Source organism: Xenopus laevis, chromosome 5S, assembly GCF_017654675.1.
Source record: "Xenopus laevis strain J_2021 chromosome 5S, Xenopus_laevis_v10.1, whole genome shotgun sequence".
NCBI classification, from domain to species: Eukaryota; Metazoa; Chordata; class Amphibia; order Anura; family Pipidae; genus Xenopus; species Xenopus laevis.
Genome location: NC_054380.1, coordinates 27,656,748 through 27,728,836, shown reverse-complemented (window position 1 = coordinate 27,728,836; position 72,089 = coordinate 27,656,748). Strand labels below are relative to the sequence as shown.

The 72,089-nt window shown below is 36.7% G+C and overlaps 1 protein-coding gene across 1 annotated transcript; it reads right to left on the bottom strand.

Moving 5' to 3' along the window:
• Positions 1-25,753: 25,753 nt before the first annotated feature.
• efemp1.S (EGF containing fibulin extracellular matrix protein 1 S homeolog) lies at positions 25,754-71,875 on the bottom strand. The gene is made up of 11 exons (XM_018265093.2): positions 71,671-71,875; positions 59,541-59,619; positions 55,128-55,176; positions 54,228-54,518; positions 44,046-44,168; positions 41,598-41,717; positions 38,487-38,603; positions 32,069-32,188; positions 30,451-30,577; positions 28,880-29,075; positions 25,754-26,557 (listed from the first exon to the last, which is right to left on the bottom strand). Exons 2-11 carry the CDS (start codon positions 59,616-59,618, stop codon positions 26,396-26,398), a joined length of 1,383 nt encoding a protein of 460 aa, XP_018120582.1. The 5' UTR covers position 59,619; positions 71,671-71,875; the 3' UTR covers positions 25,754-26,395.
• Between the last annotated feature and the right edge of the window lie 214 nt (positions 71,876-72,089).

The following is a 72,089-nucleotide window of genomic DNA, read 5'->3' as shown; positions in this document are numbered from 1 at the left end:
ACCCAACTTCAGAAGCATCAGTCTGTACAAGAAACTCTTTCTTGAAGTCAGGAGCTATCAGCACAGGGTATCTGCACAGGGATGCCTTCAAGTTTAGAAAGGCTTCCTCTGCCTCTGGGGTCCATGTAACTGTTCCAGCTTTACTCCCTTTTGTGAGGTCAGTAAGCGGGGCTGCTAGGGTGGCAAAATTGGGGACAAACCTCCTGTAATATCCCACTATCCCAAGAAAGGCCCTCACTTGCTTCTTGGATTTGGGCCGGGGCCACTCCTGAATTCCCTCAATTTTGGACACCTGTGGCTTGACTACCCCTCTTCCAATAACATACCCCAAATAGCGGGCCTCTTCTAACCCCATTGCACACTTTTTGGGATTTGCGGTCAGACCCGCCTTCCAGATAGAGTCAAGGACCGCTTGTACCCGGGGCAAATGACTTTCCCAGTCTGGGCTAAAGATAACCACATCGTCCAGGTAAGCTGAAGCATAACCTTGATGTGGTTTGAGAATGCGGTCCATCATTCTCTGGAACGTTGCTGGGGCCCCATGTAAGCCAAACGGTAGGCGTTTATATTGCCACTGCCCCTCAGGAGTGGAAAACGCAGTCTTCTCTTTGGCCCCTTCAGTGAGGGGTACCTGCCAATACCCCTTGGTAAGATCTAGGGTGGTAATGTAGCGGGCCTGCCCTAGCCTTTCTATCAGTTCGTCGACCCGGGGCATTGGATATGCATCAAACTTGCTGACCTCATTTAACTTTCTGAAGTCATTGCAAAATCGGATGCTACCATCCGGTTTTGGGACAAGGACAATGGGGCTGGACCATTCACTATGGGACTCCTCAATAACATCCAGCTCCAACATCCTTCTAATCTCCTCTGTCACTGCCTGGCGTCGTGCCTCGGGTATCCTGTAAGGTTTAACATTGACTTTAACCCCAGGTCCAGTTATAATGTCATGTTTAATAATATCAGTAAGCCCAGGCTGGTCTGAGAATATTTGTCTATTCCGGATCAGAAACTCTTTCATCTCCTGCTTCTGACTGTTAGTGAGGGTCTCAGCCACTTTTACCTCAGGCACCTGTGGGATCTTTACCTCTACAACTGCAGGACAGGCGGACAGCGATTCCCTATCCTTCCAGGGCTTAATTAAGTTAACATGGTAGAGCTGCTCTTTTTTCCGCTTGTTTGGTTGGGACACCTTATAATTAACGTCCCCTACGCGTTCTATAATCTCGTAGGGGCCTTGCCATTTGGCCAGGAACTTACTTTCCACCGTAGGAACCAGGACTAACACCCTGTCCCCAGGATGGAAAGTTCGGACACGAGCCGATCTATTATATATGCGGCTTTGAGCTTGCTGGGCCTGAAGCATATGTTCTCTCACAAGGGGCATTACTTTTGCAAGACGGTCCTGCATGTCTGCAACATGCTCTATGACACTTTTGTGTGGGGTGGCTTCAGACTCCCATGTCTCCTTTGCCACGTCCAACAGCCCTCGTGGGTGGCGGCCATACAACAACTCAAAGGGTGAAAACCCTGTAGAGGCCTGTGGGACTTCTCTAATGGCAAACATGAGATATGGAAGTAAACAATCCCAATTCCTCCCATCTTTATCCACCACTTTTTTAACATCCCCTTAAGGGTCTTGTTGAACCTTTCCACCAACCCGTCAGTTTGGGGATGATAGACAGATGTGCGTAACTGTTTGATTTGGAGAAACCTGCACAATTCCTTCATCACCCTAGACATGAAGGGAGTCCCCTGATCTGTAAGGATCTCTTTTGGAATTCCTGTGCGGGTGAACATGTGGAACAGCTCTCGAGCTATGGTCTTTGAAGAGGTGTTCCTTAAGGGGACAGCCTCTGGATACCGAGTGGCGTAGTCCATGACTACCAAAATATACTGATGCCCCCTAGCAGATTTTATTAGTGGCCCTACCAAGTCCATGGCAATACGATCAAATGGAATTTCGATTACGGGTAAGGGAACTAATGGGCTGCGAAAATGGGGCATTGGGGCCGATTTCTGACACTCGGGGCATGATTCACAATAGTTCTTTACATCTGCATGTACCCCCGGCCAAAAGAACCTCTGTAGCATTCGGTCTTTGGTTTTCTCATACGCTAGGTGGCCACCTAGTGGATGAGAATGGGCCAGATTGAGAACTGTTCTCCTATATGGCTGTGGGACCACTAGCTGTTCCACAATCTCTCCCCGAACCTTATCCACATGGTAAAGCAAGTCATTTTGTACAGCAAGGTGGGGAAATACACATTCTACCCCAGGATTTTCGGGGTTCCCATTTTTAACCTTGACATTTTCCCAAGCTTTAGTGAGTGTCGGGTCCCTTAGCTGGGCAGTTCCAAAGTTATCCCGGGAGACCTCTAGCTCAGGCATGCTAGGTTCCTCAATGGTCTCCGCAGTTACCTCAGATTCACCAGCTAATACAGCTAAGGGAAACAACTCACTATCTTCCAACCCATCCTCGGTACCACTTACAATAACACCTGACATGGGTGGTTCTGTTTTCTCTCCCCCAGATACTCTATTGTCCTTAACAGTTTCTATAGAAGTATCCAGTTCAATAGGGTGGGGTCTCACCTCACCATGCTCAAAACTTTTCTCAGTCTCTGGAGCTTGCTCCTGGCACAGTTCACGAAATAAGGGAAAGTCTCTGCCCAAAATTACACTGTGCAAGAGTATGGGAGACACTGCCACTTCATGGCACACAGTGCCTGCGGGGGTCACAAAAGTCACTAAGGCTGTGGGGTATTTCTTACAGTCCCCATGTACACACACCACTCCTACTTGACGCTGTGTTAAAGGACAGTCCTTCAGGAGCTGTGTGTTTACCAGTGTGACTAAGCTACCTGTGTCTAATTCACAGTGCGCTGTGTCTAATTCACAGTGCGCTTACCAATCTGGACGACACAAGTTGGTACATCAGGATCCGCAACGAGACCTGGTCGAGCGAACAGAGACAACTTCCCCTCCGTTCCACACTCCATGGGTTCTGGATCAGCTGGGCAGTTGGCGGCAATATGTCCCCACTCTCTGCACCTCCAGCACTGGGGAGCTCCTCGGGTCTGGCGGGGGCTGTCTCCACGGGGTCTTCCTCTTGTTGAGTCTAGACCTGGATTACCGGGGTCCTCTGGGCTGAGCTTTTCCACTGTAGCCGACTTCTTGGATCGGTCCACTGCAGGAGTCCTCTTCGAGGTGGGCACCGCCCGCGTAGTGAAGTCCTCAGCGGCAAGGTATCGCTCCACCAGTTCCACCAACTGGTCTGCTGTATTTGGGTCGCCTTGGCTTACCCACCGGCGTAATTCAGGTGGAAGCGCTCTCAGGTATCGGTCCATTGTGACCCTTTCCACTATCTGAGGCGCGGAAAGCAAGTCCGCCTGTAGCCAGCGTTTCACAAGGTTAATGAGATCATACATCTGGGAGCGGGGTGATCCCTTAACCTTAAATTCCCAACTGTGGACCCGCTGTGCCCTCACAGAGGTGGTTACTCCCAGTCTCCGCAGGATTTCAGACTTCAGCTTGTCATAGTCCCTTGCGTCCTCGGAGGACAGGTCATAAAAAGCTTTCTGGGAATCCCCCACTAGTAGTGGTGCAACAATCATCGCCCATTGCTCCCTCGACCAGGCTTGCTGCTCCGCCGTCCTCTCAAAGGTACAGAGGAAGGCCTCCACATCATCCTGCCCAGTCATTCTCCGCAGGAGGTGGCTGCCTGGGATGGAGCGTGGCACTCCGGGGACTAGGGCAGCATCCCCAGAGACCCTGGCTGTCAGTTGTTTTACCACCTCAACTTGCAGCTGCCGATCTTTCTCTGCAGCCTGCGCCAGTGCAGTGATCTGGGCCTCCAACAGACGATTTGCCTCCTGCTGGGTGGCGTTACACTGCTGCTGTAGCAACTGGCTCTCCTGGTGGGCCTTCTGTAAAGTTGCAGTGCACTGCAGCAAAGCCTTGAGGACATCCTCCATTTCGCAACTTTTAAGTGCACTGTCTCTTTAAATCCCACTTATAAGCTATACAGTCCGCACAATACCCACAGGAGACTTACTGTGGTTTGGCAACATCCGCGTGTGGCAATCGCTGCCCGCATCCGAAACACCAATTGTGGGGGTTCACTCGCTGGTAGGCTGCAAAAGAGGCGACTTCACACACCAGGAACGGTTTAAGGGCTTCCTGCCCGCGTTTATTTTCCAGCGGCTGCAGAAGTTTCCCCTCGCAGGGGGAAGGTAACCGAAACACAGCAGTTTAACAGAAATGTCCAGCCTCCTGGCTAACACAAAATAAATGCTTTGTTTTCTCTCCTGAAGCTGAGCAATACCAGCAGTTTGTCTCACACACATTCAGCACTGCTGCTCAGCATCAGGTGTACTAAATAGGCCTAGGGCCTCTTGAAAACCTGGCCTACGGATTTGGGAATCCGCCCCACCCTACTCTTGCGGGTTCCCAGTAAGACCAGTCCCGGATCAACAATTACAAAAAAACCTTGCAGAGAGACATAGTGTTTCTCTGCTAAGAGCACTACTGGTCTCACCTCAGTAACAATATCTGAGAATCCGTGGCCCAACATACATACCATCAATCACTTTTCCCCAGGAAACTGGGGACCTTTTTGTCACCATACCACAATAGTAAAAATCCAAGTCCCACTGCAATTTCCTACGTTACTTTCAGTAGGAGAAACAATAGTTTATCTGAAAGCAGTTCTGTTGTGAATTGCTAGCTTTTTCTGAAAGCACAGGATCAGGCACAACAACCTGAGATGGCTGCCTACTCACCAATATTACAGCTATAAAAACTATACTTATTGGTTCAGGAATAAACAGTGAAAAAAATATAGAATAAAGAGTGAACAGCACAACATGCAAAAACATTTGCACAATATGCCATGTTGTTTTACCCAAAACACAAAATTTCTTTTCAGAATTCATCACAATCACACAAAAATATGTACCCAATGCTATAGATCAGTGATCCCCAACCAGTAGCTCGTGAGCAACATGCTGCTCTCCAACCCCTTTGATGTTGCTCCCAGTGGCCTCAAAGCAGGTGTTATTTTTGAATTCTAGGCTTGGAGGCAAGTTTTGGTTGTATAAAAACCAGGTGTACTGCCAAATGTAGGTTGACAATCCACATAGGGGCTACCAAAAGGGCAATCACAGCACTTATTTGGCACCCCAAGAACATTTTTTCATGCAAGTTTTGCTCTCCAACTCTTTTTACATCTGAATGTTGGTCACAGGTTCAAAAGGTTGGAGATCCCTGCTATAGATGAATGATTTATGCTGGTTAGTACACATTTTACTACCTTGCAATCAAAAATAATCCTTTAGGTTTCTTACATATGAATGCTGTTGGATGTAAAAACAAATACCAATATTTCCAGGTCCTAGTATTTCATTCTTACTTGAGGTCAGAGGCAATAGCTATGTGCAGATGTTGGGATTTAACAGATAATGTGTATTTATGGACCCAATGGGAATATTCTAGTGTTAACCTTTCATAATGTGCTCTCAGCTTCACTACTTGGTGTCAAAATTCTAAATTCTAATGTCAAAAGCAATGAACATTTTACCAAGTCACGTTATATTGTTTAGATTCAGCGAACAGTGAGCTGGGGTTAACTCACAGGTGTGCAGTTATTACATGACACAGCATGTGCATATAATTATAAAAATACTACTAAGCTGAAAGTTCTCTGTGATTAAACAGTCCCGGGAATGAAATCTTGCGAGGCGGCTGTTCTAACACGTTTGAGAATTTGCTGAACGGTTTCCTGTATCTTCGACCTTTCATACTTGCTTGTATGAAATCTGAGCTCAAATTATTTCATTCGATTTAGTAATAAGATTTGTATAAACATTTCTGATTCCTCTCAAGAAGTTTTTTTTAATTCCCAGCTGGACAAAAATATTTTCCAGTGATCAATTGGCAATGTTAGTGGAAATGATTAATCAGATACGTAAGCTTTAGTGTTGCGAGCTGATTAATAGTACAAGTATTCCTCTTTCTAAATGTCAAGTAAAATATTGGGGGAGTTTTCCTTTTTTAGTGGAAATAAAAACTGTAAATGAAATGACTGTCGACTATACTTTGTTCTGAAAGGATTCAGCTGCATTGTTCTATTTTTACCATCCATTCCTTGGAATGAAGCACATAGTATTTGTATCTTTCATCTTTGATAATATACAGGAGATATGGAAATTGAACTATAAATAAAAACATAATTCACAGATTATGTTTGTTTCTTTGTTTCCATTATAATGATGGGCATGCTCAGTATTGGTCTCAAGGCTATATACACCCTTAGAATTCAGCACATTTTTGAGGGTTGTGGGCTTAACCATTGATGTATGATCTACCTTTATGCAATTCCTTGGTGCAGTAAAACATAACAACATGCTTGATACATGAGCTTTGAGAACATTTAACTAGAATTAATATACAGGTATGGGTGGGACCTGGGGTTTTCCAGATAAGGGGTCTTTCCATAATTTAGATCTCCATAACTCAAGCCTACTTAAAACACTTTAAATATTAAATAAATCCAATAGGATTGCTTTGCCTCCAATAAGGATGAATTGCACCTTAATTGGGCAATCATTTCTACAAATGTATGTGATTATAATGGAGTATATACGAGATGACCTTCATGTGATTCTGAGCTTTCTGGATAATGAGTTTGTTAATGACAGATCCCATACCAGTATATTGCCATTTCAGATGCCAGGAAGCGGTGAGAAGTGATGGTGAATAAGGATGAAACTTATTTGATAAAATGTGAAATATGAATACAGGATTCTCTTTTTGCATAAAGAAGCTGGATGCAAAATAAGCCAATACCCTGTAGGTGCCCAGGTTCAAAATATTAAGCAAATATTAAGAAATTACAGGTAAAAACGAGCATTATTTTAGTTATATAATAATCAACATAGTTTAATTGAATACTGTGTTTCATTGGGCAAAGTTTTAATTTATTCTTGACTGGCGTTCCCCTACAATATTCTTACATTTTTCCTGAGAACTGTGCTTTGTTTAAGGAAATGTCTATGCTAGATTTATCTTTCTTTTTGCAAGCTATAAGAAAACGAAGGGGGTGTTTTCTGTTATGGAGCATGCCATTGGGCTTGTCCTATCACCATATCTTGTGGCTTCTTCTCACAAAATTATGAACAAGCATCTTGCATCCTACCATAGAAACAAGATTTTCTTAGACAAGAATAAAAGTAGATGAACTGAGCCAATAACGGGCAAAATGGGTCCAGATTTTCATTGGACAAATCATAAATACAGTAAATGCATTTTGATGTGATAATTAAGCTATGGCATTAACGTTTTCATACATTCATGCTTGAAAGTTTGTGACCCCTTTAAAAATGTCTATATTTTTATATGAATGTGACCTACAACATCATCTGATTTTCAAACAAGTCCTAATTTGGTCATGTATTTATTGAAAAAAATGATCCAATAACATATCTGCGTACCATACACACCATTACTGTTCAGTGTTTTCCTGCTGGTGGACTAATGAACTAATATACATTTGCCAATGTGCTTAAAAGTTACCCTGGGTTCCTTTGTAACCTCTGAGAATGTTAGATGCCTTGCAATTGGAGTTATCTTTGATGGTCAACCACTTCTGCGTAGGGTAACAATTAGCATGAATTCTCTCCATTTATACACAATCTGTTGATTGGTGGAGTCCAATCTCTCAAGAGACAGTCTTGTAACCTTTTCCAGCTTTATGGGCATCAACAACACTTTTTCTAAAGTGTACAACACTTACAACACCTGATTGTCATCCCATTGACTAAAAACACCAGACTCTAATTTCACCTTCAAATTATATGATAATTAGTGATGGGCAAATAATTTGTCGGCGAAAAATCCGCCCTTCATCAGAATAATTGCACTTATAGAAATTCACTCACATTCACTTTAATGCATTTGGACAAAATAGTCGCGCATATAAAAACTGACGCTCGCGTCAAAATTGTCGCGCAAAATGATTTTGACACCTATTGACTTCAATGCGTTTTGCGAATTTTTCTGTACATTTGCCAATTTTTCAGCGAAGTGAAACGCCGCAGATTCGCCCATCACTAATGATAATCCTAAAGATTCACTTTTGTCACATGCAGATATGTTATTGGATCATTTTTTTCAATATATGCATGACCAAACATTATTATTTTTGTTGAACTAATTTACTTTTAGGACTTCTTTGAAAATCAGATGCTTTAGGTCACATTTATATAAAAATATGGAACATTTAAAGGGTTCAAAAACTTTCAAGTACAAGTGTATATTTAATAAGCAACATTCTACTAAATTAAGCAAACAATGCTGCTTTCAACAATCCTGTTAAATGACTTCACCCCCATGTGGTATGAATTATGAGAATCTTTCTTGCTACCCCTGTTTAAAGAGTGACTTCACCCTCACATTTTCCTGCAAAATTGTGTTCAGTACAAGGGGAATACCTGTGCTGGCATAGTTATATAGTATCTATGTTTATAATCAATGACAAAATGTAAATAGTGGTCCCTTTTTTGGCATTTTACAGCCCATTTCCCTGGCCATACTCCCCAGTGATATCAGACCACACCCTTTGGACAGCCAGACAAGTCAGGTAAACATGTTACGGTAAGAACCTGATTGGTGGTCTTAGAGTTTCTGATATGCAAAGCTCTATCACTGTCTAGATCTAATGTGAGCTAAGAAAATGTTATATTGGGTAAATATCATTATTACAACTACTTTTATTACTTATTATTATTGTTAGTATTAGTATAATAACCTTTTTATGGAATTTAGTTTAGTCTTGATAGCCCAGTAGACATAAATCATTTTGCACAGACAACCTATATTTGTCATACAAATATAAAGGACTTTTGCTTTTCTTTCAACAGGTATAAGAACGATATAGTATAGGAATATGCTTGTAATGAGCATGAAAACTCTTTCTCCTTTATTTAACTCCCTTTTCTTCTTAAAAAGATTATGTTTGGAAGCCCAGAACTATGTAGATTAGAAATGTAAACACATTACCGCAAAAGAGCACAAACATTTGAAGTACATGCTTCTTACTGGCTGTTCCTTGGGGACCTTAAGACAACGATGGCTTTAGCAATTCATAAATTGAATAGTCTGACATGTTAGTGTTCTGCAATTTGCTTTTGGGTCTGGTTCAAATTAAACAAATTACAAAACTAGCATTTAAAACAATTTTAAAGGCATATCAACTGGTAATAATTATGGTTAAGCAGCCAAACAGACCAAACAAACTCTTCTCTCTACAGATGACTAATATTATTCATAAAAGTATCCTTAAAGGGAATCTGTCGTCATTTTAAACTTTTTTTTTTTTTTGCATTTTTATAAAAAACACACATCCATAAACACTGTCTGGCAAATAAACTGTTAATCCACAAATCCATGCATAAGTTATTTTAGTTTGTATTTTGGCATGGGGGCTTCCATTTCTGCTCATTACACATTCATCCTGTGCTGCTCTAACAGCAGGCACAGCATTACCTGTGTGCTTGGAGGCAGCCACTCTGTAATGAAAAGCCAGGTCGCACTACGACACGAGAATCTAGCTGTACACTCCCCCTCCCCTCTCTGCCCATGCCTGTGATGTTTGGAGGAGAGAGGTCACATGGTTTGCAGGGAAGCAATTACTTTCACTTTTCTACATCCTGCTCTACAGCTGCACTAGCAGCCCCTCCTCCCACAGACACTATCAAAGCTCCTGCCGTTCTGTAAGTTTGTTCTCTGCTTTCCTTTGGAGGGGGGAGCTTTCTCTCCTTGCTGCCTTCCTAGTTAGTTTTACTGGTTACTAGGTGAGGTAAAGGAGCCGTGAGTTCCCTCTGCTATCCACCTCACACAGACCTTGCTCCTTTCCTGCCTGCAATACTTCTTTTTTCATTAACTACTTACTGCCTCCTTTCTCCTGAGCTATTTTAACCCTTCGTAGACTTCCTCCTAAGTTTTCCTGGTTTTCAAGTATGTCCTCCTTATTTTATCCTTTTTTTCTATTCCCTGTCATCAGTGCTGGGAGTTTACTCCTGTGTTTCTGCCATTCATTTTTGTGTAAACAAATATAATAAACTATCTATATAAAATATTTTTTCCAGTGCCCAAAATGAATTGTGTGTGTGTGTGTATATATATATATATATATATATATATATATATATATATATATATATATATATATATGTATATATTTATTTTTGAAACGTAAGTGGGGGCAGTGATCACAGGACTATCTTATTTCAGTCCTTCTGAAGTGATGTCAGTGGGAGTTTATCTTGATTCCTGCCTATTGTTCAATTGACAGGCTCAGCAGACAAGGCTCTATTTACATTACAGCAGCTTGTAGGAGGGAGGGGTAATGACATCACTCCAACTTGCAGTGCAGCAGTAAAGTGTGACTGACGTTTATCAGAGCACAAGTCACATGACCTGAGGGCAGCTGGGAAATGTCAAAATGTCTAGCCCCATAGCAAATTTTAAAATTAGATATAAAAAAATCCATTTCTTGTTTTGAAAAATGGATTTCAATGCAGGATTCTGCTGTAGTAGCACTATTAACTGATACATTTTGTAAAAAACATGTTTTTCCATGACAGTATCCCTTTAAGTATGATGCAATAAGTGATATAAATGTAAATCAGCAAATGGTCTTCATTTTTAAAGGGGATCTATCACCCTAAGAAATAATTCCAATTCCTATGTTATGGTGTTAGTCAAGCAAAATGCAATTCACTTACACTACATAAATTATTTAAATAATGTTTATTTTAGTCTTGGGATTCTAAATCACAGCAAGCAGATGGGTGCCATTTTGTGGACACTGTTTAAAGGCAAACTTTGCATCATGACAAAATTTTATTTATGCAACAGAAGGGAAACCTGATGCCCATGCACTGGCTTCACAATTAGAAGGAAGGGGAATGTGAGGAGAGCAGTTACATCTAGAAAGTGCAGAATGGAAAGTGAAAGTAATTGCCTGCCCAGCCTCTATGCCTCGGGGCAGGCAATAAATTATTGAGATTTTTATACGTGTTTATAACAGGTAAGGATATTTTAATAAGAATTAACATTTGGGTTTCATATTTAATTTGAAAATGACTAAGCAGGACTCAAAAAGGCAGGATAGGGAACCTAATAATCAGTCTTGTGTATCAGGTACAGGTCAAAGCTGGCAGCAACTAGAATAACAAGCAGAAAGTCTACAACTGATATATGTCAACTGAACAATGAACCTGACTTCTCATGAATCTTTTATTTTGAATTTGGTGGGGAAATTAGTGCTGCACCAGTTCCACTATTTTAAGATTCTTCACAAAACATTCGGCCGAATACCAAACCAAATCCATATTTGCATATGCAAATTAGTTAAACAAGGGGAGAAGGAAACATTTATTTACTTCCTTGTTCTGCGACAAAAATGTTTATGATTCAGATTCAGCCAGGCAGCGGCGATTCTGACTAAGGAGCCGCCTGAGGCGGCTCCTGCAATGCCGCCCCCCCTCACCAACTTACGCGTCGGGAGGGGAGGCAGAAACACTATTGCGGAGAGCGCAATTGCGCTCTCTCGCAATAGTACAGCCGAATTTCCGGTTCAAAAACCGGAAATTCGGCTCTTAAAGGTGCAGGAGCGGCTTTTTGCCGCCCCTGGAATCCTTTCATGCGCTGCCGCCTGAGGCGAGCGGCTCAGCTCGCCTCATTGGCGGTGCGCCCCTGCAGCCAGGTACTTGGATTTGGCCAAATCCTGCTGAAAAATTTCAAGATTCCAACTCGCAGAGTTAAATAATAATTTTAATCCCACAAGTTGGTGGTTCCAACCAACTAAAAATTCAACAATTCATTTTTTTTTAATGTGTATGAATTGATAGACTGACCGGTCACCTATTGACTGTAACATTTATGTTATATTGATTAAACAGTATTTTAATTCCACACAATCTATTCATATTTTATAATTTAGTAAAAAAGGCCGTATACTGAACCGAATCCTGGATTCGGTGCATCTTATTGAAAATGTTGTGTCATGATTGATGTCATTGAGATTGCAATGCCAAAACCAGTACTATAGTAAAAATGCATTTGTTGGCTGTGTAAAGCAAGCAACATGATAAAATGAAAATATTGCTTCTAAATCAATCTAGATTGAATATGCAATGTTGCATATATAACTGCATCGAAGAGCACAATGTAACACATGACCCAGTCATGGGCACTGGGCATTAAACCCGGTTCACTGGAATGTCATCATTGTCCTTATGAAATAAATACTAACTACACTAAGGGAGTTATTAAGACCAAATGCCAAAAACATGAAAACTTTGAGTTTTTTTACTATAAAATCAAAATTTTTTGTTTAAGAAAAACTTAATTTTTTTTTGAGGTTGTATATACAGTAAGTCAATGGGAGAGGTCCCTATCCTATTTGGAAGTTTGTGTGGTCTGCACTGGAATTAGCCCAAAAAATGTAAACTTTTCTGGCAAAAATTCTGGCTTTATGGGAAAAAGCCAGAAAAAATCAAGTGATTCGGCAAAAAAGACAAAAAAATTATATGATTCGGGTTTTTGCATGATTTTATCGAGTTTGTCCCCAATCCAATTAAATTGTGCTTTTTTAATAATAAATAAGATCGAAACATGGATTCTAGTTGGTCGGACTTTTTATTTTACTTACTCAGTCAACCCCCCCAAAAAAATTGCCTAATAAAAGAAAACATAATTCTAAGCAACTTTCCTATATGCAACTCTTAAAATGTTCAGTGCTTTTAAAGTTATTCGTAACAACAATTGCTATTGAAAGCAGTATTTGCCTACCTCCTGGTTGCTTTTTAAACAATGCTGCAAAAGTTTGTGTTGCCTAGCAAATACATATCTGTTAAAGGAGAAATAACTCCCACCCGATAAGAAAAACCCCTACCTACTACACTAAGGGGCACATTTACAATTGGTTGAATATCGAGGATTTACCACATTTCCATCGATCGTACGATCGAAGGAAAAATCGTTCAATCAAACGATTAAATCCTTTGAATCGAACGATTCGAAGGATTTTAATCTATCAATCGAACGATTTTCCTTCAATCAAAAAAAGCTAGGAAAGCCTATGGGGACCTTCCCCATAGGCTAACATTGGTGCTCGGTAGGTTTTAGGTGGCGAAGTAGGTGGTCGAAGTTTTTTTTAAAGACAGTACTTCGACTATCGAATGGTCGAATAGTTGAACGATTTATAGTTCGAATCGTTTGATTCGAAGTCGTAGTCGAAGGTTGAAGTAGCCAATTCGATGGTCGAAGTAGCCAAAAAAATACTTAGAAATTCGAAATATTTTTCCTTCTAATTCTTCACTCGAGCTAAGTAAATGTGCCCCTAGGTATTCCCCCCCACCCTGCTTCCCCCCACAGAGTTAGTTACCACTGAAATTACCCCTAAAAGTTTGCTCAGGTATCAGTGCAGAGTAAGCGCCATCTTCTGTATCTCTGGTCTTCTTCAGGTCCCTTCCCTTCGGCAATTTCTGGTGCATGCGCAATTGCTATGAACCAAAAGATTGCTCCAACTGCGCATGCGCCAATAAGGCACTCACTTACAGAAGAAGACTGGAGATCCAGAAGGTGGCGCCCATGCAATGTGATGAATGTTAATTTTAATAATTTGCCTCTTTTAGGAAAATAAGAAGTGAGGGTGGGGTTGGCATTAGGTCTACTGCCCCAGCAGAAGAGACTAAAAACAATTATAAAAAATAATTAATAACTTTAAAATCATTGAAATCCTTTAATGTAGGTTGGAAAGTTGCATGCGAATACATTTCCTTCATTGTACAAAAAAATTGCTATCATTTGTATATATATCCCCTTTAAATCTAGAGGTGAAAAATCTATTGTAACATGATAATTGTCAGCCCATACTACAACCCTGGTGGTTCTGATAACAAAATCATGCTGGCTGAAGCATTAATAGTAAAATGAAATCTTATCTGAAATCGGATTTTTCAGGTATGCGACTAATTCTTCCCATCTCCACAGAACTTCTAAGTATGATTTAAGCAGGTGTTACTCCAGCTGGTAACTGTGGAAAGTCACCATCGATCAGGGATGATGCTGGAGGTTAGCAATGTGAGGGCGTAAATATAATTTCAAGTGTTAACAGTGGACTTAGTCCCTGGTGGGCTGTTTTAGAAAAACCATGTCATCAGTTCAACAGCTGTTCTGTATTTTTACGATAGTTTGAGAGCAATAAACATCCATAACTAGCGAAAAGTGAGCTCTGTTGGTTGTTAGAGAGAACAGTATTCTCTTATGAACTTCTATTTTTAAACCTTTCTTGTTAAATTATCCCTCTATGACACGCTGAATACTTGCACTTTATCAAACTCTAACTGAGCAAGGCTACATGCTGCTATTTTGTTTACTTCTTGTAATTTCCCAGAGTAAAAAAAAAAAGGAATCCATATGTAGTCTAGCTTTATCACGAAAAAATGACCTCCAAGCAGATCTGCATAATTTATCTGTCATTTAAAGGGCAAGTCAACCCCCAAAATATAAAATTGCCTAAAAAAGAAGACACAATTCTAAGTAACTTTGCAATATACATTCATTACAAATTTTCTATGGTTGTTAAGTTATTTGTATATGCACTGCTATTAGAGGATGTGTTTGTCCTTTTCTATTCTATGTACTGGTTGCTACAATGTAAGTCTTTGCTGGGGAACTAAGACATTTGCAGCATTGTTTAAAAAGTAACAACCTATACTGCTTTCAATAGCCACTGATTTTACAAATAACTAAAAGCACTGAACATTTTTAATAAATGCATATTGGAAAGTTGCTTAGAATTATGTTTTCTTTTTTAGTAGGCAAACTTTTATTTTGGGGTTGACTTGCCCTTTAATAGGGAATTTATAACATCAGTAAATAATTCCATTTGTGTTATTTGAAGGATTCTCCCTAAAGTCAAGATTTAACTTGTTTACATCAAAGAAATTTGTCACATATAAATGATTGTGGCAGATATTGCATGGTCCCATTTTTATAGAAGATCATCCTTTCATATTCATCTGATAAACACCTTATCAATCAAATGGTTATAAAACACTGGAAGTAATTCTGTTGGCTAACCTGGAACCTGTAGTAGAACTGAATGAAATTTATAATTTACTATGTACTAAAATATGATCGTGTTGGCCCCCTAGATTTCAAAGTTATGGGGTCCTATGAGTTGTCCCTAGGCTACTAATGGTATAGCAAAGTTTGTATTTCCCTTGTGCTGGGTGTGACATTGTGGGGGTTATTTATCAAAGTCAGAATTTATCTCATTGGCCTTTTTAAAGAGAAAATAATTTGTGGAAAAAAACCGTAAAATTTTTCACATTTATTAAACCCAGCGGGTGTTAAAAGTCAGAATAAAAAAGTACTCCAACTCAGACCTACCGAGTTCATGTAGAAGACAATGGGAGATGTCCTGAAGATATCCTGATCTGTGCTTGGTTTTGTGCAATAATCTGAAGATTTTGTGGTTTTCGGGCAATAATCCGAGTTTTCGGGAGACAAATCCAAAAAACTCAATAAATTAAAAAAAATTTTAACGATATTATTACGTTTTTTCCGCACAGTAAATTTTCGGGAAAATGTATTGATAAATAAGGAGAAAAAAATCTATGCAGATTTCGTAGTATTTTTGAAAATTCTGATACATTTTTGTATTTTGATAAACTACCCCCTTTGTGTGGCTATTGGGTCACTAGCTCAGACTCTCACTCACCTTTCACAAGACTAGCACAACAGCCCCCAAAGACCAACCAGCACCCACAAAATTCACATACCTTGCTCCCACCATTCTCAGGACTCTGAGAGACACATCAATTTGTTAGTAATTGTTACACAACAAACACACTTGATTCCACAGTCTCCAAAGGGGTAACTAGCATACAAATAGACTCAGCTTTTCACTCAGCACACAGAGGGTTAAGGCACAAAGATACACACTTTCAGGCTAGGGTTCTTTTAGAACATCAAGGCCAAAATGTATTAAATTTTATATTTAATAATTAAAAAGATATAAAAGTACATATGTACAAAAAGATGTTACAAAAAGGACATGCATTAATATACAGTCAGTTAATAAAATAAAAGGGAAAAACCTATACTATCACCCAAAAAGATCCTGGAGGCAAGGGGAATGAAGGGGATGAACTCCCAATGTAAATCCAAATATTAGCCAGAAGAGCTGACTATTTATTACAGTTTGCATGGGCATCAGATAACTAGATACTCCCCCTCCCACTGGAATGCAAGAAGAAGCATGGACTAGCAGGACCCAGTGTGAGTTTGTAATCTCCTGTGAGTAGAGACTGGACAAAGAAAAATCATAACTCATCTCTTCATTGTACAGTATATGGAACTCTAACTTGTAATGCTGGAATATGAGGTTTTGTATCACATTTCTGTGGTGTGAGTGGCTCTGTGTTGTACTTCTGGGGTTTAGGCACTCTGTATCTGGTAACTACCACTGGTGCTATTTACCACCTGTATTTATAAATCACTTCTCGTGTATTTATAGGGATTTTTACTTCAATAAATGCTTGTAAAACCTAATTGAGTTCTGCATGTAAAATAACAAGGGCTGTTCCAGTTTGGTACGGAAAATGCAGAATCATCTGATGTCCATCAGAGAGTGAGGAATTAAAACAGGGATATAAAGAGCACACATTTTTGGTGAAGATGAAAAGAAACTGAAAATGCTAAACACTTGCATGGAACCTGTCCAGAATAGTGGATTTAAAAAACCTGTGGATGGGAATACAGGGGTAATGAAAAGCAGCAACACATTTTAAGATTTTTTGTCTAATTTGCTGCCATAGTTTGTGCAGTTAATCAATCTTCAAATTTATTCCTTTCAATATAATATAACATTTGGATAACATTAAGTGCCTATTTACTTTAACTGTCTCTGCCCAGTTTATACCCCTTTGCAAATTTCTTTGGGGGTTTGTAGAAACGGATTAATAGTAGGATGGTTATTAAAGGGATTCTTGGGAAAACATGTTTTTTTTAAAGAAATGCTCCTTCTGTAGCATCCTGCATTGAAATACATTTTTGAAAAAAATGAAAACTTTTTTTATTAAATTTTGAAATTTAATGTGGTGCTGGCAATGTTCTTAGTTTATCAGGTGCCCCCAGCCATGTCACTTGCTCTGGTAAACTTAATTCACTCTTTATTGCTGCACTGCAAGTTGAAGTGATATCACCCCTCCCTTTCCCCAAGCAGCCTAACAACAGAACAAAGGAAAGGTAACCAGATAACAAATCCCTGATTCCTGCATTGCTAAAATGCTACAGTACCCCACCTAGTGATAGATATGAGAATAGCACTCAACAGTTAAACACCGGAGCCTGACCTCGATTCCTTCAATTAAGTGATCCCCAACCAGTAGCTCGTAAGCAACATGTTGCTCTCCAACCCCTTAGATGTTGCTCCCAGTGGCCTCAAAGCAGGAGCTTATTTTTGAATTCCCTGTTTGGAGGCAAGTTTTAGTTGTATAAAAAATAGATGTACTGCAAAACAGAGCCTCAATGTAGGTTGACAATCCTCACAGGGGCTACCAAATGGCCAATCACAGTACTTATTTGGCACCCCAAGAACATTTTTCATGCTTGTGTTGCTCTCCAACTCCTTTTACTTCTGAATGTTGCTCACGGGTTTAAAAGGTTGGGGATCCCTGAGAAATAGAATAGTAAAAACAAAAGCTTATCTGAAAGCAGTTCCATTGTGAAGTTCTAGCTATTTCTGAAAGCACAGGATCAGTCACAATGACCAGAGATGCTGCTTACACACCAATATTACTAATACAATGTAATATTATAATATTACAATTATAATGTTACTAAAAAATATACACTTATTGCTTCAAGAATAAATAAGAATAACTAATTAATAGAGTGTACTTCAGCTGTTTGCATTAATTTTATTTTTTATTGCTCTGATGAGATATTAGCAGTTTTAGAGTTTTTTTTTTTTTTTTTTTAGATATTAACAGTTTCGATTGCTAATAGCTGGCTTTCAGGTCAGCAGCATTTTTTGAACATCAGAGTGTCAGTGACCAGAACTGGGACCATAGCTTTTTGTGTACGTCTCAGTTGCGCCAAATACCTGATATTAGCCTTGAGTTTGGCTACTCAGTTTGCTGAGTGGTAACATTGCATTCTGTAAGCAAATCTCATCAGTGTGTCTTTTGACAGTTAGGCTTTGTATGTTTTGGGCTGCTTATGACTCTTTTTTGTTATCGCATTTAATCTGATCAAAAATTTTGGGAATGTGTTTCCCTGTGATCAGTAATGTTTTAATAATTATGCTCTCGCTCAATTGGCATCAGTGGGATTATCTGCTCCAGAGTTTCCTTTCAAATGCTCTTATTGCTCTTTTGCTTGTTCCGATATTCCTGTTGGTCATTAGCTCCTTTGGCTTCTATCTCTCTTTACTGATAACTGCACACACGCAATACCATCCGCTCTGTTAAAAGTCACTGATTTTTATTCTACAGTTTTGTAGTGAAAAGATGCTCAAGATGAAGATTTAGCATCCCATCTTAAACACAGGCATTAAAAATCCTTTGTTCATGAAACACATGAATACAGTGCAATATACAACCACTCGGCCCTTTATAGGCTCATATTAAAGATTTTATGAACCTTCTCTTGCAGATAAAACCTATGCACTCATCAGTAAATAAACAAATATTGGGGTGCCCATTAGTGATGGGCGAATTTATTCGACAGGCGCAAATTCGCGGCGAATTTGCGCGATTCGCCGCCAGCGAATAAATTCGCGAAACGCCCGCGAAAATTCGCTGCAAAAATTCGCCGGCGTCAAAAAAATTTTTACGAAAAAACGGCCGCCGGCATCAAAAACAGGCGCAAATTTCGCGCGAAATTAGCGAATTTTCCGGTGAAGTGAAACGGCGCAAATTCGCCCATCACTAGTGCCCATATCTAACCTCAGGCAGGAGGACGACTACATTACAACTTAACATTTAAGGGATTATTTAATAAATCCGATTTTTTTCTCATTGGCCTTTTAAAGGGGAAAAACTATTTTTTTTCCTGGATTTATTAAACCAAGATGGAGTTAAAAGTCAGAATAAAATAGTACTCCAAATCAGACCTGCCGAGTTCCTGTAGAAGTCAATGGGGTTTCCAAACAAGTTGCAGTATTCGAGACATCAAATCCCAAAAAAGTTGCAGTTTCAGGTTTCAAATCCCAAAAAACTGTCTGTATTCAGGTGTCAAACCAAAAAAGTTGCAGTATTTGGGCGGCACATCAAAAAAGTCGCAGTATTCATAATTTTTCTAGATTTTACCGAGTTTTTTTTCCCCACACCAGAGTCGTTTTCAGTAGGGATGTAGCGAACGTCGGAAAAAATGTTTGCGAACATGTTCGCGAACGTCCGGACAAAAATGCGAACGGTTCGCGAACGTTGCGAACCCCATAGACTTCAATGGGAAGGCGAATTTTAAAAGCTAGAAAAGACATTTCTGGCCAGAGAAATGATTTTAAAGTTGTTTAAAGGGTGCAACGACCTGGACAGTGGCATGCCAGAGGGGGATCAAGGGCAAAAATGTTTCTGAAAAATACATTGTTGACACAGCGCTGCGTTTTGTGCTGTAAAGGGCAGAAATCACACTACGTCACTCAGGTGGTGTTTCTGGACACGGAATGTGAAAAAGCTCACACAGCTAGGTGGCACTTGGTTAAAGACTGGGCAAACAATGCCTGCAAGGTCAACGTATACAGTAGTGGATACGGAATATATTATTGCTGCTTGAAAAACGTCACTCAGGTGGTGTTTACGGACACGGAATTATTATTGTTATTATTTAGACAGAATGTGAACAAGCTCACACAGCTAGGTGGCATTACTAGCCAGCAAAGCTACCTAACCTAAAATGTCCCTCAAATCCCTGCAGACTTCTGTCCCTACAATACAGAGCAGTATCAAGTAGATTACTAGCCAGCAAAGTTACTATCAACTGTCCCTCAAATCACTAACAGCTCTCTCCCTACACTAGCTCTTCCAAGCACACACAGGCAGAATGAAAAAACGCTGCAGGGCTTCAGTTTATATATGGAAGGGGAGTGGTCCAGGGGGTGTGGGGGTGGTCCAGGAGGGAGAGCTTCCTGATTGGCTGCCATGTATCTGCTGGTCTTGGGGAGAAATGGCAAAAAAAAGCGCCAGCTAAGGCGAACCCAAATTGGCGAACGTTGCGCAACGTTCGCGAACATTCGGCGGACGCGAACGGTCGATGTTCGCGCGAATTAGTTCGCGGGCGAACAGTCCGCGACATCCCTAGTTTTCAGAGAATTCTGAGAATTTTTTGAATTTTGATAAATAACCCCCTTAATCTACTGCATATAAAATCAATTGCCAATAAGTATATTTAAAAATAACCACTTCTTGCATTTGGGGGTGGTGGAATGTGGCCATGAAATTGAAACTGAATTAGGTGAATGAGGTTTCACTATAAAGAGGGGATGGGAAATAATAATTAAAAATAAAAAAAAGCATAAAACAGTGGCAAACTAGGCAAGACTAAAACGGTAACTTGAGTAAGACTTTTGTTGAAACTATGGGACAATGGCTGAATTAGAATAATTAGACATTTACCTTGTTAACGAGTAGGTAAGGTATAAAAACTGGGGGTGCCAGTCAAAAATGGCTCTAGTTGCTTACCTTACCCTGAACTGGGGCATTTTGTAAAGAAGAAGAGTGACTTGTGACTCCCATGCAGCCATTTTCTTCCATGTCCTAGACATCCAATGCACCAATTGAAGCTGTTGGCATGTGCAGTAAGGGTGCCAAAAATGTTCTTTACTGCACAAACAAGGTACATGTACTTTCTTGCATAAAGATGGCAATAACTTCAGGAATGAAAGCATAATTGAACCTGGCCTCACCTTTCATTTCAGGCTATGGGCACTCCGGCTGAAGGCTCCAGTTGTTGTCAGCCTGTGTATTTTTTTAGAGAAGGGGATCTGTTCAGTGTCCCTGCTTCATTATGATCAGACCTGAGCTGAGGTCAGCCAATAGTTGCCTCCTTACGTGTTTTTGGTCTCAGCTTCAGTTCCTCAGATCAGATTCAAACCCGAGGGGTTGTCCTTTTATCTAACCTAAAGGAACTATGTAACAATGTAAAGACAACTATTACGGTTTAGTGGCCATTAACCATTGTTTTTGTTGTTGAGAAAAAAGTTAAAAGTAAGTCAAATCACATTCTCTAGCCTTTAATGGTAAGATATATATGCCTGAAACAGACAGGCTTCCTTCTCATGCGGGGGAGATGCCTATATATTAAAGGTCAGATTTTAGTGGTTTTAGAGGTTTTTGAAACCACAGTTAAACTAAAACGATGGGGCGAATTCACTAACCTCCGGAAATTCGCCAGCGACGGCTTCACTTACATCGCCACAATTTGCCAGGTGAAAATTCACCAGAACAACGCTAATTCATTAAAATGCAAAGTTGCGTCCAGGGCGCCGAAGGATGGCAAAGTTTCGCTAGCGTTAATTCAGCAAGAAAAGAGAAGTATCACTAGCATTGGCTAATTTGCAAACGGCGGGAAGTTAAATTTCAATGGACGTATATGTTGCAGCAAATACATTACACTACACAAGCCCAGGGAACCTTAATAAAATAAAATAGAGTTGTTATATTGCCCTACACATGAGCCCAGTGTATAGTTTATGTGCCATATGTTAGGAAATGTAGGGGGGAAGCCGGGTACCCTAAAAAAATGTATGATCTTTTGCAGCCTATCACCCTGAAAAACTGAAAAGCAGCCAAATATGTATTCTTTTGAGGAAGTCCTATCTACTCTATTGCACTTCGCCTGGTCTGAGGTGGCGAAGGCAAGTCTGGCGCAAGAGGTAACGTTCATTAAAATCTGCATTTCAGTGAATTTGCGTAGTTACGTCCATTCGCCAGAGCGAAAATTCGCCTGGCGCCTGGCGTTAGAGTGCGAAGTAGCGCTACAATCTATCTCCTTCACTAGCGAATTTACGCCAGTGCCCGTTAGTAAATCGGTAAAGTCCCGAAATGACGTCACGCTGGCAAATTTTCGACAGCGTTAGTCACTTCGCCCTTTAGTCAATTGGCCCCTATGAATACCATGAGTATTATTAATATTTTTATATTGTGAGTTATTAAAGGATCACAATAGAAAAAGTATGAACAGAAAAAAATACTGAACTATGCTCTAAAATACAAAAAAATCTACAACCTAATTAGAATTTTTCAGATAATAATTAGTGAAATAAATACAAAAACCTCTGACAGTCTGAATTGATTAAAAATGGATCTGTGCAGCTCCCATTGACTTCTATGGCACCTCAACTGCTTTTACTTGGAGCAGTAAAGTTTTTGTGGTCATTACACTTAATAAATCTCAAATTTTTAGTGTTTAAAAGAAATACAGAAAAACTACACATTTTTAGAGATGAAACAATGTGAAATTCAAACCATAGTAAAAAGAACAAACCATAAAGTTTAATTGTGGTTTTAAACACCTTTAAAACCATTAAAATGTGACCTTTGATTAATGGGCCTCCAAGTTTACACAAATGTGCTAAATTGCATAAGTCCCGTTGCTAATTGCAATTAGTTTTGAATAGAAAAAGCAAAGAATCTAATTGATTTCGGTTGGAAACTGCACTTGTGCAATTTAGCACTAATGTTCCTGAATAAGCCACATACAGTAGCCTTTGTTAAAATATGCAGCATCAGAATAGCCATTGCTCACAGCCTTCTCGCAATGTCTTAAAGCTCACTTGAGACACTTCATTTTACAATTCACCCCACACAATAGCTAAATAATTCCACACGTTACTTAAATTAACGATGATTTAATTAAAAAGTATTGACCAAGTACTTTATAGTTTTACATTTATTTTGCTAAAAAAAATTTGTACAATAAAGTAAAGACAGCAACGGATTTTACAATGCCCCACCAGTGCAAGAAAAATTAAATTTTTTATTTTATTGGCAAAATCAGTAACAATGTAAATGATACAAAGTAATGAAACAAAATCTATTTAGCTATGAAAAGAAGATTTAAGGGCTTAAGGTATTTTGCTTAAAGGGGTGGTTCACCTTTAAGTTAACTTTTAGTATGTTATAGAATGGCCAATTCCAAGCAACTTTTCAATTGGTCTTCATTATTTTGTTGTTTTATAGTTTTTGAATTATTTGCCTTCTTCTTCTGACTTCTTCCAGTTTTCAAATGGGGGTCACTGACCCCATCTGAAACAAATGCTCTGTAGGCTGCAAATATATTGATATTGCTCATCTTTCTATTCAGGCCCTCTCCTATTCAGATTTCAGTCTTTTATTCAAACAAGATGGCTGAAATTGCAAAATGGAGAGCTGCTGAATAAAAAGCTGCATAATTCAAAAACCACAAATAATAAAAAATGAAAACCAACTGCAAATATTCTCAGAATAGCACTCTCTACATCATACTTAAAGTTAATTTAAAGGACAAACAACCTCTTTAATGGAATAATATGGAACTTGAATACTGACTGTACTAATATAAAAAATATTTTATACATATATATATTTTAACGTTAACATCAAGAAAATATATATTTTTTGCTATGCATAGTACAACCTGCTAAAAATCTTTGCCCAGTGGATAACGCCTTTACAATTCATTTAGGCAATACTAATCAGATGATATTATTTACTTTTTTTTTCTTTTATTTGTTATTTTTAAGAAAATTTGATTTTATTTAAAAAAGACAAGTTAACAAGTGTAGAGAAGCATTACTGTATATAGTATAAATTCAATAGAAAGTGTTAGGTTTCCAAATAGATGACAAAAAGTCAGTCAATAAATTGAAATCCACGTAGGTAATGCATTGACATTAATAGCAAAAGAGATAAAGGCTGCTAATTAAAAAAAATAAAGAAAACAAAGAGAGGTGGGGGGGGGTGATAGTAAGTAGTTACAAGCAATGTAAATGCTTTCTATTATTTGCAATTCAATTCATTTGCAAAAAGGAAATCAAGTTAGCTTAGATGAATATGTAGAAATGTTTACTAACTAGTGTTAAGGAAATATGAAAAAACTTTGCGCATAAATAATAATTTAAAAAAGTTAAGGTCTAAGCAGAATAGAAAATAGGATTAAAGAATATGCTGATACTATTTATACAAAACTCATTATCTTTAAAAAAAAATTGTCAGGATCAGTGCCAGAAAACTAATGTTATAAAGTTGATACAGGTATGATATCCAGAATGCTGGCGACCTGGGGTTTTCCAGATAAGGGAACTTTTAGGGGGTTATTTATCAAAGTCTGAATTTATCTCAATATTTTCTGCTACAAACTCCGATCCACTCGGGTCTTTTACACTTATTTATTATTAAATTTCCCCGAAAATTTGCTTTGCGGGAAAAAATCTGATTTTTATCATCCGATTTTCATTAATTTTTCAAAATTTTCACCCGAAAACAGGGTATTGTACGAAACCCAGTGCACATCTAAAAATCATTGGGACTTATATGCAACCTCGACAGGTCTGGATTTTCAGATTCGTACTTTTCCATCCTAGGGGGTTTAATAAATTCTGAAAAATTCGTGATTTTTCAAAAGTCTGATTTTATTGAATTTTTCGTAATTTTTGCATTCTGAGGTTAGTAAATAACCCCCTTAGTCATTTGGATCTCAATTACAACTACTAAAAACATATAAACATAAAATAAACCCAATAGGATTGTTTTACCACAAATATGCAAAATAATTAGCATCACCTAAAAAGTATTGTTATATTATTACAGAGGAAAAAAAGATTCTAAAAAATAAAAAATAAAGAATTTAGCTAAACTTAACTCTATGCATGATGGCCTGTAATTCAGAGATTTTTTTTGGATAAAGCATTTCTGCACAAGAAATCCCATACCTGTATCAAAGTTGTAAAAGGAGAACAAGATTACAAGCGGCAGAATATAGACGGGTAAGCCTTACATCCGAAGCTGTGAAATATTTTGATAGCATATTCAAGATATGTTATCTAGGAAATATTATAGACATTACTTTACATTGATTACAGAATTATCAATAATAAAAATGATGTTAGATGAATCAGATTTGCTTTTTTTTTTTTAATAGTAAACGAATCATGGCATGGGCATATATTATGAATTTATTAAACATAAAGTATTTCGGTATTAGTATTTTGGGAAATGCTTCATACTTTGGTAGATATGACTGATTGAGAGCACTATTCAGTTGACGTTTAGGGGCAGATTTATCAAGGGTCGAATTTCGAAGTGTAAAATACTTTGAAATTCGAGCATCGAATTAAAATACTTAGAATTCGAATATTGAAGTCGAAGTATTTTTCACCGAACGATCTAAGTAAAATCGTTAAATCGTACGATTAAATCGTTCAAATCGAATGCTTCAAACTATTTAATTAATCAATCAAAGGATTTTCCTTCGACCTCTAAAGACTTAGAAAAATGTTGTAGAAGGTCCCCATAGGCTAACATAGCACTTCGGGAGGTTTAATTTGGTGAAGTATTGAAGTCGAAGTTTTTTTAAAGAGACAGTACTTAGATTATCGAATGGTCGAATATTCGAACAATTTTTACTTTGAATCGAAGTCAAAGTAAATTCGAAGTTGTAGTATCCTATTCGATGGTCGAAGTATCCAAAAAATTACTTCGAATTTCGAATTTTTTTACTTCGAAAATTCCCTCGAATTCAACTTGACCCTTGATAAATCTGCCCCTTTAATGGTGACAATATAATATTGTTCAATAGGTTTTAGGACTCAAAGGTTACCATGTATCTTGACACATAGGGGCAGATTTACTAAGGGTCGAATTTCGAAGTTAAAATAAAACTGCAGTATACAGTATAACTATTCTACAGTATAACTATTCTATGACATCAGATTCTACCTGCCTGGATCACCTTCTAAACTTCATTGAAATGAAAAAGGTTAGGAAAGCGACCAGAATAATGGTAATAATTATGATCTATAATTAAAAAAAATCATAGAGCAAATCAAATCAGTGTAGTCTTACTGACAAACTATTTACATGATAAAAATGTTTATAGTTGTATTATTTTAATGAATTTGATATTTTGGTAATTCAAACCCAGACATTAAATTATAATGCTGAATGCAAATAAGTAGCACATATATTTAATATATTTTTGAACATTATAGCTGTTTTTTAATACCTTTCTAATCTGAGCTTAGAATAATGAATTTCAATGAAATGTTTAAATAAAATAGTAGTGATGTACCATAGATGATAGTATCTGGCAATTCCCAGTGCTTAATCTCACATATTTAAAATGAGTGTGGTCCCACTACTATTGTTAACCTCAATATGGAGCTTGACCGATAGTTCATTACGCTGTTTACTGTCACCATTTCCAGATCAACAATATATTCTCTTGGTCCAGTCAACGGCTTTACCATAACAAGCATAGCACTGATTCCACTTGTATGCTGCAAAACATATAAAAATGTATGAATTCATACATGCAATAAGAACATTCTGGACCCATAAGAGTTTTACATATTTTATTTGCAAGATTTCTTACTTGGCAGAGATCAATTCATAAATCAATTTCTGCCCTATCAAAACCTGGATGTGATGCTCAACCTGCAGTGCCTCTAAAATCTCATGCAGTGGATTGGATTACTTTATATTGATGGCTACTAGAAGTAAATTACATCCATTGGAAATCCAGTGAAGACTTCATAAATGTTTAACATGATGTATTGTATTGTGCATTGTGTGTTTACCTATTGTAAACATTATGTTGCCTTCGGCTGTATATGTCTACAAATAATATCATTTTGCAGTCATGAATTTGAGTATGATGTTTGATCATTGAGATCATTTAGGCTTGTTTGATGATGTACACACTGATAGAGTATCTGTGAGGTTACCTGGTGGTCTAGGGGCCAACCGCAGCCCTGATCCTCTCCCCTCCGGTATTTGCCTTCCTATGGTGTGTGTGGCTCACACTTCCGGGTTTTATGCGTCAATTGTATGACATCATCGCGTTTTTGGTGTGAAGTTTGAATATTTTAAGTAGCCTTTGGCCAAAACTCATTGCCCTTTGTTAGGTCAATATCATTGATATATTGTTCCTGGCTGCGTTTATTCTGTCTGAATACTCCTGTTTTGATCCTTGCCTGTCTGACTTGTGCTTGAACTCTGCCTGAACTGACCTCTGCCTGATTTGACCGTGTATGAACTCTGCCTGAATCGACCACTTGCCTGTCTGACTACCGCTTGAACTCTGCCTGGACTGATCCCTTGCTTGTTTGAACTTGTTGTATTAATTATACCTCCAGTAGCTGATATACCTTCCGTTCCAAACTACAGTGTATGATCTGACCCTTTTGCTTGTCTTCTGCTTAGCTCCTCATTTTTAGACCTGGCAGCATCTGGTATCAGAGGGCTCCTCCCAAAGAAAACTTCAAAAGAGGCTGGCACAAGCCTAGGCCCACAAAGTAGTAATGCAGGAGTTAGGTTGTAAAAGAGTTAAAAGAGCTTACATTTATTATCCATAATTAAGAAAACAGGCCTGACGCGTTTCGTGTCTACCAAGGTACCAAGGACACTTACTCATAGGCTGGTCATTTTAACTCTTTTACAACCTGACTCTTGCATTGCTACTTCGTGGCCCTAGGCTTTTGCCAGCCTTTTTTTGACGTTTTCCTGGTGTTTGACTCCCCTTGCTGAAGGTCTGGGGCGTGTGCACCCGGGCCCATCGGTGACAGCGGTAAGCTCATATAGGACATTCTTAAATGTAGTAGATACTGGTTAACCAATTTGTTCATTTGGCTCCTCCCAAAGCCAAAGGCAGTTGCTAAAGGCAGAAGACCGAGCCATGACCGGGAGTTTAGCACTAGTTCTGGATTTAGGGAGCCAATCCTGACAGTATCTAGTAGAAATAAATCTAGAGCAACACTTCCTGAGTAATCATTGAAGATCTTTCACTACTCATCCGAGCAGCGTCTTCAGTTTAACTAACTGGTACAGGAAATCATATAAAACCTTCCTATAATCCAGTCACATTGGTGCAATGTAACTATCCAGAGAGGTGACAATTGAAACTAGATGTTGTAAATGCTGTGTTGATACTATGATAGAATTGACAAGGCATCATGCAATTCAAAGAGACAGGTGTTACTTGTGAGAGTTGCATAAATTAAGGTGTGATGTTTTGTGAAACAGCTGTGGTAAAGATGTTAGAACAGCGTTGTATGTAGCAGACAAGTGTTGTCAAAGACCCCCTTATCTGTTTAGGGATGGTTTCTCTACTTGAACATGAATGGCCTTTTTACACCTTGTTCAAACCAACAATCTTGTTCAAAATGTGAACATTGTTATCTTCACTCCATCAGTGTCTTTTCACTGATGGAGTGAAAAGATGTGGGCAGAGCTATTATATTTTAATGAATGCTATGGAATATGTTGGCACTTTATATACACCTGTTGATGATGTTTTTGTTAAATATAAGTAGTTATTATTTTTGTAAGCATGGTAGCTGTTCGTTTGGGGGCAGATTTTTCAAATTTCAGGTTTGTGCGAAAAGAAACAAAAAAAAAGCCCTCAATATTGAATTTTGATAAATCTGCCACTATTTAGTTATATTTATGTCATAAGTGATCTGTCACTGTCTGTTATTCCGAATGAAAACAGGCATTCATTTTTGTGCTAATCTCACATTTCTATGGAATTGTATCATCACCACCATCATCATCATTTTATTTCAGAACCATTTCTTAAGGAGCAGAAACACTGTTCTTACCCGCAAGTAAAAATCTTGATTTTCATTTCCAGAATTAACTCTGAATGTGTTGATTGTATTAGAGTAAATCATGGTAGCCTGAATTTGAAAGATATCAGAAGGTACTGGTCTGTTTGAATGAATGCTCATGTACTTATAGAGAATGCTGTATGGCTGGTCCCGGCACAGAGGATTTGCAACAGGGCAGATACACCGACTGAAAAAGAAGAATATTATTTTTGAACACGTCTTAAAGTTATATTCAAGACAAATTTGAAAATGTAGAGAAATTGCAAGTTGTTTTAGAATACCACAGTCTACATCATTATAAAAGTTAATTTTAAGGTGCAGTACACTTTTAAAAAGTCTTCCTCTGCAAGAAAGAATGTTGCAAACATGGTTTGCATATGGATAAAACCCCCAAAATATTCCAAAAATAACTACTTTCACACACAGTTATACAATATAGGCATATATATAGGCACATAGTATACAGTTGAAAATATGGTTTTATTGCATATGGTACATTTCTCTATATTATATAATTGTTTGTGTGGTTGCTTGAGGATGTATGCAAGGGAAGAAGGTACTGGAACCCTCAGAAAATAAGGACTGGTGACCCCCAATTGTTACATATAAAGCTATTATAAGTCACAGAGGAGTTCCATGACCATATAAAAGCAAAAAGCCCAAGACTGAGTGCTTTTATACAGGTCATGGAATGCTGAGGTTACTTCTAATATCCTCATATTTTCCAACAAGGGGTACTTTATTTATTATAAAATTAAAAAATGATTTATTATAATACACAAGTTTTAGTGAGTCATGTGACAAATTGACATCACTAAGCTCCATTTCTAACTGATGACATCACCTAGAACTGTTTATATAGTGAATAAAGTACCCCCTCTTGTAAAATATAAGGATATTATTAGTTACCGAGGAGTTTCATGACCATATAAAAACACGAGGCCGAATGCAGGCTATAAACTACACCAAGAATCTTCTAGACCAGGGGATCCCAACATGTTTGTACTCATGAGGCCGAGTCCCTGGGGATGCCAAGTAAGGGCTGAGATTGGCTATTCGATAGTCCCTATGTGGAATGGCAGCCTACAGGAGGCTCTTTTTGGCAATATACCTGGTTTTTATGCAACTAAAACTTGCCTCCAAGCCAAGAATTCAAAAATAAGAACCTGCTTTGAGGCCACTGGGAGCAACATCAATGGGGTTGGTGAGCAACATGTTGTCCATGAGCCACTGGTTTTGGACCATTATTCTAGAAATCAACTTTGGAAAGTTTCAGAGCTTGTTTTTTTACTATAAACTATACAGTTGAAAAAACAGGACCACTGCAAGTGACATTTCCTGCTTAAACTCCTGTATTTGAATGTAGAATCGATTTGCTGGGAAATGGAACAGGCTCCAACTCATTCAGCAATTTATTTATATACTGCATTTAAAGCTTTTCTTCATATAATTAGCATTTTGCTTTCAAAATATGTAAATTTTCCTTTTGGGGGATATGGTAACGAGTTTAGAAAGAGATATCCATGAATTTGTATATGAACCTGTTTTAAGAAAATGCTTACTTTTCAGATGTGAGAACATATGGTTCCTGACAAGGGTTGCTTGGGTAACATCGGTATCCACCATAATAATTCCAACACGTGGTATCTTCTCCGCATTCATAAGCATCCGTATCACATTCATTGATATCTATTTATATTATGAATAAAACATAATTTGAAATTCTGCTCATGGGCAATCTGGTTTATTTTCCTGTTCTTTAGATTTTTAAAGACAGTCTATGGCTTTATGGCTGCTATTTAACTGCTGTTCTAAGCATCCCTATCCTTTTTCCCAACCTAGGGTGTAAATACAGAGGAAGCAGACCCTGTGGCTGCAGGGGGCCCAGGAAGTATAAGGGGCCTCATGAGGCCCTAATTAATGACAATTTCTACAAAAAAATCAATTTGCTGTGTGCCCTTTTAACATCTAGTTACGCCACTGTTTCCAGCCTTACTTGTGTGTTTATCATTTGTTATTCTGTCTATACTACTGATTATTCCACTTAACCCTGTTGATTGTTGAATCCTTCTTACTTTTGTATAGGTAGTCAGAAGGCAAAACATGCTCTGTACCATAAAGGACAACTAAAGATCTGCCTAAAGTGCCCTTTACACAAACAAAACATTTTATAGAGCTGACACATGCTTCATATTCTGTGCTCACAGCTTCAATCTCTTTCTCCCTGCCATGTTATTATCATCATCATCATCATCATCATTTATTTATTTATGTGACAAATAGACCCTTAGGCAGAGAGCAGGAATCTTACAACAAAATCTGGGTTACTGAACTAAGAATTGGAATTCCCCCAGCTGTCGAAGTGCAAAACTGATGTAGCATTACTACCAAACAAGAAATAACATGAGAGAATAAGAAGACCGTGTAATTTGATTTACCATGAACAGAATTCTTTAATGCTTAAGCATGACAACCCTTAACAAAACCTTTTATACATACATATTAATTGTTTATTTTGCCAGTTTCTCAACAAGAAGTCATTGCTATGCCACTCATCTCTACTTCATTTAATTGAGCAAATTGGATTTAGAAGCATTTGTATTTTCATACCTATCTCAACAGCATACAATCCCTGGTTTCTACTATGCCCGAGATAAATCATCTTCACACATTTCCTTATTCAATTTCAAATGGTCTCATAGAACCAGATGCAATTCAAGAAGAAAAACATATTTATTACTGTTTATCATATGAAAATGTCTATGGGAAAAACTGGAACTGAATTTCTTCTCCTCAAATTGAATCTTGCCTATAAGTGGTCATCTGATTAACCATTAAATAATGTTTTCTAATTCATTAGCATCTGGTCCACTGTATGATGTCAGTAGACAGAAGGAAGTACCAGTTTGGGCAGCCATGTTTGCAGCCACTAGTTAAAAGTAAGATAGGGCCTTAAAAGTAAGATAAGGGAGATTGGGAAAGTTCCATCTCAAGTTGTATAAGGCTTCTCAGTTTTAGCATGGGAAAAATGTGTAACACCCCAGGGGATTAAATTCATGTTTAAATAATTATTATATTCTTGAGTCAGGTAATGAATCAGTACTGTATGTTGCTAAAGTCAGATTTAAATATTGTATCATCTTAACCAAAACTGCGCCTTAATTGGGTGATTGTACAAACCTTGACATGTTCGAGTTCCAACAAGTTGATAGCCTTCAGGACATATGCAGGAAAACCTTCCTGGTTCATTGACACATTCGTATTGGCACAAATAGTTAGATGTTCTGCATTCATCAATATCTGTAAAACAAGATCATATGGTGTCAGACAATTAATAGTTTTGTTGATCATGATATTTGTTAAAGTAGACTTGGTTACAGTTAGTAAAAAGAAAGGATAGTGGGAACCTGCAGATCAGACTATTGACAAAAGAAGAAACTGCAAGGAGAAGGGGAGAAAAAAAATGACTAATATCTTGGTAAATGGACCCCTAGTTTCAATCATAGTGTCATGGAAAATATCCAGTCGACAATCTCCAATGATGAAACTCACACAATAACTCATGTAAAAATCCGCTATTTGACATATCCAAAATACCTCATGTGTTAACTAACAATTGAATAGTGATTTTGTTTTCTACGAATCTCGAAACATTTTTGGTTATCCTATATTTCTTAAAAGCTCTACAAAATTTGAGATTTATTAAGGGGCAGATTAATCAAGGGTCGAAGTGAATTCGAGTGAATTTTCGAAGTTAAAAAAGTTTGAATTTCGAAGTAAATTTTTGGGTACTTCGACCATCGAATAGGCCACTATGACTTCGACTTTGATTCGAAGTAAAGTCGTTCGAATATTCGATCCTTCGATAATCTAAGTACTGTCTCTTTAAAAAAACTTTGACTTCAATAGTTCATCAAATTAAACCTGCCGAAGTGCTATGTTAGCCTATAGGGACCTTCTAATGCATTTTTCTACGTTTTTTGTAGTCAAAGTAAAATCATTCGATCGATCCATGAAATCGGTCGAATCGTTCGATCCGAACGATTTTACTTCGACCACAAAACGATCAAATTTGGTATAAAAAACGTTGACTTCGATATTCGAAGTCGAAGGGGCACATTTACTGTGGGTTGAATATCGAGGGTTAATTAACCCTCGATATTCGACCATCGAAGTTAAATCCTTCGACTTCGACTATCGAAGTCGAAGGATTTACCGCAATTCGGTCGATCGAAGGAAAAATCGTTCTATTAAACGATTAAATCCTTTCGAATCGAACGATTTGAAGGATTTTAATCCATCGATCGAACGATTTTAGATTGCTAGAAAAGCCTATGGGGACCTTCCCTATAGGCTAACATTGGTGCTCAGTAGGTTTTAGGTGGCGAAGTAGGTGGTCGAAGTTTTTTTAAAGAGACAGTACTTTGACTATGGAATGGTCGAATAGTCGAACGATTTGTAGTTCGAATCTTTCGATTCAAAGTCGTAATCGAAGGTCGAAGTAGCCAATTCGATGGTCGAAGTAGCCAAAAAAATACTTCGAAATTCAAAGTATTTTTTATTCTAATCCTTCACTCGAGCTTAGTAAATGTGCCCTGAAGTATAGCCATTCAATGGTCGAATTTCAAAAGTATATTTCACTTTGAAATTCGACCTTTGATAAATCTGCCCCTAAGTGTAAAAACCACGAAAACCTCTAATACAAAAATTTGCCAAGTAAAAGTTGTCGAGGTACTATAGAAGTCAATTGGAGTTGCACTGATCTTGTTGGACCCCTTTTAATCAATTCGGACTTTTAGAGGTTTTTGGATTTATTTACACTAGGAAATGTCTGAAAAACTTTTTAAAGGTTTTGTATTTTTTAGCGCATTGTTTAGAGCTTTGTACTTTTTTTATTCAGATATTTAAATATTTTTTAGGGTGTCTCATTTATAAACTTCACGCAGCGGAGAATGATTAGCACAGTGAATATATTTGTCCTGTTCATGGTTATATTTATAAAGGTGGATAAGAGTGGTGTATTTAATGTGCAAACAGAATTGGAAATTATTTTTCACACTGTGAATGTTTACAAGAGCTTTTTAAATGTGGCAAAAATTGCACATTTTTGGTGGAGGTAAAAATATTTGCAAAACAGTTTGCAAACTGCGAATTTAAATTGCGGTCAACTCTATTTTCGCACACAACAGTCACGCAAACAACTATCTAATTTGCAAGCAGTTTGTGAACATTTGCTTGAAATGCGAATTCGCAAAAACAGAAAGATGTGCACAGCAGTGGAATAATTTAGTGTTCAGAAAACATGGGCAGTACCATATGTAAATAAATTTGTGCAAACTTTATAAATGACCCCCCAATGACTTGGTTTTAGAGAATGTGAGCTTAGAGCTTAGAACTTCTAAAACCACTTAAATGAGAATGTTGAGAAATAAGCCTCCATATTTACTCATAATGATTATCCAGATAATAGTAGTTTGTAAGCTTCATAGAAATATAACTCAATACTTAGAACATTATTTCTCATAAATAAAATGCAGTATATCAAAACTTTATTGATGTTAGATGTTTTGTAAGGAATGTGTTTTGCCAGATAAATGATGAAATATTATTTTTTTAGCCACCACAATTACTTTACGCCTTTTAAATGTCATGTTTTCTCTGCATCAAATGCTGTTTATTCCCTGAGCATATGCTCTGTAAGCTGAAACGCCTCTTCAGTTGAACACTAAATTGAGTAATTTAACAACATTTGCTGAGAATATGAAAATATTTACACTTAAATAAAAAATCTAATTCTGTCAAACATAATCTTTTCATGCACAATAAGAATCACATTTGTGCAAAGAAAAGTCACTTGCAATCGCTGAACAGCAAATAAATCTTGCAGGATTAGCAAGTTTAACCTTTGTTTGACATTCCAAAAGTTGTGTTGGGTGAATTTATTCGCCAGCTGCGAATTCGCGTTAAATTTCCTTGTATCGCCTCTGGCGAATAAATTGATGCCGGCTACAATTCTGATGGTGGCAACAATTCTGACTCCGCGCGACAATTAATAGGCGCCCACTGACTTTAATGTGCGTCAAAATTGTCGCCGGCATCGGAATTGTCACTTGAGTCAAAATTCCGAATTTCACAGGAAATTTGCAAATTTTTCGGCAAAGCAAAACGGAAGAAATTCACCCATCACTGTCCAAAACTTCCATAAATTTTCTACATGTGATCAGTTACCCTAAAAAACTCAAAATTATGGCTGCATACCTAGAGAAGAAGTATCCATTAATTCAATTTTTTTATATGCTGTAGATTTTGGAGGCCTATTTATTAAACCTCAAATTTTTCTGGTAGAGTTTTTAAATGGGAAAACCTTTAATTTTTAGAGGAAAAAAAAACTTGGACTTTTTTTTATACAGTGTAGATTTTAGGGGCCTATTTATTAAACCTCTAGTTTTTCTGGCGAATAAATTGATGCTGGCGACATTTCTGACGTTGGCGACGATTCCGATGCCGGCGACAATTAATAGGTGCCCACTGGCTTTAATGCATGTCAGAAATGTCGCCAGGCATCGGAATTGACACTGACATCAAAATTCCCATTTCACAATTTTTTTGCCATTTTGAGAATTTCACAAGAAAATTTGCAAATTTTTTTGGCAAAGCAAAATGGAGAAAATTCACCCGTCACTGTCCAAAAGCTTCCAGAAATTTTCTACATATGATCAGCTACCTTAAAAAACTCTAAGTTATGGCTGCATACGTAGAAAAGAAGTATCCATTAATTACATTTTTTTTATATACTGTAGATTTTGGAGGCCTATTTATAAAACCTCAAATTTTGTCTGGTAGAGTTTTTAAATGGGAAAAAAATTGAATTTTTAGAGTAAAAAAAACTTGAAATTTTCAAGATTTATTATGCTCTGAAGCTGCTAAAAATCGAAGTTATGGCTGCATACATAGAGAATTGTGGTAGCCATTAGTATTCATTGATTCAATTTTTTTTATACAGTGTAGATTTTAGGGGCCTATTTATTAAACCTCTAGTTTTTCTGGTTGAATTTTTAAAGGGGAAAACCTTGAGTGTTTCAAGATTTATTATGCTCTGAAGCTGCTAAAAAATTGAAGCCAAAATTAAAATCTAAACCAAAATCTAAAACCTGTCAAATCATATAAAAGTCAAGGGCAGATGGTCCCTTAAACGCCTGGAACATGTTTTTTACCTCTCAATAGTTTTAGGCTGTTAGCACTGGTTTTAGTTTGACAGTCCAATAAAATGGAGTTTTCTGGGCTACAATTCAATAGTCACATTTTTGGAGCGACAATTAGAAAAAGTCGCACAATTCAAATTGAAGGTCGATTTTGTTGCACCGATTTTCTCAAGAAGTTTTATTGTTAAATTAAGGGGATTCTGGTCTGGGAGTTTGGTCTAATTTTGAATTGAAAAAAGTTGAGTTTTAGTAAAAAACTAAACCCTTTTTCTCTGCAATAACAAAACAGTACCTTGTATGTGATCCCAACTAAGGTATAAATAATCCTTATTGGTTGGAAAACAATTCAATTGGGTTTATTTAATATTTAAATGATTTTCAGCATTCAGGTATGAAGTTCTAAATTATGGGAAAACCCCAGGTCCCGAGCATTCTGGATAGCAGGTCCCATACCTGTACTTATACAGATCTGTCTATACACTCACATATATACCAGTATCTATACTAACTAGTTATAGATCTTAAGATCACTAGAGCTTCAGATACTGTGCTTGTCCAAGAAATTATCAACTTCAACTGGCAGGGCATTCCCCAACCTCACTCCCTTACAGTATAGAGCCAATTATACCGCTTCAAAGATAAATTTGGTTCCTCTAATAATGTAAAGGGGTGGCCTCTGGTGCATTGATATTTTCTATGGAGAAAAAAGACCACTGCTATTTGTCTATAATGTCTTCTACTGTGCTTGTAAAGAGTAATCATGTCCCCTTACAAGTGCATTTTCCCCAAAGAAAATAATTTTGGGTCCATGTTTTTTGATTTACTAATATGTGTATGGGGTTTTGGTGTTCAATGGTCTTACCCAATCCTCTGATATATAATTACCTTATAACTTCTTTAAACCTTTATCTTATAATTAAGCTAAGAAACCATCTGCTAACTATAACAATAAAGAGTCAAATGGAAGTGTCATGGGGCCAACTAGCTACTCAAAGATTTACAGTTAGAACTAATGAATAATAATAATGATAATGGCTGTATTTGCACCAGGGATAACATTTTTTCATTGATAAATCTGCCCCTAAGTCTACTAGAAAATCACGTAAACATTAAATAAACCCATTAGTCTGTTTCTGCCTCCAATCAGGGTTAATTATATCTTAGTTTGTATCAAGTACAAGGTACTGTTTTATTATTGCATAGAAAAAGGAAATCATTTTGAAAAAATTGGATTATTTGGATAAAATGGAGTCTATGGGAGATGGCCTTTCCATAATTTCAGAGCTTTCTGAATAATGGGTTTCCGTATAACGGATCCTATACCTGCGCCACCTTCTTGTGACTAAAAGTGCAGTTTTTTTACAGGCTTTTACTTGGTTATTAAATGATTTAGATCCAAAACACTTTTATTTCCATAAGTTTTATTCTAGAGTCTTTATAATGCAGTTTTGTTTCTACCTGTATTCCTTTCGGTTCTGAAGATATATATCCTTGTCAGTGCTAGAAATGTTATGATTAAAGCACATATATCAAAGTCTGCCATATTTTCCCCTTCTTTGTTCTTGTTCTTTATATAGTGGGGTAGACAGTCTCAGAGCAGTTATTTTATATTAACTTCTACTTGCTTATAGCTTAATAGCATGAGGCCCCGTGAGTCCTGATGACCACCCTGTATGCAGAAGTTATTAAAGGAATCATAAGTCTTGTATAAAACTTGTGCCACCCAGCTCTCCACGGTACGTATCCAATATAAAAATATTGAAAAAAAAGATAGAATAGGATTCTGAATTAAGAGCATAATACCGGGAGAATACCATTACATTTTAATGTGTCAATATTGTTTTGAAATCAGATAGCAGAAGGGTAGACATAGCTAAAAGAAATAAGAGGAGGGAAGACAATGTAATAAAAGGTGGAAAGTCTAGTCAACTACAGCAACAAATCAGAAGGTGCCATTTACTGGTTATATGTAGTGATGAGAAAATAAATTTGCCTGGTGCGAATTCGCAGCAAATTTCTGCGTTTTGCCGCCGGTGAATAAATTCTCGAAACTCCCAAAAAAATTGGACGCCCATTGACTTTAACACCGGTGTCAAAATTGATGTGAGTGACTTTTCAGCGTCAATTTTTGAGTTTTGCTAATTTTTCACCGTTTCGCAAATTTCGCAGGAAATTTGCAAATTTTTTGGCGAATCAAAACGGGAGAAATTCGCCCATTACTAGTCATATGTTTAAAACCAAACACATGATTGGCTGCTATTTGGTACCTTAGGCAAACTTGTAATTAAAGTAAATAGCAAATTAAGAATACATGAATGCTGATTTTAATAAATGTTAAACTTAGAACATTAATGGTAAACATTTTTTTCCTTCAGTTTAAAGCATAATCATCTTACCTTCACAATTAACTCGATCTCTGCTCAACTCGTAGCCGGTATTACATTGACAGAAGTATGACCCAACCATGTTGTAACATTCCTGCGTGCATGGACTGCTGGCACACTCATCGACATCTGAAAAAGTGCATTTAAAGTTCCTTATCATGTTTAGGAATGATTAAAGCTGGGTCAATAGGTTTCTTGCTTGGGGTTGCTAATATTTAACTTGCAGCATGAAGACAGTTATAGAAACAAAAGGTCATGGTAAGCTCTAATCATTCTCCAGCAAAAGTTGTCCATATGTGTTTGAGTTTATAATACTCACCTTGCAAAGGTGATGGCCATTTGGAACCAGTTTTTCATTATATGTTGAAGTGACTGATAATGTAATGTAGAAATAAAAAAATAGTAATAATGTTTATGTATACTATAAACCTGAGCCCAAATAATTAGGTTTATTTTCTTTTCACTTTTACTATAAATGAAATATCTTCTTAGCTCTTGAGCTTGGAAAACCTACTATAATGGGTCTTCTGGAACAGAATAATATTTGTGACTAAAGCTACTGCTATGCAATGACAATGAGCCCCTTTTCTCAACACTTTGGGGCAGATTTATCAATGGTCGAAGTTAAAATTCGAATTAAAAGAATTCAGAATCAAAGGGTTTTTTTGGAAAAACTTCAAATTGAATTCGATTGAATGAGCTATTACTTCGATTAGTACAATTCAAATTCGATGGACCTATGCAATCAAAAACTGACCTATTCGGCCAAAAAAACTTAGATTAAATTTCGGTTGGTCTTTATGAATTTGAATTTCGAAGTTTTTCGATTCGAAATTCTACCCTTGATAAATCTGCCTCCTAGGGCAGATTTATCAAAGGTCTAAGTGAAAATCCGAATTAAAAAAATTCTAATTTCGAAATAATTTTTGTGTACTTCGACTATGGAATAGTCCAGATTTGATTTGAATTTGAAAAAATGCAAAAATTTGAATTTCGAAATTATCATGTACTGTCTTTTTAAAAATTCGACTTCGACCTTTTGCCATCTAAAACCTGCCAAATTGCTGTTTTAGCCTATGGGGGACCTCCTAGAACCTATTTGGAGTCAATTGGGGGAAAAACTTTGAATCGTACTATTCGAATACAGTATTACTTCAATTCATATGATTCGAATTCGATAAAAAACGGACCTATTCGATTATTTCTGAATTTGAACTTCAAATTCGAAATTCGACCCTTGATAAATCTGCCTTTTAGGGGGTTATTTACTAAAACTTCATTTTTTTCACCAGCCTGTAATTTATTCAAAGAATTCTTAAGGATTAATATAACATAAAATCTAGATTAGAATGTAGCAATTTTGTAACCACACATCTAACTGGTTACTGGAGTGACCTGTTGCTAACTTTACAATTTTTCTGATACTATTCCCTTGCTGTTCTAATAAAATGTTTAATGGTGTTCTATAACAAGCTGCCAGGGCTTGCCACAGTTCTGTTGAATGTTGTTAGGTAAGTATGAGGCATGAGAATGGTCCAGCAAGGGTCCCCAGATAAATATTCTTGACTTCTATAAGCAGTAAATTGTTTTGCTCAAAGTAAATTGCATAGTTATAATATTTACCCAATCAAACATTTTCTAAGCATTTTAAAGAAAAATAAAAGTTCATTCAGATCTGCTGCAAGACCTTCAGGAGTGGTTTGTAGATGCTTCTGCTGTAAGCATGCCACTGCCTTACTCTTTATTAAAGGAAATGATACTCCCCAAGCAATGTAGGTCCCTATAAAAAGATATCGCATAAAACAGCTCATATGTAAAACCCTGCTTCATGTAAATAAACCATTTTCGTAATAATATACTTTACTAGTAGTATGTGCCATTGGGTAATCATAAATAGAAAACTGCCATTTTAAAAAAAAGGGCCGCCCCCTGGGATCGTACAATTCATTGTGCACACAAACATACCAACAAACCATACTTCTTAGGTCACATGAGCCAATTAACAGACAGAGTTCTGTCTTTTGCTTCAATACTTCTTCCTGTTACATTTAGAGCTGTAGTATTTCTGGTCAGGTGATCCAGGCAACACACAGGCCATCACGAAATGTTTGCTCAAGGCAAGAGATGTAAAAGGGCAATATTTACTTAAATATATATTCCAGTTTTGTAAGATTCTTTAATATGCCACTTAATATGATATAAACTATCTGTTGCTTAAGTATTCATTTTGGGAGTATAGTTATCCTTTAAGAGATAAATATGTCTTTTTAGGAGGTGTTATATTTTACCTATCATATAAATAGGGTTGCCCTAAGATCCCCTACATGTTACACACTAAGGGGGTTATTTACTAATCTCCGAATACCCGAAATTCCGGGCTTTTTAGCCCTCGGGTTTAAAAAAAATTCCGAAAAATTTGTGATTTTTTTTAAAGGTCCAATTTTATAAAAAAAAAAATCACAAATTTTTTGGAATTAAACCCAGAGGGCTAAAAAGCCCGAATATAAAAACTCGGCATCTCAAACCTGTCGAGGTTGCATAAAAGTGAATGGGAACAGTCCCATTGATTTTTGGTTTTGTTGGGGGTTTTGGGCAATATCACAATGTTTCAGAGCTTTCAGGGGAAAATTCACAAAAAAATCGTCGAAATCTGAGCTTTTCCCGCAAAGGTAATTTTCGGGAAAATGTAATAATAAATAAGCGTTAAAAACCCGAGCGGGTTAGATTGGAGTTTGTAGCAGCCAATACTGAGATAAATTCGGACCTTGATAAATAACCCCCTTAATTCAGCAGCATATTCCATGGTTACATTTAAACCAACTTGTAAATGAGAGGGACTGTTAAAGGGTTATAATACTCCCCTTTTCAAAATGAGTTCAAATGAAATTGAAAATGAAATGATCAGAGCAAACCACCCTTTTATTATCAGTGGTTAAGCTGAACATCTAATTCTGATTAAAACAAATTCATGGCAAACTTAGTTTTTATATATTTTTTATTGTTAAATGTAGAAAATAAAATAAAGTGTTTAAAAAAACAACATTGTTTTTTATGTGTTGTTTAACAGCTGACATTTATTTCTAAAAATGATGCATATTTTAATTGAAATTTATTAATACTCACCTATGCAGCTATAGTTGTTGGCTGAAAGCTGAAACCCAGGATTGCACTGGCAATAGTATGAACCAAATGTGTTAACACAATGATGATGACAAAATGACGATAATGCACACTCATCAATGTCTGTTTAAGCAGGAAAATAGAATCAAATGCAGTTGCTGTGCATAACAAATCCACTGTCAATGTCAATCTTTGTAAAACATTTTGTAATTACTGTTATAACTTTTTCATTCATCTTGTCAAAGGATTGGTCAAAGTAAAACTTTCACTATGAGATTTTTCTAACACATATCAAACAAGTTGCAAAGAACAGGAAAGCCAACAACATTTTATTTCACTTATTAACGCCACGCAAATCAAGAGAAAATAGCGCTTGTCAATTATTAACAGTAGTGATTGGCGAATTTGCACAAAGTTTTTTTGATGCCGGCGACCGTTCCGACACTGGCGCCAACTGTGACACCATCGACGGTTAACAGATGCCCATTGATTTTAAATCAAAATCGGTGTTTCGTGAATTTTTCGCCCAGTTACGTGAATTTCACGGGAAATTCGCGAAATTAGTGGTGAAGCGAAATGGGACAAATTCGCCCATCATTAATTAACAGTATTGCTTTTGATTTGAGGTATGAGATCCATAATATGGAAACACAGTATCCAAAAAAGCTAAAAAATTACAGAAAGGGGATCTCCCATAGACTCCATTTTGAAGATTAAGACCCCTTATTCAGAAAACTCCCATACCTGTATTTAGTCCTAGTAATGAACTACAGTGATTAATTGATCCAGTTATCCAGTGATGGCCTGGGTGCTCACAATGCACAAGACAAGACATTACTTTGACTAGGGAATAGTCCAAATTCGATTTGAATTTGAAAAAAAATCGAAAATTAGAATTTAAAAATTTATCATGTACTCTCTCTTTAAAAATTAGAATTCATCCATTTGCCATCTAAAACCTGCCGAATTGCTGTTTTAGCCTATGTGGGACCTCCTAGAACCTATTTGGAGTCAATTGGTGAAAAAAGTTTTTTTTGGGAAAAATTTTGATTCGTACGATTCGAATTCGGACCTATTTGGCCAAAAAAACCCTCGATTGTTTTTAAAATAAATCTCGGTTTGTCTTTTTGAAATCGAATTTCCAAGTTTTTAAATTTGACCCTTGATAAATCTGACCCTTGATGTTTATCAAGAGCAAAAAACTTGAATAATTAAATTTTGCATCTAAAAGCTGGCGAGTTTATGAAGAAGTCAGTGGGAGTAGTATTTTCAAATTCTTAGCTATTTTTCAATGTAAGATATCAAGAACTAGAAACTGTGATTTCATTGTTTCAAAGTTTTTCATGTTTTTATGATGTCAAAGTTTTTTTTTTCTTAAGGGCACATTTGAGATTTTCAAGTTTTTTGAATATTTTCTATTTATTTCAACTCAATTTTCCCATTATTTAATAATAAAAAGCTTACCAAACTTCCATCAATCTGACTTAATTTACTAACAATTCAGATCAAAAAGTCAAATGGGAAAAAAAAGTAGAGACAAAATTGTTCGACAATTGGGTTTGTAACTTTTTAAATTAGACACTCAAATTGAGCAACTCTTTTGAGTTGTCGCCCGAAAAACGCAATTTTGGATTATCGAACGAAAACGAGACCAGATCATGAAGGCAAGAAACATTTTCAAATTATTAAAGGGACGTCTGCCATTGACATGATTTCAACAGGTTTTAGTGTTTTCAGATTTGGATTTTAGCAGTTTTGGAGCATAATAAATCGATTATATTTCCCCTCTAAAAATTAGAGTTTTCCCTTTTAAAAACTCTACCAGAAAGATATGAGGTTTAAAAAATAGTCCCCCAAGTTTTTTATTTTTGTTAAATCAGATTAAAGTCATAGTAAGTTAGACAAAAAATATTGTAACATTTGATTCTACGGAGCCTATTTACTAACACATTTCTTTTTTTCACAAATCTCTAAAAAAAGTATTTCTTTAAAACTAGTAAAATTCAAGATTTATTAATGGGCAGATTTATCAACGGTCAAATTAAAAATTCAAATTCGGTCAGATCTCGATCGGTGAAGCCTGTCGGAGGGCCCCATACACGGGCCAATAAGCTGCCGACTCGGTCTGTCGGCAGCTTTTATCGGCCCGTGTATGTCCACCTTAACTTAGAATATATTTAGAATATGTAGGGAATGAATAAAAACTAGTTTGAAAGGAATGATTGATTAAATAAACAAAAACTTTAATTAGATTACATAAGGTTTGCAATGGATTAAATAGCAATGGGACAGAGGGTTTATTGTAGCAGCTGAATACCTATTTACTTTTTAAAAAAAAATTAAGTGGTGGGCTATATCTACTACTGTAAAGTGAATAAAGATTTAATAAATGTACTATTATGTTATGTACAATTTTACTAATACTAAAGTATTCAGAGATGGGATACTCACCAACACATTGATCCCCTCTTTTTTGAAGTCCCCTGGGGCATTGGCAGCTGAAAGAACCTCTCAGATTGGAGCAGATTTGATCAGGTCTGCAATTGTGGGTTCCTGCAGCACATTCATCTATGTCTGTCACAGAAAATATTATAAAATATATGAATTTCGGTCCAGGGCAAAACATTTTAAAATATTCTAAAACAGGGTTAAGAGAATCAAATGTACAACTTTCTTGTTTGTATATCAGTCACATGTTTTTAAGGATTCTGATTCAGTTGGGCCAAGCAATTGTATTCCACTGAATCCAAATCCTGCTGAAGAAGACCAAATCCCAAACCAAATCCTGCTGATTATTTCTATTGAGGGTTTTTTCCTGTAGTCTTGTTTATTTTTCCATTGGTCAAATTGTTTCTGGCAGTTTCTAAACCTGCACTTCAACAAATTATTTGATAGCTGAATTTTATATTTTATATTCTTCCTTTGCAGAATTTTGGCAAAAAGGTAAAATAATTAAAACAGCTCCATATTACTTTTTCTATTTTTCTAAAAAAAAGCAGTGTAGGGGTATGCTCCCTGCATCTATGTAATGTAATGTTCAGGATAACATGGGAAAAGGAAAATACAAATAAAGTTTAACACCTTTATGCTTATTACAAAGGGAAGTGGAAAGTTGCTTGTGGTCCCATTTAGCCTGGAGTTCAAAATGGGATTTAAAAACTGTTTGCATTTAGTTCTTTATACTTAATCTAGTATACTGTAAGGGGCAGATTTATCAAGGGTCGAATTTCGTATTTGAAAAACATACAAATTCAAATTCAAAAAGACCAACCAAAATTAAATCAAAGGTTTTTTTTGGCCGAATAGGTCAGTTTTCGATTGAATTTGAATCATAGGTATTTAAGTAATTGAGCATTAGATCGAATTCGATCTTGATTCAGATTTTGATTTGATTTGATCAGATTTGATTTTTCCACCAATCCGCCAATCGACTCCAGGAAACTTCAAAGGAGGCTGGCAAAAACCTGGGACCCACAAAATAGTTAAGCTGGAGTCAGATGGCAAAGGGTTAAAAAAGCTTACATTTTATTTTTCCAAAAATTAAGAACCAGGGCGTTTCGTGTCTACCAAGGACACTTAGGGGCCCATTTACTTAGCTTGAGTGAAGGAATAGAATAAAAAAAACTTCGAATTTAGAATGTTTTTTTTGGCTACTTCGACCATCGAATTGGCTACTTCGACCACGACTTCGAATCGAACAATTCGAACTAAAAATCGTTCGACTATTCGACCATTCGATAGTCGAAGTACTGTCTCTTTAAAAAAAACTTCGACCCCCTACTACGCCACCTAAAACCTACTGAGGTGCCATGTTAGCCTATGGGGAAGGTCCCCATAGGCTTTCTAACAATTTTTAGGTCGAAGAAAAATCGTTCGATCGATGGATTAAAATCCTTCGAATCGAACGATTCAAAGGCTTTAATTGTTCGATCGAACGATTTGCGGTAAATCCTTAGACTTCGATATTCAAAGTCGAAGGATTTACATTCGGCAGTCGAATATCGAGGGTTAATTAACCCTCGATATTCGACCCTATGTAAATCTGCCCCTTAGTCATAGGTTATAGGAGGTCCCCCATAGGCTAAAACAGCAATTCGGCAGGTTTTAGATGGCGAATGACCGAAGTCCAATTTTTAAAGAGAGATTACATGATAAATTTCGAAATTTGAATTTTCTACTTTTTTTCAAATTCAAATTGAATTTGGACTAATCCCTAGTCAAAGTACACAAAAATTAACTCGAATTTTCACTTCGACCTTTGACCAATCTGCCCCTAAGTTTTACATTATATTGTAATGTATCAATGCTGTAATGTTTCTGGCATTAACTGACATTTTTCACATCAGAAAGTGCTGTAACACAGCCATGGAATTATCACAAAACGTAACACATATCCAACATAGGAAATGTGAAAATATTTTTTGTAGTTAGTTTAAGAGCAAATTCCTGACATTTTTCACATCTCCTTTCTCCAAATCCCAGATCTTTTTCTGTCCATGTACACAGAGTTAATTTCAAAAATAGAAGAAAAAATCGTGTATTGGACTGGTTACAACCAGGTGTGAGTTTTACAACCATGTGTGACAAACTAAAAAGAAAAATCAGGCTTTTATGTTGTCAGGTGCATGTTTTCTAAAAACATATATTTCACTTTAACTTTCTTATCTAGGCAGTCTGACAAATAAGGTTCTGTCAGTGGGAGAGAAAGCAGAGTATGCAATGAAAATGCTTGCTTTTATCTTGGCTTTATGAAAGAGAATGGTATTTCCCATAAGCAGCTGCTTTATACTAATATAATACTTTCATTATGTATAATGTACTAAAAATAAAACATATTACATCTAAATGAACATCTTGGAACTCACTGTACCAACCAGTTAATGAATACCAAATAATTACACATTTTGGGGATCCTATTTTACTGAATAAAACATTGGTACATGCACTCCTATATATGAAAGATACACTGTTCCACAATTTTTTTATGAACCTTTGTGCAAGAAAAAGAACTCTTGTGATAAAAATAAGCAATCATGGCTGGTTCCATTCACATAAAATAAACACAATTATGTTAATGTACAAAGTCAGCAATGAGTACAAACCCTAACCTAATTTGTTTTAAAGTAGAAGGAAAGGTTCTATTTACCTGGGGGTGCCAAAAGTTAGGCACCCCCAAGTGATTGTATATACTTACCTTACACCCCAGCCCAGCGCTCCTATTAGGAGAAAACTGCACCAGCTCGAAGTATCCAAGTGAGCACCATGGATGGATCGTCTTCCTTCTTTTTCTTTCTTCGCGCATGCACAGTAGTGCAAAAAGCTGAACTCTAACAAAGAAGTCAGCTATTTCATTCTACTGCACATGTGTCTGCCCCAGGAAATTTGAAGAAAGATAAGAAGAAAGCCAACTTCGAATATTGAAGTCGAAGGATTTACCGAATTTCCTTCGTTCGTATGATAGAAGGAAAAATCGTTTTTAATCCATCGATCGAACAATTTTCCTTCTATCAAAAAAAGCTAGGAAAGCCTATGGGGACCTTCTCCATAGGCTAACATTGGTGCTCGGTAGGTTTTAGACGGTGAACTAGGTGGTCGAAGTTTATATTAAAGAGACAGTTCTTCGACTATCGAATGGTCGAATAGTCGAACGATTTTTAGTCAAAGTCGTAGGTCAAAGTAGCCAATTCGATGGTCGAAGTAGCCAAAAAAATACTTCGAAATTCGAAGTATTTTTTATTCTATTCCTTCACTCGAGCTAAGTAAATGTGCCCCTAAGTGTTAAAATAGCTAATATACTATTGGTTATAACATATGTACTGATTCTATTGACAAGATTCTTGCATGCAGAGATTTATTTCTGTGTGGGCAACATGAAAACTGATGTGTTTACTATTTGTCAGATGTTAACTGTCAGAAAAATCAACTCTTAGGCTTTTCCTAAAGGTTTTTCAAAGCTGAGCTTTTTGCCAAGGGTAAATATTTAAAAATGACTATATGCAGTGGCGTAACTAGATATTACTGGGCCTCACAGCAAATTATTTTTCAGGCCCCCAAAATGTTTTGGGGTTGACTTGTTTCTCCAATATTTATTGAAATTTTATATGAATTAGGGCCCATGGGGCCCCTATACCTCCTGGGCCCCCCTGAAGCTGCAGGGTCTGCTTCCTCTATAATTACGCCCCTGACTATATGACTCAGAGCACAAATATCCTATGTGAGCCTCCCATGGATTCATTACTTGGGTTCTCCTGTTTTATGACATGTACAGGCAATTGAAATGATATACAGTATATTGTGTTCTTCAGCTTGTGATAGAAAAGCAATGTAATTGAATATTTGAAATGTTTGGTAATTGTTATTGGCAAAGACTGTGCTGCTGGGTGAGTTCTATTTGAGGTATTGAAATCATATCCTGGGGTTAAAACTGAGCAAAATCTTACTGTAAAAATAGTGCCCCCAAAGATATCGTCTGATCCATTAAGGATAGAGTGTAGGCATTGCCTTATCCATGTTATATGTTAAGTGGAACTCCTAAAGGATTTCACGAGGCATTTATGGGCGGAGATATGCAAATCGCTCCTTTATGTCCCTTTGGCCAACTATGCATCCAGAACCGCTGTTTTTATAGCACAGTCTCACTCTAACCAGGCTAGGTTCTCTGCGTCGCTACTCCACAAGTCCTACCCAATCAGAAGTCATGTTCCAATATCTTGCACTGATGAAATCTAACAAGATTGAAACAGGCTGTCTGCAAGTTTATATATATGGCTCTGAACTATTAGGCTGTATCTGTGCTAAAAAAAATTAATGGTTCTGGATGCATAGTTGGCCACAGGGACATAAAGGAGTGATTTGCATTTCTTCACCCATAATGCCTTATGGAAGAGTCTAACTCTCATTTGTGGTATTAATGCAGTGCTATGTATATGGCACAAGACAAGTAAATATCTTCTGTCTTAAGAAGGCTTTATGTTGCACACATATTCTTCATAAGTAGGAAACCTGAACTGGCATAAATAGACTACAAATAGACAGTGGTGCAACTAGATGTTACTGAGCCCCACAGCAAATTCAATTTAAGACCCCAAAACATTGTTAATTTGACCTTTGTGTACCTGTTTTTAACGATGACTTAAGAAGAATGGCCACTAGACGGCAATACATCTATCAATAATTTTACTCTGCAGAATAGTAATGAGGGCGGCACAGCTTGACAAATATGGACTGATTTCAGTTTCCTCATTTTGGTGTTTAGCTCAAGAAAGCAAAAAAAACATTTTCCATGATTAAAACAATAGGGGGTATACTGTCCCTTAAAGCTCCTTGTATTTATTTTGTACATGTTAAAAAAATACAGAATACAGTGACCACATTTGGTAAGAGTCAATGTCATGGCCAGACCTCAGGGCTCCCCTACTGTGCACATTTTTAGGGCTATGTCACAGGAGCATTATGTTCTCCACTACTGAGTAATAGAAATCAAAATAAGATGATATATGTCTCTTTCAACTGACTGCATTGGATGGGCTGTGAAGAGCCACTCTAGGTACCTTTACCCCTTTTCTATCACCATTTCTATTATATATCATATTGTATTGTTACTGGGCACTACATTATCCTTTCTACATCTCTGAATGATTCATTAACATCTCCCTTCTTTCACATACATATTTTGCCTTTCCTCAATTCACCAACTGTCCACCAGCTTTAGCATCTTTCGCTCTTCTGTATTTACCAACCCCTGGCTGGGGTGCTGCGCCAATGAGGCAAGATGAGAAACTCACAAGAAAATCTGCCCGAACCAGTTAACAGGGATGACAAAAAGCTGCTCTAGGTAACTTTATCAGACCATAAATGTATTATTATTATTATTTATTATTTTAGTGGAGAGAGAACAATTGAAGGAGAAACAAACCCTTAATAAAAAAAACCATACCCCGCTACCCTAGATAGACCCCCTCCCTCCTCCCCCCAGCCTAGCTGCTACCCCAAGAGCCATCTTTTTCGGTAATCTTCAGAATGAGACCAGAACTTCATCGATTTACGTAAGTTTCGGCGCATGTACAGAAAATTGCTCCAACTGTCTCCATCCGAAGATTACTGAAGAGAAGAAGATGGCTGCCGTGAACTCCGCTGGACAGAATCTGCACGGAGGGGTACGTAAAGAGTTAGGGGCATTTGCCCCGGGGGGAGGGGCAGCTATTAAAGCATAAGTAAACCTTTAAAATAAGTGCATGTAGAATTGATGAGGGTGCTATTCTAAGACATTTTGCAATGTGCATTCATTATTTATTTTGGTTTTATTCCAAAGTATTAAGGAATACATGTACTGTTAACATGAATGAATTTGGTGACAGCAGTGCCACCGGCTGGCCAGTTTCTGACCAGTATGACCACCAAGTAGTCCAGGAAGTTGTCAGGAGAAAGAAAGAGGCGGCTCTGATGTTCTTCTGCTTTGGAAAGATGTGCGGAAGTTTATACTTGTTTTCCAAAGCAGAGTACCATCAGAGAAGCCCTTTTTCTTTCTCCTGACAACTTCCTTGACTACTTGGTGGTCAGACTGATCAGAAATTTGCCAGCAGGTGGTGCTGTTGTCATCAAATTAATTCATTTTAACAGTACATGTATTCCTTAAAGGGATACTTTCATGGGAAAACATGTTTTTTTCAAAATACATCGGTTAATAGTGCTGCTCCAGCAGAATTCTGCACTGAAGTCCATTTTTCAAAAGACCAAACAGATTTTTTTATATTCAATTTTAAAATCTGACATGTGGCTAGACATATTGTCAGTTTCCCAAAAAAACATGTTTTCCTTTTTCTTGAAATAAAAATAAATAAATAGTGAATGTATAATACAAAAGTGCTTAGAATAATCCCCTCATCAATTTTACATTCACTTATTTTAAAGGTTTAGTTATCCTTTACACTAGTAGCAACAGCACCTTTTATGGTGTTGAAATGAAAGCATTTTTCTTATTATATAGAGAATTTCTCAACCAAGACAAACAGTAGTATTTCTTTATTATGGGTGTATATTCAAGTAGAAGAAGAGTTTCATTCACACAAAACAATACCCCATACTGTCTATTTAAGGTAAAACAAACTTTTTTAAAGCAGAGTACTGTTTGACCTGAAGAGAGAGAGCACTCTTTAAAAGCTTCTACAAAAATCACTTCAGTGTTTTAGAAAATATATTTCCTAAATAAAAAGAAGGCCTGAAGTGGTTTTAATATGATCCCTATGTAGATTTCCATTTATTTTTTGCCAAAGAAAATATGTAGTGTTTACATGGTCAGGCTTAAATGCTGCAGTGCTCAGAAGGGAGTGGACAACAGCACCAAAACAGAAGGCTCTTTACATTAGTGTTCAACATGATGTCAGTAAGAGTGCAGAGTTACAGCCCTCCTGAGTCAATTATTATTTTTAAAGTAGGTCCCACAATATCATGTTTATTGTAAGAAATAATTTAATGCCGCTGGAGTGGAAAAAAAATGTCATACATCTGTAGGTAATTACGCGGAGAGCACATCGTGTTTTGATTAGCTGCGTAATATAATAAACCCTAAGTGTGAAATGTGTAACACCTTTATCAAATAAAATAATGAAATGCTGGGCTTGAAATAAGGGGCTGAGCTGCTTTTCATAAACCTACTCTAGTTCTTCCTAAGTGATCGGCAATACAATGTGCAACTTAAAGGGCAAGTCTCTTCTCATCTGAAAAATACTGTATTTACATTTTTATGGCTGATTATTATGAGAGATTTGCCATTTTGTGGAGGCTTGATTATTAAAGGTCGAATTATAGAGGTTTTATAGGTTTTTGAAACCAAAACTAAACTTACAAAATTTAAAACCATGATTGTTATTAAATGTATTAAAGATCTAAATCTAAAAACCTCTAAAAATTAGATGTTTTTTGGACAATGCCTAGCGAAAAAAATCTGAAAATGTCTAAAGTCCAAATTGATTAAAAGTGATCCATTAAGATCAGCGCAGCTCCCATTGACTTCTATTGGACCTGGGCAAACTTTTACTTGCCGAAGTTTTGCATGGTTTTTACACTAAGGGGCAGATTTATTAAGGGTTGAAGTGAAAATTGGAATTTTTTAATTTTATTTTTGGTCAAAACTCTCAAATCTGAATTGTAAATTATCCAAACTCAATTAGAGTTTCAATTAGAGTTTTAATTTGAATTCTTATTTCTAAATTTAATATACTCTGACCCTTTAAGAACTCAAATTTGACTATTTGCCATCTAAAACCGAATTACTGTATAAATCAATTGGAGAGGTCCAGGGATCAATTTGGTGATTTCGGCAGCCTTCCTGACATTCGAATCGAGTTATACTAATTTGAATCGAATTAGATTTGAGTTTTTGGGCTGATTCAATTCGTCCGAGCTGAGAAAATTTGATTTTATTAATACATTTCGATTGGTCAAACTTCGAATTTATGGGAGTTTTAAAAAACTCACTTGAATTTGAAATTAAACCCTTGATAAATGTGTCTCCCTATTTCAAATTTGTAGAGTTTTTAAGAAATATAGGTAAAACATGAATTTTTCAAGATTCATGGAAAAAAAAATCACAATCACAGTAATTGACCCCTAAGACATACTTCTTTGGCTAATATCTAACACATTTAAAATACCAATTTTCAACAAGTCCTTGTAAGTAGCTGCCTGTAGGCTGCTATGAAACATCACTTCCAGCAACAGTTTATCTTTAATTTAATCAGCCGGAAACACTCTATAACATAAAAGTAGCATATTGCCCTTTACTATCTGGCCATATCTTGGCACTTAAGGGCCAATGTCCAAACTTTTGTGAACTTTTGCTCTCCTATTTGTTTCTGTATGTTATTCACACACTGAGACTGTAAGACTGATAGCAGTGTTTCATTGTATGCAAAATATATTCTACAGGTATAGGATAGGTTATCTGGAAAGCTCTATGGAAAGGTCTTCTCCCATAGACTCCATTTTATCAAAATAATCCCAATTTCCCCTTTTCTCTGTAATAATAAAACAGTACTTTGTACTTGATCCAACCTATGATATAATGAATCCTTATTGGAAGCAAAACCAGTCTATTTGGTTTCTTCAATGTTTAAATTATTTTCTAGTAGATTTAAGGTATGAAGATCCAAATTACAGAAAGGTCCTTAGGATTCTGGATAACAGGTCCCATACCTGTACTAGAATATATAAGTCTTTATTCTAAGATATTGTAGATGATGCTAGCATGGAGAATTACAGTCTGGTATAGATTGCAATTTGTATGATAAAAGCAGGATTTGTATATTAATGTGAGTAGCTGAAACTAGTTTACTAGTGGCAAAACAAACCAGTCCACTATACTCACAGTTTTCCTTGTAAATAAACAGTTTTTCAGGGTGTAATTAGGATCATATGGAAAGTGATGTCACCTGCTACACATGGAAACTCAGTTCAATATGCACGGCACATGAGGCTGTGCATGTCGAGGTGGAGCAAAGTGTTGAATTGGTGTATTGTGAAAATGGTTTGTGGTCTCATAAAGAGAACTGAACTGTTGAAACTTTGTTGATTTGGATCAGTACTTGCAAATTTGCACAGTAAGCAGAGGCATCATTGACTAACGTTATCATGCTGTTAGTTCCCTTTCCTGTACAATAATATAATATAGAAACAAGTGCATTTGAAAAAGACTCAGATCCAAAAATCATCCAGTGGAACTTGGAGATGTGTAAACAACATGATTCCACTCTTCACATAAACATACTGCATACAGGTATGGGACCTTTTTATCAAGAATGCTTGGGACCTGGGGTTTTCCGTAATGTGAAACTTCATACATTAAGGGGCAGATTTATCAAGGGTCGAATTGGAAAAATTGGATTTTTAAATTCTAATTTCGAGCTCATTTTATTGTACTTCAACTAGGGAATAGTCAAAATTCTATTTGAATTTGAAAAAAATTAGAAAATTCAAATATCGAAACCTATCATGTCCTGTCTCTTTACAAGTTTTGAATACGATCGTAATTCAATTCGAACGATCGAATGCAGCCTATACACTCGAAGTTAAAAAATTCAATTTTTTTTAATGAATTTCGGTTCGTTTGAATTTCGAGTTGATGGGAGTTTAAAAAAATCTGCCCCTAAGTCTACTGTAAAACCATATAAACATGAAAATAAACCAAATAGGCTGGTTATGCTTCAAATAAGGATTCATTTAGAAAGGTGTATGTAATTTTACACCATGCAAATGCCAGATGTGCCGCCGTCATTATACACTGCTTTTGGCGGAAATCGATCTAAGAAAATACGCATAAAAATTTTACGATGACTTTTACGTAGTTTTTTTACCCGGTGTATTATTAAATATGCCCCTTAGTTTGGATCAAGTACAAGGTACTGTTTTATTATTACAGAGAAAAAGGAAATCATTTTTCAAAATCTGGATTAATTGGATAAAAAGAAGTCTATGGGACATGGCTTTTCTGTAATTTAGAGCTTTCTGGATAACAGATCCCAAACCTGCACTGCAAATGTGATTGCAATGCAATGCAAATATGGGTATACTGTATTCACTATTGCATTACCATGCTGTATGAATAGTCTAGATCTAGATACGAATAGAATTACTTACCTTGGCACATATTTTGTGCATTGGGTTCATAGCCAGGTGCACACTGTATTCGCTGTGGGGAATTTGGAACTGTGTGTTGAACATCAGGGGGGTTATGGACTTCCACTGCTGCATTTTGTCCATTCGTTTGCTGGGAGCCAGTAGGCTCCTGTGGTGTGCTAGGGTTATCATCTTGTCCATTATTAACCAGTATTTGGGCAGTTCTTGGTAAGCAAAGATACCCTCCATAGTGGTTAACACATTTCATTCCACCCTTACATGCATCATGTACAATTTCACATTCATCAACATCTGGGAGAAGAAATAATACTGATTAATTTTAGACTTTACCGCACTAAAAAAAAGTTCATTTAAAGGGGACCCGTCACCCAAAAAAATTATTCAAAATCCTATTTTATCCCATTAGTCAAGCAAAATTAACTTAAATTACACTATATAAATTATTTGAATCTTGTTTCCTTCAGTCTAGGAATTCATAATTATAGCAAGCAGACAGGAGCCATTTTGTGGACACTGTTATTAATTCAAGCCTTGCATCATCTCAGAACCTTGTTTGTGCATCAAAATGGGGGACCTGATGTCCATCCCCATGCCCTGGTTATACAATTGAATGGTGAAGAGAACGGGGGAATGTGTGGAGAGCAGTGACATCTAGGAAGTGCTGAATGGAAAGTGAAAGTAATTGTCTGCCCCGCCTCTATGCCTAAGGCATAGAGGAGGGGAAGACAATATTTGACAGCTGATATTTTTAATTGAGTTTACAACAGCTTTACAAAAGGACTTTTATTATACAGATTTTTGTGTCTGGGTGACAGGTCCACTTTAACAAATCAGAAACACAATTATAAAATAATGTATAGAAATGAAAAGCCTACACCCCAAACAGACAATATACATTACCTTTGCATTGTTGTCTTATTGGGTCCCACTCGTAGCCATCAGTACATTGCTGGAAAGAAATAATGTTAATTTCATGAGCTATTCATCAGAAATGCAACAAGGTAGAAATACTTTTTCGTTGGGAATATACAATACAATGTACTGATAAATAAATATTTTATTTCGATATTTTTTATATCAATTTATTTGCTGAGAATTATATAAGAAAATGTAAAACAGTAAATATTTGCACAAAGAGCATTATAGTAAAGTGCTTTGTTTCTAAAAAGAAATACCGCGTATATCTGGCATACAGATGTTGGACACTGCTAGGGTATGAGCTTATTGTACCTTAGGGAGATGTTCAGTAAATCAACCATTTTATTACTGCATTTCCATGTGTATTTTCTATCATGATTTATACAAACCTGCTGCACAGAAACAGAATCTACAGATAATGCATTATTCTAGCACGGTCATTTTTACAGCTTTTATCTTCTCACAAGGCATGGAAGAGACAACCACTCTGTTTAATTCTGCTTATTTAATAGTTTCATGGAGATTCACGACTACTTGGTTTGCATGGATCGGGTCTAACTATTTATTAACCATATTGTTTTTAAGTTAAGGGGGGCAAATAGTTAAAAAGAGATCTGAAGTACTCTCTGATATCCCCTCCTTCCTTAATCGTTCCTTCGCTTTTAATAAAACTGGGTTTGAAGAGTTATGAACTTTGAAAGCTGTGCATTTATCCATCCCTTTCTTGATGCTTACTACTGTACGGTGTCCTGCTATTGCTGTAAGCAACCAGGAATTCTACAATTCTCACTCAAAACAAAAATCCCTTAAAAAAAAAGGATAAAACCTTCTTTCAAAAATAAGGAATTACCTTATGTGTATCTGTAGAATATAGTTCCCTAACTATGGGCCTGACCTTCTTGGAAACAGTGTATTGGGAGCAGCGTGGAGGCCAGTAATTGTCTTCCATTACTCACTTATTCTTAAAGGGATACTGTCATGGGAAAACATTTTTTTCCCAAAACGAATCAGTTAATAGTGCTGCTCCAGCAGAATTCTGCACTGAAATCCATTTCTCAAAAGAGCAAACAAGAATTTTTTTATATTCAATTTTGAAATCTGACATGGGGCTGGACATATTGTCAATTTCCAAGCTGCCCCAAGTCATATGACTTGTGCTCTGATAAACTTTAATCACTCTTTACTGCTGTACTGCAAGTTGGAGTGATATCACCCCCTCTCTTTCCCCCCCCAGCAGCCAAACAAAAGAACAATGGGAAGGTAACCAGATAACAGCTCCCTAACACAAGATAACAGCTGCCTGGTAGATCTAAGAACAACACTCAATAGTAAAAACCCATGTCCCACTGAGATTCCTTCAGTTACATTGAGAAGGAAAAACAGCAGCCTGCCAGAAAGCATTTCTCTCCTAAAGTGCAGGCACAAGTCACATGACCAGGGGCAGCTGGGAAATTTACAAAATGTCTAGCCCCGTGTCAGATTCTGCTGGAGTAGCTATTAACTGAATAGTTTTGAAAACAACATGTTTTCCGATGACAGGATCCCTTTAATATAAATACACTCAAATGAAACTAATTGACCTCATAGGTGAAATCCTTCATTTCTCATTTTGGTACCCTTCATTGCCATTTCTCTAGCTCTTAAACATTGATTTTACAAAACTGTTTTTTTTTACCCTGGGGCAAATTTATCAAGGGTCAAAGTGAAAATTCAATTCGAGTTTTTTAAAAAATTGAAATTGGATTTTCGAAATGTATCATACACTGGCCCTTTAAGAACTCAAATTTGACTATTCGCCACCTTAAACCTGCCTAATTGCTGTTTTAGCCTATGGGGGAGCGTCCTAGGATCAATTTGGAGTTGTTTGCTGACTTCCTGATATTCTAGGTTTTTTTTTTGGGAGAAAAAATTTGAATCAAATTATATTTGAATTCGATTCAAGTTTGCGGGTCAATCCCATACACCTGAGTTTCAAAAATTCGGATTTTTTAATAAATTGCAATTGGTCGAATATTCGAGTTCATGGAAGTTTTAAATTACTCCCATGAACTTGAAATTTGACCCTTGATAAATCTTCCCCTTGGAGGACAAAATATTCAAACTAGTGAATTTTAGAGTTTGGAGGGTTTTTTATTTGAAAAAAAAAACTTGCCATACTCAAATGCATGCTTATTAATGAAAAATAAAAAAAACTTGATTAAATAAAAACATCACAAATGTGAATTCTTATTTTACTCATATTTTCATTGGGTCTACCAACGTTCAAATTTGAATGAAAAAAAAAAGCCTCTTATGTTTTGCCTAGGACAACTTCCATTTACTTCTACATTAACTTGACAGCTTTTAGAGGCTGAATTTTTACATTTAACTTTTAAAAAATCAAATTTTTGTGTCTTTCATGAAGGATTTAGCTGAATACTGAAGTGAATCTGAATCCTAACTTGCATATGCGATACTGAGAACCATATAAATGTTAAAAACCCCAAGTAAAGGACTATTTCAACAATAGGGCATAGATTTATTAAAGGTTCAAATGGTAAATTACAATTTTCTAGTTTAAGTTTTGGTCAAAACTCACAAATTCGAGTTGGGAAAAATCCAAACTCTAATTCAAATTCGAGATTTATCATACCTCGACCCTGGAAGTAACTCGACTTCTATAGGTCGCAACCTAAAACCTGCCGAGCTCAAGTAGAAGTCAATGGCAGAGGTCTGTTGACCCATTTGAAGATGTTAATAGCCTTTTTAAAATTTGAGTTTTTTTCAGGGAAAAAAGTTGAATCGAGTTGTTTTCAGATCGGTAATATTCTTTCAAATTTTAGATGTTCAAGTTTTTTCTTAAATAAGATACCATTCAAGTTTCGAGGTCATTCAAGGTTATTTGAGTTAATTTGAGGTAAAAAAACTCTATCACTCGACCATTGATAAATCTGCCCCTAGGTGTCTCATCTCATCCTTCTATCCTTATACATTTTAGCTGGGGTTAAAGCAATTCTGACACCTGTTAAACCTTTTTTTTTAACCTCTCATTGAGATGTAATTACTATAAGCTTTTAAACCGTGGTGTAAAAAAATTCTAACGATAAGTTGCATTACCAGAGCAATGCAACTGAACTTTATTTCAATGGCATCTTCGCTCTTCATTTCTGGCTAAGTAAACTTTTCTTGACAGCAAGAATCTATAGTCAGGTTGCCAGACTGTTGGGTTAAAGGAACAGTAACACCAAAAAATTAAAGTGTTTTAAAGTAATGAAAATATCATATAGTGTTGCCCTGCATTGGTAAAACTGACCTGTTTGCTTCAGAAACACTACTATAGTTCATATAAACAATCAGCTGTGTAGCAATGATGGAAATTGAAAAAAGGCTATATGGCACAGGTTAAATAGTGGATAACAGATAACATTATGTTCTACAGAGCTTATCTGCTGTGTAACCTGAGCCTTTTCTCCTTTAAATGGCTGCCCCCATTACTATACAGCAGCTTATTTATATAGACAATAGTAGTGTTTCTGAAGCAAACACAGCAGTTTTACCAGTGCAGGGCATCACTGCATTATATTTTTATTACTTTAAAATACTTTAATTTTTTGATGTAACTTTTCCTTTAAGGGTCTTCAGAGGATATACTTAAAGACACAGACCTGTCAGGAAAAAATGGCCCCTGTGTAACCTATAGATGATTTTTCATGTATATTCTTATTTTGATGAGTAGTATTTTCGATGTCAGTATCACTTTAATTTATTCATTGTAGTAAATTTGAGGCTACAAAGTTAATGTGATCATTTTAAAAAATATTCTCTAATATAATATTGCCCCACATAAGCCTAAATACACCATTATATTAATGCATCTAATATAATCGAATATATCTATCAAATCATGCATATTAATGCATCTTATATAATATAATATAATATCAAATAACCATTATAAATGTAACATTTGAATATTGATATAAATGTGACATTTAGGGATTATGTTCTGCAAGAAATATAGACCCACCCTCCTTCCTTCCAAGTATGAAGGATAAACTCTATAAAATGTCCCATCTTCTCCCCTGTATCTGGCTTCCCACTATCTCTTACATTTTAAATTTCTGATTTTAAATTGTCACCATCAACTGATGATAAGATTAGAAGATGAATGCTATTTTGTCTCATTTTATTTTGTTGATCATGGGCCTAGCTCCTTGCATATATTCAGAATCCCTTCTGTAAAGCAAGAGCGTTATTTGGCAGAAAAGTAACAATATGACTTGCTTAAACTGGAAATGAATTTTCAGTTTAAGATTAAATATAAAATAACTTTTTTTAAGTAAGTAAAGTAGTAAGTAAAATACTTTTTTCAGCAGTTGCATGTAAATGAACAGGAAAACTCTGTAATCTACTTACAGTGTATGTTATTGTATCCTCAGTGTCTTGTTCACAGGTTAAATGAATCAGAGCAGTGATAAGCAGAAACTTCAGCATGCTGAAATATTAAACAGAATAACAATTGAAAGTTATGCAAGAAAATACGTATATTTTACAAGTAATATATATATGAGTACCATTTTTACAAAGTTTGCTGGTCTATGCAATGATACAACTGGGACAACTTTTATTCAAACAAGATGATATACCAACAAGATTGAATCCTATAGTATTTTCTTATATGCATGAGACTATAACGAATACAGATCAATTTTATATTTATTGACTACTACTATTGCACTGACAGTCTCTACACATAAAAGCCAAGTTTTCTTTGCAGGTTTATTTTCCTACACCAAATAAAATTGGCTTCATATCAAAATAACAAGTAATGCAGGTTAGCCATAATGTTGGGTTTGGGATTCCGGTAAGATCTTTGGCCTCTCTGAGAATGGAAGGAGACTGTAACGATCTCGTTATTAGGAATCTTGTGTAGTGAATGGTACCTTTGGATGCACAAGCAAACCCTATGGGTTCCGGTGTTCACCAACGCCCTTTTGGGGCCCCAGAAGCCAACAAAGAAGCAAGAGCGTAATCAAGGTACCGGCAGGGATAAAGAGAAGGTGTAGTCAGAGTCAGGGGAAGAGTTCTAGGTAGGCAGCAATAATCATAGTCAAAGATCAGGCAGAAGTCAAAACCAGGAAATCAATAGACAAGATAAACTCTTGAGCAGAAACAGATAAACTGAAGTCAGCTTGGGCATTTCCAAAATGGAGGAGTAGCCTTTTAAGGAAGATTTGGTGCCAAAATTCAAATCAGGCACCCCTTGGTGATGTCATTACACTCACCGTCAAACGCCAGCATCAATCGGGACCGGGAACCTGGAAGTTCACGCCTGCGCACCACCAATCTAGGAGAGATGCTCCGGGAGGTAGCGGATTTCAACAATTTCCCGGCGCGTCTTACAGGTATGGGACCTGTTATCCAGAATGCTCGGGACCTGGGGCTTTCTGAATAACGGATCTTTTCATAATTTGGATCATTATACATTAAAGGGATTGTTATGATTTTTATGATGTATTTTTTATTTCTAAATTATACTCTTTACACTGCAAATAATTCACTTGACAATATAAAATTTAATTCCTGAACCAGCAAGTGTATTTTTTTCAAGTTGTAATATTGATGTATAGGCAGCCATCTCAGGTCATTTTGCCTGGTCATGTGCTTTCAGAAAGAGCCAGCACTTTTGGATGGAATTGCTATCTGCCAGGTTGTAGTTTCTCCTTCTCAATGTAACTGAATATAAAGCAGTGGGACCTGGATTTTTATATTGATTGCTGTTCTTAGATCTGCCAGGGAGTTGTTATCTTGTGTTAGGGAGCTAACTTTCCCTTTGTTCTGTTGTTAGACTGCTGGGGGTGGGGGAAGGGGTGATATCATTCCAACTTGCAGTACAGCAGTAAAGAGTGACTGAAGTTTATCAGAGCACAAGACTTGGGGCAGCTGGGAAACTGACAATATGTCTAGTCCCATGTCAGATTTTAAAATTAAAAATAAAAAAAAATCTGTTTTGCTCTTTTGAGAAACGGATTAAGCCAATTGGCTGATTTGCCTACAGTAAGAATGGATATCTTAATTTGGATCTAGTACAAGGTACTGTTCTATTATTATAGAGAAAAAGGAAATAATTTTTTAAAATTTGGATTCTTTTGATAAAATGGAGTCTATGGAGTCTGTTATTTGGAGCTTTCTGGAGAACGGGTTTCTTGTTAACAGATCCCACACCTGTTATAATATTGCACAACACCCTCACTTTGCTTTCCATTGCCATCCTCTCTGTATAATGACCACGCTCTTTACTGAATAAATTGAATTGATATTTAAAGCCTTCTGAAGAAAATAATCAAAATATTTTGACAGTTCTGTTTGTTTACTGTTTTGCACTTTTATTTGAGACCCTGGAATACTAGTTATAGTATTTCAGTGGGGCAGCCTCAAATAGTGGACCCCAAAAGTGGTGGAGTGTAAAAAAAAATGGGGAGAAACATTGAGTGGATCAGGGACTGAAAGTATAATTGAAGTATGGCTCAAATTGCCCCAGTATTTTTGTTTTCAAAAGTTGGGAGTGAGGTTTCCTTGCACAATTTTTAACTCAAATTATGGGCCAGATTCAATAGAGTGAGAAAAAGATTTATCACATGAAGGGGCACATTTACTTAGCTCGAGCGAAGGATTAGAATAAAAAATACTTCAAATTTCAAAGTATTTTTTGGCTACTTCGACCATCAAATTGGCTACTTCGACCTTCGACTACGACTTAGACTTCGAATCGAATGATTCTATCTAAAAATCGTTCGACTATTCAACCATTCCATAGTCGAAGTACTGTCTCTTTAAAAAAACTTTGACCACCTACTTCGCCACCTAAAACCTACTAAGCACCAATGTTAGCCTATGGGGAAGGTCCCCATAGGCTTTCCTAGCTTCTTTTGATCGAAGGAAAATCGTTTGATCGATGGATTAAAATCCTTCGATCGAACTATGATGGAAATTCGATAAATCCTTCGACTTCGATATTCGAAGTTGAAGGATTTTACTTTGATGGTCGAATATCGAGGGTTAATTAACCCTCAATATTCGACCAATAGCCTCCCAAAGTCAGAGAAGAGATTCAATTTGAGATGCAATTCAATTTAGAAAAAACTTATCTCACTGTTTATCATGTGAAAAATCTATTAAAGTATATGGGAAAACTGAAACTGAATTTGGAGAATTTTTTTTTTTCCTCGAATTATATCTCTTCCATGACTTTTCACGAGATAATTTTTGCTCTCTAAATTTAATCTGGCTCTATATGTACTAGTAAGAATGGCTGAAACAGGCTTGTGATCAGTCAGTCTTCTAACTTGAATTTGACTCTGGATGCCCCTTTTGCCTTACAATTTTTTATTTCCAAATCAGTCATTACATCCCAATTTTTGGTTCATAAGTCATTATTTATAACTGATAAATCTGGAGTTCTGGGTTCAATAATAAGGATCAATACAGTGAACTTGGGGAGGCACATTTATCAAATGTTTTGAATTCATTTGAGTTTTTAAAAACTCTACTATACTCCCATAAATTCAAAATTTTACCAATCAAAATTTATTAAATAAATCTAATTTTTTAAACTTGGATGAATGGAACCGACTCAATTCTAATTTTAAAAACTTTACTTAAAAACTTTAAAAATGTCAGGAAGGCTGCAAACAGCTCAAAATTGATCCCTGGACCTCTCCCATTAACTTAAACAGAAATTTGGCAGGTTTCAGGTGGCAAATATCAAAGGGCCAGAGTATGATAAATCTCAAAAATTGAATTCAAATTTTTTTAAAAAACTCAAATTGAATTTGAATAACTCCCTAGAGAGGAGTAAAAAAAATTGGAAATTTGAATTTCGAATTTTCAATTTGACCCTTGATAAATTTGCCCCATCATGTAACGCTAATCTCTTTCTACATGGACATAAATAGTAACATGGACCTAAATTGTAACAGTTGTATTAAGTATCTGTTTTCAAGCTGGTTGATGAAATGTAAACTGACAAAGATCAGTACCGGTGCAATCAGAAATTATCTACAGCCTGTTTATTACAAAACATAGACACCTACAAAATGGTTTAAAAATATATAGCAAAAACCCAGACAATTTCTAGCGGTCCAATAGGATCAGCACAGCTCCCTCTGACTTCTATAGGACATCGATAACTTTTACTTTGTGAATTTTAGCATTAGAGGTTTTGTGGTTTTTGCACTTAATAAATCTACATTTTTAGAGATTCTAAGAAAAATAGAAAAAACACATCTTTGGAGATTTGTGTAAAAAATAGAAATTTGATTGTTAGTAAATGGCCCAGAATAATTCAAGAACGTACATTTAAAAAATTAAGACCATTTGAAAAGACAAATCCAAAACCAACTATCCAGTGAAAAATGAAACCAGGATTTAGGGTGGGTCTATTGGGGTTTACTGGGGGGAGAGGCTTTAATAGTAATTGTGCAAATTACATGGGAATTAAGACAGAAATCAACCAATCTGCCGCACTAAATCTATACATGTATGGCCATTTTAGCTTCCTAAATTTGGATGACTCATTTCTAGAGGACTGGATCTCAACAGCTGGAATTTAAGTGAATAGGCATAGTAACCACCCTATGTTCCACAGTTCAAACAAGTTTCATAGTTCAGGAAACTTCATTAAACCAAACAGAATACAATCTATGGCGTTGGGGTACCTGAATAGCAAAGAAAAAGGTGTTGGAATCTTCCTCATGCAGAATAATTCTGCTTTATATCAAGGGAAGGAGATCACAAAACCAACGGTTGATCCTTTTTTGCTAGGTCATTTAAATACCAGGGAACAAGCAGTATTTTCAGTATACATATTGAATCCATTATGCATCTTATACATCTTGTGGATTTTTTGATTATTTTACACACATTTAAGTGCTAGAAGCATACATTTAAATAGTTACATCATTGAAATATATGACATGCATTGACTGCTATACTTTATATCTGTAGAACCTCTGAATTAAGAAATTGGCAACATCTATCCCTGGTGAGCAGAACAAGTCCAACAGCTGGACATCAAAGATTAGTTATACCAATATTCACATTGTTTTAATTTCCCAAAAATATGTTTCTGCGATTTGGCAATATTAATTGCATAGTTATATCTGTTATTTATAGATCACAGGAGAGGCTGAGAATCAACTCTATGTGAACCATGACATTTATATACATTCATTTTTTTCCAGCATTTATATATTTAATTCTCTTCTTCAAAGGTGTCTACAGGTTTCGGTTCACTGGTGACGTAATGAGCCAATTTTGGCTTTTACAAACCATGCTTTGTAAACTGGTCTTCAACATAACAGGATGGTAGAATTTAGATGCTGTCATATATTTGATAGTTTCTTCTCTGTCTGCCAGGAAAGTGCACAAAACTATTCTCATTCTGTAGCTACCCTATCATAAACTAATATTTAATATATAGTATTAAATATAGTAAAGGAATAAAGATTCATTAGAAGAGGGAAAACCTTCTTCACCAATGAGTCATCAGATGCTCAGTCATGGAATATTCTTCCGTTTGGCCCACTCATATTTATATACAACAAGAAAGCAAAAAACAAAACAAAACAGTGTAGTTAATTCATGGTGATGGTAATACATAGTAATGTTAATCAGTATGTTAAATGGCTACCCACATCTAACTCCAATAGTATTCAGTGACCATGGATGCTTCTGCATATAAGTTTCATGGAAGACAGCCTCATAGACATCGTTATGTTATGTTACCTCCTTATGGAAGTGGGAGTAAAATATGAAAATACTTAAAGGGATACTGTCATGGGAATTTTTTTTTTTTTTTTCAAAATGAATCTGTTAATAGCGCTGCTCCAGCAGAATTCTGCACTGAAATCCATTTCTCAAAAGAGCAAACAGATTTTTTTATATTCAATTTTGAAATCTGACATGGGACTAGACATTTTGTAAATTTCCCAGCTACCCCTGGTCATGTGACTTGTGCCTGCACTTTAGGAGAGAAATGCTTTCTGGCAGGCTGCTGTTTTTCCTTCTCAATGTTACTGAATGTGTCTCAGTGGACATGGGTTTTTACTATTGAGTGTTGTTCTTAGATCTACCAGGCAGCTGTTATCTTGTGTTAGGGATCTGCTATCTGGTTACCTTCCCATTGTTCTTTTGTTTGGCTACTGGGGGGGGGGTAGGGAGGGGGGTGATATCACTCCAGCTTGCAGTACAGCAGTAAAGAGTGATTGAAGTTTATCAGAGCACAAGTCACATGACTTGTGGCAGCTGGGAAATTGACAATATGTCTAGCCCCATGTCAGATCTCAAAATTGAATATAAAAAAATCTGTTTGCTCTTTTGAGAAATGGATTTCAGTACAGAATTCTGCTGGAGCAGCACTATTAACTGATTCATTTTGAAAAATTTTTTTTTTCCATGACAGTATCCCTTTAAATATATTATATATAAAGTGATGCATTTAAATGTTCAATTGGATCCATTATGAAAGACAGGAGTAACTGTAACCAACTAGGGGGCAAATTCACTAAAGGGCGACTTTTGGCAGTTTGCCAGGTTCAAATTCTTTACCAGTACGCTAATTCACTAAACTGCGAATGCTGGTGAAGTTTCACTAGCGTTAATTTCTCAGTGCGACCGTTTCATAGTGATCTTTCGCTACCGTTCAATTCTGCCAAGCGAAACGCTTACGCTTAGGTCAATTTGAATAGGGCGTGTACATATACAGTAGGTGTTATATATGTCTTCATTAGAGATGTTAGTGCAAATGCTTGAAGTGGCCACTTATTACAAATGTCCAAAGAAAGAAAAGAGAGCAAAAGAGATCCTCTAATGCCCTAGACATGAACCCACCCTAAAACGAATGTGGTAAGCCCCTCAAATGGTTGGGAAAAAATGTTAACACAAAAATCTTTATTAGTTAGGACTTTTGAAAGGCCATCCTGCTTAAAAAATGAAAAAATGCAAGCATTTTTTAACAACTTTTAGGACTTTCCGGCAAACAGGATATGATGTCACTGACATAAGATTGAGGAGGATGTACTGTAGCTTCATCTTATCAGTTTTTCTGGGATAAGGTGGCGAAGGAAACTGTAGCGAACTGAGGTAACGTTCTGTAAAATTCGCACTTTAGTTTATTTTCGAAGTAACGATCTTTCACCTAAGCGAGGTCCCAAACATTCTGGATAACAGTTCCCATACCTGTATTACCTTCATGATTTATTGATTACACTCCATAGTATTTTGCATCTTTGTTGCACTTTTACATGTGGATGGACCATATGAAATATTCATGCAAAGTTGAGTGTCTATTTGATTAAATGCTCATTTGATGACTAGTTATTGATATGACTGTGAATACCCAAACCTAGTGAATCAACCTTCCTTCCTTGTGTTGGTAATTTGCAGATGTCCTATACTGAATATCACTTTATGCTAGGAAATGCCCCAGTAAAAATGCCCAAATTTGTGGAAGTTAGAAGCTAACCCTATGATAGTTTTATTGTGAGAAGAAACACTTGTCTGTACTTTTGCTCCCATTTCGTATCGACCCGGCCTGTCCCACGATCACGCTTCTTGTTCTCCGTTTCACTACTGCGTATGATTCCCTTGCATGCCCAGAACTCCCTCCTTGGTCCTCTCATGATAAGACCTGGCGGCACCCGAATAGCGGAGGGCTCCTTCTGAAGCGAAAGGTGGTTGTTTGATATACCAATCGTAACAATTAACAGTGATTGATCTGTGGTGATAAAATCATCATCTGAAAATATGTCAGCACCATGTCTTTATAGAAAGGTCTAACTTTAGGCCTGCAGAATGGATTTTCACTTTTCCCATCTGCTTGAAGGTATATGTGCCGTATGTCAATTTTTAAATGCATTACACATTAACTAATTTTAAAGATAAAAGTAAGAATTTTTGTGCATTATCTCTTCAGAAGATTGTAGGTAGCCGTTTGGTAAACAAGTAAAGATAACAGATTAAAAATACTAGACAATTGCCTCTGTCATGCAAGGCTTCCAATAGAATGGGGCTCTTTGTAGAAGAAGGGATGTAAAGATGATCTACTATTAAAATCCCTTTCTTTCTGCTCACAGTTTATTAAACCTCTACTTAGACTCAACTATAGCAAAGAATTACCTGCCTCAATTAAGGTCACTTTTCACACCACACTCAGTACAAGGTGGTCACCCTAGTTTTCTAAAAGCATGTACAGGTATGGGACCTGTTATCCTAGGCTCGGGGCCTGGGGTCTTCTGGATAATGGATCTTTCTGTAATTTGGCTCTCCATACCCTAAACTCCGAATGCAAAAAAATAATGTGATTATTTTTTATAAAATCAGACTTTTAAAAAATCATGAATTTTTCAGAATTTATTAAACCCCGAGGATTAAAAAGTCAGAATCAAAAAATCCGGCATCTCAGTTCTGTCGAGGTTGCATATAAGTCAATAGGAGAAGTCCCAATGATTTTTTGATGTGCGCTGGGTTTGGTGCAATACATTGAGGTTTTCCGAGTTTTCGGGAAAAAAAAGCATAAGAAATAAGCGTTTTCGGGTGAAAAATCTGAAAAAATTGTGAAAAGCAAATTTATGGGAAAACATAATAATAAATAAGCATAAAAAATGTGAGGCGGACTTGATCTGAGTTTGTAGCAGAAAATGTGTAGAAGATAAAATCAGACTTTGATAAATAACTAAAACCCCTTAATATACTTAAAAAACATATAAACATGGAACAAACCCAATAAGCTGGTTCTGCTTCCAAAAATAATTAATTATATCTTAGTTGTGATCAAGTACAAGCTACTGTTTTATTATTACAAAATAAACATAAAAGATAAGATGTTTTAATTTACAGTTTATGGCTGTAGACTTTGGGAATTATATAAAAAGAAACATGAGGCGACAACTAATGAACCATGTCTTTAAAACTCTGAGATTAAAGGTACCACCTCTGACCCTTTACCACATTTTCAAGTAGGAGATGGGGCTAGAGTCTGTAAAGGGGTATCTAGGCTAGGCAGGGACCAGTATCAGGTTTTTTGATTATTACTATTTTTTTTATAACCCAGGAAGGTTGGAAGAGGTCATTGGTAAGGACTGGGAGCAAATATTTTGTTTATAGCCCACTCAAGTACAAGGTCAAGGGTTTGTCAGCAAAGCCAATTCATGATCTCTCCAAAAACGTCTTCCTCTGCCCCAGTGTCAGACGGCGAATATGTGCCATTTTGCGTTGCTTAAAAATTTGTGACAATTCTGACACGCAACCATTTTTTTTGTCGCAGCGGATTTTTCATCATTGAATTTTCACTGTAGTTTCAAAAATGTATTGGCTGGCGGCGAAATGTGGAAATTCGCCGCAAATTCATGCCTGCCAAATTTATTTGGCCATCACTAGTAAAAAATTTTTGGAATGCAATTATTTATCAGGTGCCGTATTTACTCTAACATTAATATATAGTGATGGGTGAATTTATTCATCGTGTTGCTGTGCAAATAACTGCAAACTATTAAAGGCAGTTTTAAAGAATTTCGAAGTGCTGTCAATGGATATTTACTTGCTTATCATGGGGAAGCTGCTGTGAACAGGCTCCAAGACGTGCACTCAAAGTGAAGGGGATAAATGAAGTAAGTGCAGTTCTATTGGAATTGCTGGGTGAATTTATTTGCCAGGCATGGATTTGCGGCAAATTTCCACACTTTGCCACCTGCAATTTTTTTTGAGACTGCTGCAAAAATTAAAAAACAATTAAAAATTGTTACGCATAAAAAATTCTTTTGACGCCCATTGACTTTAATGCATTTGGACAAAAGAGTTGGGGGTGTAAAAATTGTTGCTCACATAAATATTTTACTGCGTCAAAATGATTTTGATGCCCATTGACTTCAATACGTTTCGTGAATTCTTCGCCATTTCGCAAACTTTTGAGAATTTTTCAGCAAAGCGAAACAGGACAGATTCACTCTTCACTATTAATATCTGCCTACTCATCTATACATGGGGTTGGGACATGGGAGGCAAGGGGTTAGCAGTGCCCTTCTTATATTTTCCTCCACCTCACCACAGAGCAAATATTTGGGATTGGGGAGGTAAAGGGTCCTAAACCATCCAGTTACCAGGGGTTTTAGGAAACAACTTTGAGCTTTTATAATGTGTTAGATTCTGACATGAAGCATTCATCAATAGTCATGAAAAAGTCCTCTGCCAAAGCCCTGTATTTGCATCACTGATTGATCACCATTTCATCAAAGCACACAGGTTCTATTTTAATTACAGTATGGATTTACAGAACCCAAGGGCCATGTAAAATACTGATATATGCACATTGTGTTACAAAGTGTTCTTATAAAGGTCAACAACTCTCCTAAAGGAGACACTGCAAACTCAATGGCAGCAATTCACAATTCTTTCCTGTATCACTATGAAAACTGATATATACATACTGTTCCCATCCCCTTTTTTATGCTCTCCTTTCCAAGCCTTTCCATAACTTTATTTAAAAGGCACATCTTTTAAGACTCTATTGGGTTAATGTAATAAAAGGCACTAAGTTTGCCCAGGAGCAATAACCCATAGCAACCACTAAGATGTTTGCTTTTATACAGGTGAACAGTAAATCATACCTGCTGGTTGGTTGCTATGGATTAGTGTTCCTGGGCAAACTTAGTGCCTTTTATTACATATGGGGGGATGGCCCTTATAATCTGGTAGCACTTAAAGTGGGAACAGAAGTCAATTCAACCATGGATTACCCATTAGCGAAACAGAAACAAAAAACATGTTTTATTATGTAGAGGATCAGACAAATCCTTCCCCTGTTTTTCTGTCTGTGACATCATCCAGCCCAGTTACAGGCTGGAGAGCCATCCGTTTGGCTGGGTGCCATCTCTGGGAGAGAGGGAATGCCTGACTTTGGAGCCAAATGTATAGGGTTTCCCACATAGCTTTGAAGGGGAATCCCTGCTGCAGCAGCTAGAAAGGAAAAGATCTATGGAGAGTGACACAGATGCTTAAAAGGAGTTTCCAGGAAGAAGGCAAAGGAAAGGCTGTGTTTTGCTCTTCTGGAGAAAGTATTTGAGCATTAGGGAAAGACAGTTTCTGTCTCCTGCCTGTGGATATTTTGGCCACTGTGTGTTTACCTTGGGTGAGGACAGGTCTTGCTTGTGTACCTGCCACGTGGGAGAGGCTACTACTTTCAAAGGGAAAAGGTACCTTGGGGCAGGTAGCGCTACCTGGGGACATAAGAGCTCTTGGGGAATTGAACTGACCGGATTGATTTTGCATTTATCCACCCGGTGTGGAGTGTGGGACTGTGGCACTGAGAGACTGTGCCAGGGGTTGATAGTCCACACAGGTTACCCAGAGTAAAAGCTATATTGTGTGATTTGCATTTACAGTGGAAATCTCCTGAAGTGCGCTCCTCAGGTGGAGGCACTGCGCTGTAAATCCCAGTTCCCAGTACTTTTCATACGCAAAAGGGACTCAGGGCCCTGGATTGGCAAGGGTTAATTTATATTTAAAGAGACAGTAACCGAATTAGGGTTATGAATATGAATGAATTGCCAAACCTTTAGAAAACAAACAAATGAAAATAAGTACCTTGAATAATAGAAAAAAACATATAAATTACCAAAATGTAACACTTTCCAGATTTTTTGACAATTAGAAGATTCTCATGCTTTAAGCTGTTCAGTATCTTTACAGCTTTACTTGCTATCTGTTTTACTAGCATATCTGTTTTATACTACACAGTTTATCCACTATAATGGAAATATACAGTATAGGGCCCCGGATTCAAAAGCAAATCAATAAAGGATTTAAAATTGTACTCCTTAGTACCCAGGCACAAGGCACTTGCATTAACAGGGCAATAGTTACACCCTGCACCTTATTTCAGATTGAAAACTTGGCACAAGGTGCAGAGCTCAACTCAACACAACACAGTCCTGTACTTAATGCCTGTCCTAGGCAGAGGGACATACCAGGGGATGCCCACAACCCACCCTTTCTCAATGCCTGTGTTTGGCAGTGCTGTATTCAGTGTAGGGTGAATGGAGTTCAAAGAGGTGTCCCTGGCATTTTAAATGAGGCCTTGAAAATCACAAATATTATCTCAGTCACTTTACTCTGATTGAATTGGTTCAAAGAGTGAGCCTTACAAGCATAAGTAAAATGCAACGATTTAAATAACAACAATGAGGGCAAGGACATACAAGTTAAATTGATACAAACCAGCCAGAGTTTTCCGGAAAAAAAAATGAGGGAGAAATGATGCGTAAAACAAAATGATCACAATATTTTCAGAAGCAAAACACAGAAAAGAGAAAAAATGAAAAACCAATACCTTTCACAGTAAGAAGCCCTTCTCTATGAACTGTGAAACCCTATTTCCATTTCACCCTCTCTTTTAATGTGTTCACTCAAGCTAAAGATGATGTGGTTAGTGGAACAGAACATTAAACTCACTGCTTGAGACAAACGGCTCTGTATTAATATAAAAATGTACCTTTCTCTGAATGCTTCCGATTTTGCTTCTGTTAAGAATCAGAGGAGGTTCTCTGTGCAGGTGACGGGAGTCAGGAATGTGCTGCAGTATATTCAGGGAGCAGCCGTGTGTGTGTATATATATTTAGGAAATCTTAGGGAGTTCAGTGAACGCTCTGCTGCTCCAGGCATGTGGATACTATTTTGAAAAGAGGTATTCATTTCAGACAGGCTCCAAAGGCACTCCTCTTTCTCTGTTGTGCACACTCCCACTATTTAAGCATATGCAATGTGTTAACTGATCCTGCCAACTCAAATGAAAACGGAATATTCCACATAAATTATAATAGGCTAAAGGTATAAAAAAATATGATTAGTCGCATTTGCTGATCTTTAAAGTGCTGCTCTTAGTCCCAGGTATTTTCCAAGCTTCCACAAAAG

Coding starts and splice junctions, on each gene's coding strand:
- efemp1.S (XM_018265093.2), bottom strand. CDS start 59,618: ATGCTGAAGTTTCTGCTTATCACTGCTCTGATTCATTTAACCTGTGAA. Junction 41,718..44,045: donor AAGAGGGGATCAATGTGTTG/GTGAGTATCCCA, acceptor CTGCTTAAACAG/ACATTGATGAGTGTGCATTA. Junction 30,578..32,068: donor TGGAACTCGAACATGTCAAG/GTTTGTACAATC, acceptor TAATATAAATAG/ATATCAATGAATGTGATACG.